Raw genomic sequence first — 72,089 nt, forward strand, 5'->3', positions numbered from 1 at the left:
GGTACTCAGGAGGAGACTCTTAGGCACCATTATAGTCAGGTTTAGCCTCTCCTTTGCAGCAATGAACTTTATAAGGGCAAGCCCCAAGATAGAGGGCTTGGCACAACAAACCACCAGTCAATGTTTGGGAGAACATCCACAAAAATCCAGGTCAAAAGTCCAACACCTCAACATTTTCCTCAGGGGGGCACTGCATGTATATTTTTATTCTCTGCCCAAGTTACTTTGGGATGTATCATCTCTCACACTAACCTGTACAAACCTACCAGATGTCACTTCCTAGATAAAAGTCCATGTAATTATGGTATTTGAACAAACTGTGTGTGTTAAATTCTTTAGGAAATATAGATCCTGCACCAAATAAATATCTCTTCCCTTAGTCTCTAGGGAGGTTGAACTTTTAAAACACAGTCTGTATCATCCTTTACCTTTTGGCCTGATTTTCCCTAGTCCTAACTAGATCTGCTTCATTCATATCTCTAACTGAAGTCTGAATTCCTTTTCAGCTTCTTTAACAGTTGCTGTATGCACTAACACTAGCATTCACATCTGCTGAGCTCTAGCTCTGAGTTTCAGATGTCACATAGACACCCAAAGTTCCAGGGATCAATCAGGTTATACACAAAGGGATCAGTATCTCTGAATCTGGAGATAGCCCTTACAGTTCTGGAATAGATGTGACAACTGTAAGAGCTTACAATCTAGGGACAATTACAACAAGAGTTCTCCTAATAAGCTGTGCTCTAAGATTCAATTATGAGTTTACACACTGTAGTTAGTCCATATTGGTGAGGAATTATAGTGCTTGACTTTGTTTCTGGTGTAGTTCACTCAAAATGCTGTCTACAGGATCCATTCACCTCATTGCGTTGTGTGTCTCACAGCTTCATTCCTTCTCACATTTGCTCAATATTCCATTCTATACACACATCACAGTTCACCATTCTGTTCCTCAGTTGATGTACCCTTAGGCCACCCCACCCATTGCAAATCATGTATACTGCCTCCATAAACACCAGTGTGCAAATACAAGGACTCAATTTTGCCAAATTCTCTGTTACTTTAAACAAAGATTGTCTTTCTTCCAGTTTGCAACAACACATTCATCATTTCTGTTTAAGGACTCATCAGAAGTATCTTTAGAGTCCATGTTTCTATCAACAGTCTCTTCAAAGCCATCTAGAGCTTTCCTTTCAAGCCCCTCACAATTCTTCCAGAATCTTCCCCTTTTCCACTTAAAACACAATTGCAACATATTTGGTATTTGCAAACTCAGCAGCACCCTGCTTCTGGTACCAACATCTGTTCCATGTTGCTAATGTTGCCATTATGCAAAAATACCAGAAATGGATTAGCTTTTATAAAGGGAATTTATTAGGTTACAAAGTCACAGTTCTAAGGTCACAGAACATTCCAGACTAAGGCACCAACCATATGATACTTTCACTGAAGAATATGCAAAGGCATAGACAACACTGCTGTCAGTTGGGAAGGCACATGGCTGGTTTCTTCTCTTCCTTTGCTCCTGGGTTGCATTTAAAAATGACATTCTTGAAAATATCTCTGGGCTTGTCTCTCTTAACTTCTCTGGAGCAAACTTTGGATCAGCATCTCCAAATATCTCCAAGTGTTTTAGTTAAGGTTCTATAGGGAAAGAGAACCAACAAGAGATAATTGTAAATATAAGATTTTATAAAAGTGTCTCACACAACTGTGAGGATACATGAGTACCAATTCCATAGGGCAGGATGAGGAGTCCAAATTCCATAGGGTAGGCAGTGAACTGGCAACTCTGAAAAAGGTGTTTGATGAACTCAGGGTATGCTTTGCTGGCTACCTGAAGAAGTGCAGTTCATCTCTCTTCTTTAAAAGTATTCAACGGATTGGATTATATCCAGCGGATTGAATTCTCTCATTGTGGAAAACATGACTTTCATTACACAGTTACAGTCTTAAGGCCATAAAGTGTCCAAGGTACAGCATCAACAATTGGGTACCTTCACTGGAGGATGGCCAGTGGCGTCCAGAAAACCTCTGTTAGCTGGGAAGGCACATGGCTGGCACCTGCTCTGGAGTTCTGCTTTCAAAATAGCTTTCTCCCAGGGCGTTCGCCTCTAGGCTTCAGTTCCTCAAAAATGTCACTCTTAGTTGCCCTTGGGGTGTTTATCCCCTCTTAGTTTCTCCGGAGCAAAAGTCTGCTTTCAAAGGGCATCTCCAAAATGTCTCTGTAAGCTGAAGCTCCTGTCTCAGTTCCTGTGCATTCTTCAAAGTGTCCCTCTTGGCTGTTGCTCCTCTTCAAAATGTCACTCTCAGATGCACTGAGTTCCTTCTGTTTGTCAGCCCATTTCTATGGTTCCAGTGATTTAATTTAGACCCACCCTGAATGGGTGGGGTAACACCTCCATGGAAATTATCCAATCAGAATCATCACCCACAATTGGGTGCGGTGCATCTCCATGGAAACACTCAAAGAATTTCAATCTAATCTATCCTGATATGTCTGCCCACACAGGATTACATCAAAGATAATGGTGTTTGGGGGGACATAATACATTCAAACTGGCACAGTGCCATATCAAGGAATGAATGTGGGTCTCTTATCTGCCAGATAGGGCTCTCAGCAGTGGCTGCGGCAAGGTTGGCATTGGTGAGTGGAAGTCCATGTTGCTGAGCCCATGTGTAACCTCCATCGTTATCAACATGACCACTTTCTTCATGGGCCCCTTGGGTAATGGCAGGAGTGGCTGGGGAAAGAGGCAGACTGCTATCCACTAAATGGGTCATACCATCCACTTGATTATTAAAATCTTCCTATGCTGAGTCGTCTTCTGGTGAGCTTTCATATGGGACACAAATATCTTCATGTTTTTTGCCTACTCAGAAAGGTCTATCCACATACCTCTTCCACAGATTTATTAGTCTCCAAATTACCAATCATGTTCCTTCCAAGTCCCTGATCATCCAGCTAAACCATCAATAACAGCCCATGTATCAGTAAACAGATGCACATCTGCCTAGTTCTCCTTCCAAGAAAAGTGAACAGCCAGGTGCACTGCTTGAAGTTCTACCAACTGGGAGGATTTCCCCTCACCACTGTCCTCCAGGGACATTCCAGAAATGGCTGCAGTGATGCAGCTGCCCACCTTTGGTTGGTGACTGCATATTATGCAGAACCATCTGTAAACAAGGCCCGAGTTCTCTCTTCCTCAGTCAACTGATTGTAAGGAACTCCCCAAGAAGCCTTAGCTGTGGGCTGGGAAAGAGAAATTAAGGTGGAAGGAGTGGGGACCATGGGCATTTTGGGCACTTCCTCATGTAACTTACTTGTACCTTCAAGACACACTACAGTTCTATCTCATATACACCAAATCCATTTTATGATGGAGTGCTGCTGTGCACACTCAACTTTATGCCTTGGTGGGTTGGACAACACCCAGCTCATGATAGGTAACACAGTTCTCATGGTAACCTGGTCACCCATGTTTAAATGTTCTGTCTTTTCTAAGGTCCAATAGCAGGCCAAAAGCTGTTTCTCAAAAGGAGAGTAGTTATCTTAAGAAGATGGTAAGGCTTTACTCAAAAATCCAAAGGGGTTGCATTTTGATTCTCCTGTAGGAGACTGCCAAAGACTCAGAATAACATCTTTATTTGCCACTGACACTTCCATCACAGTTCTGTCAACTGGATCATATGGTCTAAGTGGAAGAACAGCTTGCACAGCAGCCTGGACCTGTCACAGAGCCTCATCTTGTTCCAGTCTCCACTCAAAACTAGAAGCTTTTCTGGTCACTCAGTAACTGGACAGATGTAGCAAACCCAAATGAGGAATATGTTGTCTACAAAATCCAAAGAAGCCATCTAGGCATTGTGCTTCTTTTAGGTCATAGGAGGGGCCAGATGCAAGAGCTCATCCTTCACCTTAGAAGAGGTATCTCAACATGTGCCACACCACTGGACACATAGGAATTTTACTGAGGTTCAAGTGCCTTGTATTTTTGTTGTATTTATCTCCCATCCTCTGACATGCAAATACCTTAACAACAAATTCAGAATAGTTGCTATTTCTGCTCACTAGGTCCAATCAATATGATATCATCCATGTAATGGACCAGTGTGGTGTCTTGTGGGAGGGAGAAACGATCAAGATCCCTGTGGACAATATTATGACATAGGGCTGGAAAGCTGATATACCCCTGAGAGAGCAGAGTGAAGGTATACTGATGGCCTTGCCAGCTGAATGCAAACTGTTTCTGGTGATGCCTACTAACAGCTATTGAGAAAAAAGCATTTGCTAGATCCATAGCTGCATACAGTCACCAGTGGATGTGTTGATTTGCTCAAGCAATGACACCACACCAGGAAAAGCAGCTGCAGTTGGAGTCACCACATGGTTAAGCTTACAATAATCTACTGTCTTCCTCTAAGACTCATCTGTTTTCCACCCAGGACAAATAGGAGAGTTGAATGGGGATGTTTTAGGAACCAGCACCCCTGCATCCTTCAAGTCCTTAAGAGTGGCATTAATTTCTGCAGTCCCTTCGGGAATCTGGTATTATTTCTGGTTTTGTATTTTTCTAGGCAGGAGCAGTTCTAGTGGTTTCCACTTGGCCTTTCCTTCCATAATAGTCCTCAATCCATGATTCAGGGAACCAATGTGAGGATTCTGCCAGTTGCTGATTATGTCTATTCCAATTATGCATTCCAGAACTGAGGAAATAACCACATAATGGGTCCAGGGACCCATTGGACCCAGTGTGAGGCGGACCTGAGATAAAACTCCATCAATCACCTGACTTCCATAATTCTCAACTCTGACTGGTGGACCATAGTGACATTTTGGGTCTCCTGGAATTTGTATGTCTATTAATCCCTGAAATATCTGATCCCTTCCTTTTCTCCAATGCACAGTTACCCTCCTAAAAGGCTGTAGCTCCCTTTGGGGAAGGTTGGGAGGAAGATTAGCAATATAAATTTTGGACAGTGTGACAGGATCCTTCCCCATGGGTACCCAGCCTTCCCCTCACTCAAGGGACTCTGGGTCTATAAACTGTCTCAAGTCTGGGAATTGATTAAGGGGCCATGACTCTGTTTTTGTAATTCAAGGCAAAATTTTGTTCACTTGACCTAGAATTCTTCTGCTAATGCAGAACAAGCAAGAATTTAGTAGACCGCCCATCTATTTTACTTCTAGGTACTCCATGATCTACTAGCCAGTGCCATAAATCTGCAAGTCAGATTATTGTGATTGCTGCATTGAGCCTGTTTTCCATTATGGTAGCCATGCCCACCTTGTCTTTGGCATTAACTGCTGCCATGTGGCTTCTGCTAACTCAGAATCTGATTTTCCCCATTGCCATTAAGGATTCCATCTCAGTGACAACAGTTCCCACAGTAATATCTGACCTACAGAGAAGGGCAACTACAAAGCTCTTCAGGGATGACAGAGCTAGTCTCAAAAATTCATTCCTCACAGTCCTGGTAAAAAAAAATACATCCTCTGGACATTCCAGGGATGTGTGAGCAGGTCTTCCATGATAAACCCAATCTAACATTCCAGTTTCTCTAAGCCTTTGAATCCCCTCCTCTACATTATAGTAGGGCAGTTCTGGCATTTTGACCTCAGATTATGTCAGCCACCTTTTGATCCATGTTTCAGCCAACTGCACAACCTATTATTGCCCCTTCTAACCCCTTGAGCTACAACATTGAATGCAGAATCTCTGCTTAGTGGGCCCATATCAATAAATTCAGCCTGATCCAACTTTATATTCCTTCCACCATTATCCCACACCCTTAATAACGTTCCCACACATATTCCCCTGATTTCTCTCTATCTAAATTGGAAAACTCATGCAGTTCTTTGGAGTACAGCATACTTCCTTATGGGTCACACTTTGTACCTCACCATTTTGGGCCTGTTGGGACTTTAGTCTGTTTATAGGTCCTAAAGCAAAGACTGGTGGTGGGGTGGGTCATGAAAAGAATTACAATTATCCCTCAAGGCTTTTTACCTTAGGACATTCCATTGCAGTTTCCTCTTGTGGAACAGGATTAACCTCTACAGACAGAGAAGTGAGGGCTGCTTTCTCAGGGGATGTGATTATAGGTTTAACAGGCACTGAGGGTTAGTCTCTTTAGGTGGAGGTTGGGTGGCCAGCTCCTCAGGGCAGACTGCAGAGGAAGGGTCTCTTTCCTCAGGGCAGACCATTACAGAAATATTAAGCAAAGACTCAGCAGAATCCAGGATTCCAATGTCCTCACTGCCACTTTTATCAATCCATATGTCCCCATCCCAAGTTTCAGGATCCTATTCTTTTCCAATCAATGCCTTCGCTTTAACAGCAGACACCCTGAGAAGTTGAGATTTGAGCTTACTTTGTAAATCTGCTATTCACACAATGAGACTCTCAGTCTGATTTTTAGAAATCTCAAGTCTGTGGCCACAGAAAACGAGATTTTCTTTCAGGGCACACACAGAAACCCTTACATCTATCATATGGTGCTTAAGTTTCAAACCTGAAGCCTTTAGTTCATCCCTCTCTCTTTTGTATTTATCCAGCATGTCTAACAGCAGCCAGCCAAAATCATTATACCTCTTAACTCCACAAAACTCTGTTTAGGTATCAAAAACACTGTCACCCAGAGTCTTGCTTTGTACAAGAGCATGATCAGGAGAATCAAATGGTGAGGTTTTTTTTTTTGTTTGTTTGTTTGTTTTTTGTTTTTTGTTTTTTTTTTTGCATATCTTCATTGCCAATTCATGCCATGAACTGTCAGTGCCATCTTGATTATTGGAAATGGAGTCATTAGTGAATTTGAATCTAATGAATTAAAAACCAATTGTAGAAGCCTGTTTTAAGATTATGTTTCTAAAGAACCACTCCTCTGCTGGTACCAAGCTTTTTTTGTTAGGGTTCTCAAGGGAAACAGAGCCACCAAAAGATACCTGTAAATATGATTTTATGAAGCTGTCTCACCCAACTCAAGGATGCATGAGTCCATGTTCCATAGGGCAGGATGCATGAGTCCAAATTCCATAGGGCAGGCAGCAAACTGGCAACCCTGATGAAGTGTTCAATGAACTCAGGAAATGCTTTGCTGGTAGCTGAAGAAGAAGTGAAGGTCCTCTCTCTTTGTCCATTAAGTCTTAAACTGATTGGATTATATCCAGCTGATTGAATTCTCTCATTGCAGAAGACAGTGATCATGTCTTCATTGATCATTGATGTAATCAGCCACAGATGCAATCAATTGACTGGTGCTTTAATAACCCAGACTTCTGGTTTATTAACCTGCCACAAATGTACTTGCAGCAACAGTTAGGCCAGTGTTTGTTTGACCAGACACCTGGACACCATCACCTGGCCAAGTTGACACATGAACCTAACTTTTACAACAAACTTCTGCTATCAATGGCCATCTCCAAAATGTCTCTCTCAGCTGCTCTTGGGTCATTTTGTCCTCTCTTAGTTCTTGTGCATCTTTAGCATCTCCAAATGTCCTTCCATCTGCAACTCCAAGCATTTCTAAGCATCTCTAAGCATCAACGCATCACTTGGGTCACTTTTTTCTCCCTTAGTTTCTCCAGATCAAACTCTTTGGCAACATCTCAAAGTGTCACTAAGCAACTCTGTTGGCTTCCAAGAGTCTAATGTCTGTGTGTCCTGACTTAGCATATCCTGGGGCATTTTCCTCTCTCTGAACTCTGTGAGTGCTCCCTTTAAAGGACTCCTGTAAACTAATCAAGACCTACTGTGAATGGGCAGGGTCAAATCTCCATGGAAATATTCCATCAAGAGGTCACACCCTACTCAAAAAGATTAATCAATCTTCCCCCACAAGATTCCATTAAAGGACATGGCTTTTTCTTGGGGACATAATATATACAAACTGGCTCACCCCTCTGTTGTTTACTCCCTGTAAAAGTGTTGTACATTTGTTCTAGTTCATGATAAAACTTTTAAATATTTGTACTGTTGATCACAGTCATCATCCACCACAAGATTCACTGTGTTATATGGTCCCAGTTTTAACCTCTAGCTTCCTGTCTGGCGACATACATGACTCTAAACTTCCCTGCACCAGTTTGTATATGTTATGTCCCCCAGAAAAAGCCATCTTCTCTGATGTATTTTCAACCATATTCACACATAATTTCGCACTGTCAGTATACTCACAATGACATGCTACCATCACCGCCATCCATTTCCAAATATGTAAACCCAACCTCCCTAAAAATTCTGCACGTATTAAGCAATGACTAGCCTCATTCTATCTTCTGGTAACCTAGTTTCTAGATTTTATGTCTATGAGTTTATATATTATAATTAGTTCATATTAGTGAGAGCATACTATGTTTGTCCTTTGTGTCTGACATTTCACTCAACATAATGTCCTCAAGGTTCATCTATGTTGTCATGTGCTTCAGGACTTCATATATTTTTTTAAACATGTTCAAAAATCTCCAAATTTTTAAAAAGTTTAACTTTCCAAACCATCCAAATATGTTACCTTGAAAAGTTTTCTTCCAAGTTAGTATCATATTTTTAAAACACTAATAGACATGCAAGGGTTTATCTCCTGCTGCAATTTTTTTTCCATATAGGCAGTATTTAGTGCATCTGTTATTTTTGGAAGATGTATCTCATGATCCTTTTCCACCTTTTTCATCTCTTCCTCCAAGTGTTGTTTCACCTGATCATATTGTGCCAATGTTTTATTTGGGTTAATTAGAATTAATCCTTTCTTAGCATTATTATATACCTCATTGTTCCCCCTCGGAATTACTTTATCTTTTATGGGTATAACGAATTTTCCATCAATTGTAAATGATTGCAATTTGTTGATTTTCCCACAGCAATGGAGTAGAAATTCCACATTCTTTCTCTTATCCCAATAAGTTACATTTCTTTCACTTTCAGAACATGTTATCACAGTCCAATTACCTAGATTTTATAATAGTGGATTCTCTGACATTTCAACTAAATTCATAAGTATATTTATTTCTTAAATAATATATATCTCTTTGTAGCTAGGTATTAAGTAACTACTTAATGCACATTCTTCTGTACTGTGTTGATATTTGCATCCCTTCAATATATGTGGTGTTTGATCTCCTCTAAGCATCTACATTCTTCTTCAAAATTAGGATATTGACAAAGTGTGATATCCTGATTTCTGTATTCTTTTTAAGGCTAATATTCACATTTCACATGCTCCTAAGTAATCACACGCATTATCATAAGTCACATCCAATTTGTATTTGTTTGGATTATTGGCAATACTTGGTGGCCAATGTGCATCTGTTATGTGTGTTAGTCTTAAAATATGCAACATATCTTTTGGCTTCTGTAGAAGTGTGTTACATTGGTTTTCTATGTGTATTTTTTATAGTTTTCCTAATCTTTTGAGTGTTAAAATCCATCTGATCTGTTTTTAAGTGTCCAAAGATTCCTCTACCTTTTGTCTGTGTTCCTGAATGTGACCACAATTTCATGTATATTTTAAATTTGAAGACCTAAGTGTGAGAGAGCTGCCATGGCATGGGCATTGAAATTTTGCTATGTTCTTCTAAAAGCTTCCAATTTTACATCCATTTCCTCTTTCTGGTACTGTGACATCAAGGTTCCTATCAAGCCTCCTACTAATCCCCATAGGAATTGCAAAGTTTTCCTGCTTCTATGGATCTGCTTAAGTGGTAAATCCATAAATTGTAAGCCATATGGTTCTAGAAAGTATTTACTGCGCATTGGTCCTCTCGCATTAGCTATAAATTCTTTTTTATTAAATTGTAAGGTATCTGATACTATTGTAAGGTCAACTATGACAGATATCTTTTGTAAATAGTTAGGTTCCCAAATTCTAGGGGTTGAGATAATTGTTGTCATCTAATAACCTGAAGTATACCACCAGCAGTAATATTTTTTAAAATAATCCTTATTCTGTATTGCTCCTCTATATAATTTACATGGTTAAACTCTCATGACAAAGTTAAGACATAAAGTCCATGAGTAGTTCTGCAGAATTTTTACAGGACTATAAGGGTTACAATACAACATTGTATCATGCTTCCAATTGTCTAATGTTGTTCTATGTATCTTCATTGTGAACTGTACCCATGTATGTGTATCTTCAGGGTTAAAGTGTAAGGTTATCAAGTCAAATGAGTTTATGAAATTTAAAGCTATAGCATTTTTCAGAATCTTGTCCTTAACAGTCCAGTTTGTGAACACATCCCTAAAAGACACATGATTTTGGTGGCTGTCACCAATGCTGACATTACTGTTTTAGCTATATTAGACATTTGTTTTGGTTTCAAAAGTTCTAAATTATCACTGAGGTGCACAATAACATAAAGTAAAACTTCCTCGATTGTCTTTCTCTGCTAAATTAGTTTGATTATACCACTTACTGCATGGTATGTTAGCAATACCACCATACCATCTGTGCCAGTTTGAATGTATTATATCCCCCCAAATGAAATTATCTTTGATGCAATCTTGTGTGGGCTGACCTATCAGTGTTGATTAGATTGTAATTCTTTGAGTGTTTCCATGGAGATGTGCCCCACCCAACTGTGGGTGATGACTCTGGATAATTTCCATGGAGGTGTTGGCCCGCCCATTGGGTGGGTCTGAATTAAATTACTGGAGCACTGTATAAGATCAGACAGAAGGAGTGAGCTTGCTACAGCCAAGAGGGACACATTGAAGAAAGCACAGGAGCTGCAGGTGAGAGACAGTTTGAAGATGGCCATTGAAAGCAGACTCTTGCTCTGGAGAAGCTGAGAGAGGACAAATACCCCAAGTGCAACTGAGAGTGACATTTTTGAGGAACTTCAGCCTAGAGAGGAACATCCTGGGAGAAAGCCATTTTGAAACCAGAACTTGGAGCAGATGCCAGCCATGTGCCTTCCCAGCTACTAGAGGTTATCCGGATGCCATTGGCCATCCTCCAGTGAAGGTACCCGATTGTTGATGCATTACCTTGGACACTTCATGGCCTTAAGACTGTAACTGTGTAAGCAAATAAACCCCCTTTTATAAAAACCAATCGATCTCTGGTGTTTTGTATTCTGGCAGCATTAGCAAACTAGAACACCATCCATTATTGGTTACAATGTGTGCCAGTTTAAATGTATTGTGCCCCCCGAACGCCATTATCTTTGATGTAGTCTTGTGGGGCAGACGTTTTGGTGTTGATTAGATTTGATTGGAATGTGTCTCACCCAGCTGTAGGTGGTGACTCTGATGAGATACTCCCATGGAGGCATGGCCCCACCATTCAGGGTGGACCTTGATCAGTGGAGCCATATAAATGAGCTGACTCTAAGAGAAGGAACTCAGTGCAGCTGTGAGTGACATTTTGAAGAGGATCAAGCTTGCTAGAGAGGAACGTCCTGGGAGAAAACCATTTTGAAACCAGAACTTTGGAGCAGACCCCCGCCATGTGCCTTCCCAGCTAACAGAAGCTTTCCGGATGTCATTGGCCATCTTCCAGTAAAGGTACCCGATTACTGATGTGTTACCTTGGACACTTTATGGCCTTAAGACTGTAACTGTGTAGCCAAATAAACCCCCTTTTTATAAAAGACAATCCATCTCTGGTGTTTTGCATTCTGCAGTATTAACAAACTAGAACATCATTTTTTGAATTTTGCCCTAATTAATTCCATTGTATTAATTTTGCAAAGTTTATATTTAACTCCTACAGTTATATGGGTCAATGGTCTATGGGTGTAATTAAGAAGAGTGTATCCTGTTATTGGGATTTTAACCCTATGAAGGTCTTTTTTTATTATTATTATTCATTTTATTGTGATATATTCACATACCATGCAGTCATACAAAACAAATTGTACATTTGATTGTTCACAGTACCATTACGTAGTTGTACAATCATTACCAAAATCAATCCCCGACACCCTCATTACCACACACACACAAATAACCAGAATAATAATTAAAGTGAAAAGGAGCAACAAAAGTAAAAAAGAACACTGGGTGCCATTGTCTGTTTGTTAGTCTGTTTTCTTTCCCCACCTTTCCACTCATCCATCCACAAACTAGACAAATGGGAGTGTGATCCCTATGACTCCCCCAATCCCACTGTCCCCCCACATAAGCCACATTTTTATACAATTGTCTTCAAGATTCATGGGTTCTCGGTTGTAGTTTGATAGTTTCAGGTATCCACCACCAGCTACTCCAATTCATTAGAACCTAAAAACGGTTGTCTATATTGTGCGTAAGAGTGCCCACCAGAGTGACCTCTCGGCTCCTTTTGGATTCTCTCTGCCACTGAAGCTTATTTCATTTCCTTTCACATCCCCCTTTTGGTCAAGAAGATGTTCTCCATCCCACGATGCCGGGTCTACATTCCTCCCCGGGAGTCATATTCCACGTTGCCAGGGAGATTCACTCCCCTGGGTGTCTGATCCCACGTAGGGGGGAGGGCCGTGATTTCACCTTTCAAGTTGGCTTAGCTAGAGAGAGAGGGCCACATCTGAGCAACAAAGAGGCACTCAGGAGGAGGCTCTTAGGCACAATTATAGGGAGGCCTAGCCTCTCCTTTGCAGCAACCGTCTTCCCAAGGGCAAATTCCGTGGTAGAGGAATCAATCCATCAAATCACCAATCCCCTATGTCTGTGGGCCTGTTAGCAACCATCGAGGTAGGGCAGGCCAATACCCCTGCATTCTCCACCAGCTCCTCAAGGGGGCTCTGCATATTTTTTCCTTTTTTTTTTTTTAACTTTTTTTTCCAAGTCAACTGTATGAAAAATTAAAAAATAAAAAATATAAAAAAACATACAATAAAAGAACATTTCAAACAGACCATAGCAAGGGAGTAAGAAAAAGACAACTAAACTAAGGTTAACTACTTTACTTCCAATCTTTTCTTACTCTACCGCAAGAAAGTAACCTAATATAGCAACATTTCTGTGAACTTGGTCCTACTATACCCATCAGAAATTAACAGACCATAGTCATTCCTGGGCATTCCCAGAAAGTTAAATTTACCCATGATAGCTTATCTGTTCTTCTTGGATTATTGTTCCCTCTTCCTTAATTGCTCTGTATTGCTAGTTCCCCTACATTCTACATTATAAACCACTTGTTTTACATTTTTCAAAGTTCACATTAGTGGTAGCATATAATATTTCTCTTTCTGTGCCTGGCTTATTTCACTCAGCATTATGTCTTCAAGGTTCATCCATGTTGTCATATGTTTCACTAGATCGTTCCTTCTTACTGCCGTGTAGTATTCCATCGTGTGTATATACCACATTTTATTTATCCACTCATCTGTTGAAGGACATTTGGGTTGTTTCCATCTCTTGGCAATTGTGAATAATGCTGCTATGAACATTGGCATGCAGATAACTGTTTGTGTCACTGCTCTCCGATCTTCCGGGTATATACCGAGAAGGGCAACCGCTGGATCCAAGGGTATCTTTGTATCTAGTTTTCTCTGGAACTGCCAGACTGACTTCCAGAGTAGCTGAACCATTATACAGTCCCACCAACAATGAATAAGAGTTCCAATTTCTCCACATCCCCTCCAGTATTTGTAGTTTCCTGTTTGATTAATGGCAGCCATTCTAATTGGTGTGAGATGGTATCTCATTGTGGTCTTAATTTGCATCTCTCTAATAGCTAGTGAAGCTGAACATTTTTTCATGTGTTTCTTGGCCTTTTGTATTTCCTCTTCAGAGAAGTGTCTTTTCATGTCTTTTGCCCATTTTATAATTGGGCTGTCTGTACTATTGTCATTGAGTTGTAGGATTTCTTTAGATATGCAAGATATCAGTCTTTTGTCAGATACATGGTTTCCAAAACTTTTTTCCCATTGAGTTGGCTGCCTCTTTACCTTTTTGAGAAATTCCTTTGAGGTACAGAAACTTCTAAGCTTGAGGAGTTCCCATTTATCTATTTTTTCTTTTGTTGCTTGTGCTTTGGGTGTAAAGTCTAGGAAGTGGCCACCTAATGCAAGGTCTTGAAGGTGTTTTCCTACATTATCTTCTAGGAGTTTTATGGTGCTTTCTTTTATATTGAGATCTTTGGTCCATTTTGAGTTAATTTTTCTGTAGGGTGTGAGGTAGGGGTCCTCTTTCATTCTTTTGATATGGCTATCCAACTCTCCCAGCCCCATTTGTTGAAAAGACCTTTATGACCCAGTTCAGTGACTTTGGGGGCCTTATCGACGATCAGTCGGCCATAGATCTGGGGGTTTATTTCCAAATTCTCAATTCTATTCCATTGATCTATACATCTATCTTTGTGCCAGTACCATGCTGTTTTGACAACTGTGGCTTTATAATAAGCTTCAAAGTCAGGGAGTGTAAGTCCTCCCGCTTGGTTTTTCTTTTTTAGAGTGTCTTCAGCAATTTGAGGCATCTTCCCTTTCCAAATAAATTTGATAACTAGCTTTTCCAAGTCTGCAAAGTAGGTTGTTGGAATTTTGACTGGGATTGCATTGAATCTGTAGATGAGTTTGGGTAGAATTGACATCTTAATGACATTTAGCCTTCCTATCCGTGAACATGAAATATTTTTCTATCTTTTAAGGTCCCCTTCTATTTCTTTTAGTAGAATTATGTAGTTTTCTTTGTACAGGTCTTTTACATCTTTGGTTAAGTTTATTCCTAGGTACTTGATTTTTTTAGTTGCTATTGAAAATGGTATCTTTTTCTTGAGTGTCTCTTCAGTTTGTTTACTTCTAGCATATAGAAACATTACTGACTTGTGAGCATTAATCTTCTATCCTGCTACTTTGCTAAATTTGCTTATTAGCTCTAGTAGGTGTATCATCAATTTCTCGGGGTTTTCTGGATGTAAGATCATATCGTCTGCAAACAATGACAGTTTTACTTCTTCCTTTGCAATTTGGATGCCTTTTATTTCTTCGTCTTGCCGGATTGCCCTGGCTACCACTTCTAGCACCATGTTGAATAACAGTGGTGATAGCGGGCATCCTTGTCTTGTTCCTGATCTTAGGGGCATGGGTTTCAGTCTCTCACCATTGAGTACTATGCTGGCTGTGGGTTTTTCATATATGCTCTTTATCATATTGAAGAAGTTTCCTTCAATTCCTACCTTTGGAAGTGTTTTCATCAAAAAGGGGTATCGGATTTTCTCGAATGCTTTTTCAGCATTTATTGAGATGATCATTTGATTTTTTCCCTTTTGATTTGTTAATGTGTTGTAATACATTGATTGATTTTCTTATGTTGAACCATCTTTGCATGCCTGGAATGAACCCCACTTGGTCATGGTGTATGATATTTTTAATGTGTCTTTGGATTCCATTTGCAAGTATTTTGTTGAGGATTTTTGCATCTATATTCATTAGGGAGATTGGCCAGTAGTTTTCCTTTTTGGTAGCATCTTTGCCTGGTTTTGGTATTAGATTGATGTTAGCTTCATAAAATGAGTTAGGTAGTGTTCCATTTTCTTCAATGTTTTGAAAGAGTTTAAATACTATTCGTGTCAGTTCTTTCTGGACAGTTTGTTAGAATTCTCCTGTGAAGCCATCTGGCTCTGATCATTTATTTGTGGGAAGCTTTTTGATGACTGATTGGATCTCTTTGATTGTGATTGGTTGTTTGAGGTCTTCTGTTTCCTCTCTGGTCAGTCCAGGTTGTTCATATGTTTCCAGGAAATTGTCCATTTCCTCTACATTATCCAGTTTGTTGCCATACAGTTGTTCATAGTACACTCATAATTTTTTTAATTTCCTTGGGATCTGCAGTAATGTCATCTTTCTCATTCATTATTTTGTTTATATGGGTCTTCTCTCTGTTTGATTTTGTCAGTCTAGCTAGGAGTTTGTCAATCTTGTTGATCTCAAAGTACCAACTTTTGGTGTTATTTATCCTCTCTATTTTTTTTTTTTTGTTGTTCTCTATGTCATTTATTTCTGCTTTAATCCTTGTTATTTCTTTTCTTCCACTTGGTTTAGGATTGGTTTGCTGTCCATTTTCTAGCTTCCTCAGTTCATCCATTAGTTCTTTGATTTTGGCTCTTTCTTCCTTTTTAATATATGCATTTAGTGCTGTAAATTTCCCCCTCAGTACTGCCTTTGCTGCATCCCATAGGTTTTGGTATGTTGTGTTCTCATTTTCATTCATCTCTATATATTTAGCAATTTCTCTTGCTATTTCTTCTTTAACCCACTGATTGTTTAGGAGTGTGTTGTTTAACCTCCAGGTGTTTGTGAATTTTCTAAGTCTCTGATGGTTATTGACTTCTAATTGTATTCCATTGTGGTCAGAGAATGTGCTTTGAATAATTTCAATCTTTTTAAATTTATTGAGGCTTGTTTTATGTCCCAGCATATGATCTATTCTGGAGAAAGTTCCATGAGCACTAGAAAAGTATGTGTATCCTGGTGATTTGGGATGTAATGTCCTGTATATGTCTGTCAAATCTAATTCATTTATCAGATTGTTTAGGTTTTCAATTTCCTTATTGGTCTTCTGTCTGGTTGATCTATCTATAGGAGAGAGTGATGTGTTGAAGTCTCCCACAATTATTGTGGAAGCATCAATTGCTTCCTTTAGTTTTGCCAGTGTTTCTCTCATGTATTTTGTGGCACCTTGATTGGGTGCATAGACATTTACAATTGTTATTTCTTCTTGCTGAATTGCCCCTTTTATTAGTATGTAGTGGCCTTCTTTGTCTCTCAAAACATCCCTGCATTTAAAGTCTATTTTATCTGAGATTAATATTGCTACACCTGCTTTCTTTTGGCTGTAGCTGGCATGAAATATTTTTTTCCATCATTTCACTTCCAATTTCTTTGTGTCCCTGTGTCTAAGACGAGTCTCTTGTATGCAGCATATTGATGGTTCATTTTTTTTGATCCATTCTGCAAATCTATACCTTTTAATTGGTGACTTTAATCCATTTACTGTCAATGTTGTAACCGTGAAGGCATTTCTTGAATCAGCCATCTTATCCTTTGTTTTATGTTTGTCGTACATATTTTTCCCTCTCTCTATTAATATCCTTTAATGTACCCATATTGAATCTCTATAGTACTGAACCTTTCTCCATGTCTCTCTCTCTTTTCTTTGTTTCTCTCTCTGTAGGGCTCCCTTTAGTATCTCCAGTAGAGCAGGTCTGTTGTTAGCAAACTCTCTCAGCATTTGTTTGTCTGTGAAAAGTTTAAGCTCTCGCTCAAATTTGAAGGAGAACTTTTTTGGATAAAGCATTCTTGGTTGGAAATTTTTCTCACTCAGAATTTTAAATATGTCGTGCCACTGCCTTCTCGCCTCCATGGTGGCTGCTGAGTTGTCACTACTTAGTCTTACACTGTTTCCTTTGTATTGGTGAATTGCTTTTCTCTTGCTGCTTTCAGAACTTGCTCCTTCTCTTCAGTATTTGACAGTGTGATCAGAATATGTCTCGGAGTGGTTTTATTTGGATTTATTCTATTTGGAGCTCTCTGGGCATTTATGATTTGTGTGTTTATGTTGTTTAGAAGATTTGGGACGTTTTCCCCAACAATTTCTTTGAATACTCTTCCTAGACGTTTACTCTTTTCTTCTCATTCTGGAACACCAATGAGTCTTATATTTGGACGTTTTATATTATCTATCAAATCCCTGAGGTCCATTTCAATTTTTTCAATTTTTTCCCCATTCTTTCTTTTGTGCTTTCATTTTCCGTTCTGTCATTTTCCAGGTGACTGACTTGTTGTTCAACTTCCTCTAGTCTTGTACTATGAGTACCCAGAATCTTTTTAATTTGGTCAGCAGTTTCTTTCATTTCCATAAGATCATCTATTTTTTTTTATTTAGTCTTGCAATGTTTTCTTTATGCTTTTCTAGGGTCTTCTTCATGTCCATTATATCCTGTGCCATGCTCTTCTTGATGTCCTTTATATCCCATGCTGTGGTCTCATCGTTCATCTTTAGTTCTTTAATTAGTTGCTCTAATTACTCTATTTCTTCTGATGTTTTGATTTGGGTGCTTGGGCTTGGGTTATACATATCATCTGGTTTTTTCATGTGCTTTAAAATTTTCTGTTGTTTTTGGCCTCTTGGCATTTCCTTAACTTGGTAGGGTTCTTTTAGGATTTGTAGACCAATTGAAATCCTTATCTCTAATTTGTCAGGTCTACAGCTTCATGGAGTACACTTTCTGTGACTAACCAGCAGGTGGCATCCGTGAGCCACATGTTCCCCTCAAGGCAGTTCTCCCCTGCTTTGCCTCTGTGGTGAGTGGGGAAGTGAGTCTTGTGGGGTCCAGTTGGTGTACCAAGCTTGCGTGTGTAGTTGGTGTTGCCCACCCTGTACAAGGGGCATATGTCTGGGCAGTCAGGGAGGGGGGCAGCTCTAACAACCAAATCTCCCTGGTGTTCCTGGAGTTTTAAAGCTGCTGCAATAGTCTAATCCTTCAGTTCAGTCCTGCCATGGTTTGTCTCTGCCACTGACCCACAAGTCCTTGGTATTGGTGTGTGGCCCCTGAGACTTGTGAATGGGTCCCTCTTCCAGGCTGTGCACCCCGGGTCCTCTGTTGAGGGATGACTGTGCTATGTCACAGGTGAGTGCCATCCTGCCAGGGTGGTTCTGGGCTGCCGGTCTGTGTAAGGAGGCTCCCAGCCTGGTGAAATGTTGCCTGAATGGGGCTTGTTAATTCACACTGCTCTACGTTCCCAACTCTGGGATAACCAGCTGAGGGTACAGGGAAGGCTAATGTCCATGCCCTATCTTGTGGTTTATGCGTGTTATTTGAAGCACTTCCGTCGCACTGGGTTGTCTGGGGTAGCTCTGGGCTATGGGGCTGGTGATGGGCAGGAGTGTTTCCTGCTCATCAGGATGATGGCTATGAGAGGGTGCCCCCCTTTTCTTGGGAAGTTGTGGTATTTAGTGAATTTTCTCAGCCACTGTATTATTGACTTTTGTCTCAGAGCTCTCAGTTCTGCTCTTGTCTTGACCTCCCCAAATTGCAAGTCTTTGAGGCTTTCTGTATTGGGCTTCTTAGAGTAATTGTTTTAGAAAATGATAAAAAGATAAAAAAAAAAAAAAAAAGAAGAAGAAGAAGAAAGAAAAGGGCCCTCTGGCAGATCTAATGCATTATTGAAATGCTAAGAGACAAATCAATTAGGGCTATTAAGGAAAGATCCAGGGGGCAGAGAGATCAGTTTTTCTTTGGGTTTTGCAAATGAGCCTGCGGGCCCTGAGCTTGGCCCTTCCCCTTTCTATGTTCATCCAAACTCCAAAAAGCATCCGTTTTTATTTTTGAGTTTGTTTTGCTGTTTTTTTGCTATGCCTGTCTCCTCTCTGCTGGGCTGGCTGCTCTCAGATTCTCTGGTGTCTGGTCTCAGTCTATCTGCGGTTGGAGTTTGGATCAGGAGAATGAGTTTCCAATAAGAGCTGCCACTGAAGTTCTTCCTTCTCCTTCCCGGCACTGACAGCCCCTCCTCCCATGAGACTGAGCCCGGCAGGGAGGGGCATGTGTCCCCTGGCCGCAAAAACTTACAGATTTCACTGATCTCAGCAGTTCCATGATTACATGAATGTTGTATGAACTATGCCCAAAGTCAGATTGCTCTGCGGTGTCCAGTCCATGCAATTCCTGACTTTCTATCTACTTCCCTGGAGGAGTAACTAAAACATACACCTCACCAATCCACCTGCAGGTCTTTTTGGCCTTTTTATTGCAAATTTGTTCATAAGTTCTTTGATTCACTGTAATTATGGAATTATATTAGTCTTATCATATGGCTTACCTATATATTATGATCATTCAAAAATGTTATGAAGAGTCCTATTGAGTCTGGTCCAGCAGAGCTATTAATTGTTGCTCTTACCCAGTGTGAAGTTTCATACACAATCATTATTTCATATCCTAATGTCCCATTTTTTTTACCTGTGTAGATGATACAATAATACGTGTTATATACAATGTCTTCCTCCTTGCTTAGTTTACAATTTCTTAATGTATAGGTGTCTGTAATGTATTTATCTGTATTAATGTCAAAGGATTTTTAAATATCATCAGTGAGGGTCTGGTGGGTATGATCAATTTGTAATTTCTGTTCTCGATTTAGAGAATTTTTATAATCCACAAAATTGACTGTGGTTAACACCAAGGGCAGTATCTTACATAGGAAATCTAATTGTTCACAAGCAAACTGATTATTAAACTGCTTCCAGAATACTTCTGGCTTAAACAATTGAGCTTTTGATGTAGCTAATTTGATTTCATGTATAGGCATCTTTCCATAATGGAAAATATTTGGCAATTATGTAACCTTAAGGGTTATATCAGTTTCATTTGTGATATCATAGTTCCATGGTACCCTTATTCTCACTATCACTTTGTACAACAATGGAGGTAATCCCACAATAACATTAGGCCGTTCTTTTGTAAACTTTAACAATGGTAGATATATGAGAATTATAGGTATGGTGTGTGATTCTGGTGTAGTACTTGGTGAAGTGCTGTTTCCCTCATCTTCCACTACTTCCCTCTTCCTTCCCTTCTGTCTCTTTCTTTTACTTTCTCCATATCAACTTGGCTAAGTTATGATGTCCAGTAGTTTGGTTAAGCTTGATACTATGAGGGTATTTCATGGATCTAAATTGTTAGTCTGTTGATTGCGGCTATGGCTGATTACACCTACAATCAACAAAGGAGATTGCCTTCAGCAATGAGAGAAGTCTCATCTAATCAGTTGAAGATTTTAAAGAGGGAACGGAGGATTTCAGCAGTCAGAGAGAGTAATTTTATCTCCACTTCTGGAGAGTTCAATATCACCTTCATTGAATTCCCAAATTATGGCCTGCTCTATGGATTTTGGACTTGCTAATCCCCACAATTACATGAGTCAATTCCTATAATCAATCTCATAATGTTTACACACACACACACACACACACACACACACATACACACAAACACACAAACACACAGACACAAATATATCTCTAGTCAATTGTGTTTCTGGAGAAAACTGACTAATAATTTTTTTTGTTCTGAGAATGGTTCTTGAGAAACAGAACATTAAGAATGAGATTTCAGAGTTGCTCTGGGGTTTTTTGAAATGATTCTCTAACCTGATTAAATTAAAAGCCACTAATGACTCTATTTCCAGTGATCAAGTGGCCACTGATAGCCATGGTCTGAATTGACAATAGAGATACACAAAATATCAGCACTGAATTCTGCTACTCAAGTGCTTATAAGAGGCAAAGCTCTGGGTGACAATGTATTTGATATCTTAAGGGGGATTTGTGGAATTAAAAATTATAATTATGTTGTCTGGTTGTTTCTAAATATGCTGGATATACTTTTCAGACAAAGTCTTTTGATGTACAAAAGTGTTTAATTTTCAGGAGACCCCATTTGTCTATTTGTTCTTTGGTTGCTCATAACTTGGGTGTGAGGTCTAGGAAATCACCTCCTATCACAAGATCTTTAAGATATTGCCCTACATTTTCTGCTAAGAGTCCTATGGTCTTAGCACTAACATTTAGGTCTTTGACACATTTCAAGCTAGTTTTTGTATAAGGTGTGAGATAGGAGTCCTCTTTCATTGTTTTCAAAATGGATATCCAGTTCTCCAAGCACCATTTATTGAAGAGGCTGCTTTGTCCCAGATGATTTGGCCTGACTGCCTTATCAAAGATCAATTGTCTGAAGATGTGAAGGTCTATTTCTGAATACTCAATTCAATTCCATTGGTCAGTATAGCTGTCCTTATGCCAGTAACATGCTGTTTTGACCACCATAGCTTTGTAATAAGTTTCAAAGTCAGGTAGTGTGAGATCTCCCACTTTGTTTCCCTTTCTCAAGATATTTTTGGCTTTTCAGGGCAGCTTGCCCTTCCAAATAAACTTGGTTATTGGTCTTTCTATTTATGCAAAGTAAGTTGTTGGGATTTTAATTGATACTGCATTGAATCTATAAATCAGTTTAGGTAAAATTGCCATCTTAGCTATATTTAGTCTTCCAATCTCTGAACATGGTATGTTCTTCCATTTTTTAATGTCCTCTTTGATTTCTTTTAGCAGTTTCTTGTAGTTTTCTGTGTAATGGTCTTTTGTGGCTGTGGTTAAGTTTATTGCTAAATACTTGATTCTTTTGGTTGCTATTTTAAATGGATTTTTTTTTCTTGATTTCCACCTCTTGTACATTACTTGTGAATAGGAACACTACAGATTTTTGCAAGTTCATCTTGTAGCCTGCCACTTCACCGTACACATTGACTAGTTCTAGTAGCTTTGCTGTAGATTTTTCTGGATTTTCTACATATAGAATCATGTCATCTGCAAACAGTGAAAGTTTTACTTCTTCCTCTCCAATTTGGATGACCTTTATTTCTTTTCTAGCTAGCACTTCCAGAACAATGTTGAATAACAATGGTGAGAGTGGGCATTCCTGTCTTTTTCATGATCTTAGAGGGAAAGCTTTCAGGCTTTCCCCATTGAGTAGGGTGTTAGCTATGGGTTTCTCATATATTGTGTTTATCATATTGAGGAATTTCCCTTCTATTCCTATCCTTTGAAGCATTTTCATCAAGAAAAGATGTTGAATTTTGTCAAATGCCTTTTCTGCATTGATTGAGATGATCATGTGGTTCTTCTGCTTTGATTTATTAATGTGGTGTATTACATTGATTGGTTTTCTTATGTTGAACCATACTTGCATACCTGGAATAAATCCCACCTGGTCATGGTGTATAATTCTTTTAATGTACTGCTGGATTCGATTTGCAAGTATTTTGTTGAGGATTTTTGCGTCTATATTCACTAAAGAGATTTGTCTTTAATTTCCTCTTTTTTTCAGTATCTTTGATTTTGGTATTAGGGTGAAATTGGCTTCATTGAATTAGTTAGGCAGCTTTCATTCTTCTTCAATTTTTCTGAAGAGTTTGAGCAGGATTGGTAGTAATCCTTTCTTGAATGCTTGGTAGAATTCACAATGTGACGCCCTCTGGTTCTGGGCTTTTCTTTTTGGGGAGTTTTTTGATGACTGACTCAATCTCTTTACTTGTGATTAGTTTGTTGAGGTCATCTATTTCTTCTTGAGTCAATGTTGGTTGTTTATGTGTTTCTAGGAAGTTGTCCACTTCGTCTAGTCTAGTTTACTAGCATATGGTTGCTCAGATTATCTTCTCATTATCTCCTTTCTTTCTGCGGGGTCAGTAGTTATGTCTCCTCTCCCATTTCTGATTGTATTTATTTGCATCTTCTCTCTCTCTCTTTTTGATAGCCTATCTAGTGGTCCATCAATTTGATTGATTTTCTCAAAGAACCAACTTCTGGTTTTGTTGATTCTTTCTATTGTTTTCCTGTTCTCAATTTCATTTATTTCTGCTCTAGTCTTTGTTATTTCTTCCTTTCTGTTTGCTTTGGGGTTAGTTTGCTTTTCTTTCTCTATTTCCTCCAGGTGAGCAGTTAATTCCTCAATTTCTGCTCTCTCCTCTCTTTTTTTAAAGATGAAATAAACAATAATGCTATTACCTTTAGTTGATGTGAGGCATGAAAAGTTAAACACACCTCCATTTAAATTAAGAAGGAAAGGATCACAATACATATGCAGTGCCTGTAATATACTCTGGTCATCAAGCAGGCCATGGGTCCTCCTTGTTGGATGCTTTGTTGTCTGCTACATGGATAAGCCTGCCAAGCAGATGGCACAGATACAAGACAGAGCAATCTCCCCCAGGTGCAGAAAAGAAACACAGCTATGTTCTTACAGCCATCTACCCATTTTCCATGACCACAATTAAGCTTATTACATGTTACTTTATCATCTCTTTCAATATACTTCTATCACAGTTCCATTACAAGTTTATAGTCAAGCTTACACCGAATGCATTTCAGGGGAGCTGCTCCCTAATGGCACTGGGTAGGCAGAATAAACACATGGATAAGTTGCATCCAAATCCAACTTCTAGGAAGGCTGCCTGTAGACTGAAATGCTATTGATGGAATTTAGACACTTAATTCCAAAGGGTCTGGGTATCCCTGACTTTATCTTCTTGAATTTTTTCTTCTATTATCACATCTGTATCCATCTTTTGGGGTAATCTACAGCATTGCCCCCTAAACACAGAAACTAGACATGAACATTTTTTAGTTCCAAATATATGCCTAGCATAGGGGTGCTTAAATATTTGCTGAAAGGAAGTGAATTTTAAAATACATGTGCTTCATCAATAAAGTTATTTTTAAAAGAAACAAAAGAAAATGAAAATGCTAAAGGAATTATATATAAACAAATTATGGGAGTAGGCTTTATACTATTGGTCGGTTTGAGGGGCTCACAAGGGCCTCAGGTTATGACATAATGGGTGAGTCCCTGTCCTCGGATCTCTGATAGCCTCTGGCAGTGTTGTAAAATATTCAGCATCACATGAAACCTCTTGTCAACTTTCAAAGCTGTGAACTTCTTTATGTCATCTTCCACTATAAAATAATGACCTTTGGTATCCTTTGTTTCTTCATCAATAAATCTGTGATAGAGATTTCTGGCCACAGAACTCATAGACTTTTTTGATTGATGTAGGATATTATATTTACTAATTACTGCCTTTTTGATCTCTTTAGTAACATTGTTAATTTGACAGTAGGTTAAGTGAGCTTTCATGTATGCAGGCACACCTTTAAACTCATCAGAAGTTAAAATTGGAAATTCTTTAATATTTCTTTTTTCTTTTGGGGGCTTCTTTGTGGGCACAGTCTCCTCCACTTTGGTTCTTCAGGGTTCAGATCTGATTCTTTAGCATTGCTCTGCATGATTGTTACATGAGCCAAATGGGGAGGAATGTTTTCTTTGAGAAGTTGCACATCTTTATAATCTTCTTCAAGAGATTCACAGAGTTCCTTGAGTGAATTGTTGGCTTGTTCCTGATACTGAATTTCCAATTCCAGTTTATTTAGAAGTTCATTGATTATGATGATTTCATCTCCTATTTTATTTAATGTAATCTTCAAGGTAGGTTCTTGACCACAGTTTCTTAAGGACACAGTATTTTTAATATTACCAATCTTTTCATTAATATGACAGCATAATTGTTCCAGATCTGAAGAGGTCAGCCTTTAAGCTGCTTGCACTGTCTGGGAGGAAAGGGCTCACTTGATGCTGGGTCATGAGCCACAGGGACCCACAGCTGGGCCTCAAGTCCAGGATCATGAAATTCAAACTCTTTCTCTTTCCTTTTAATATAGGTGCTTAGGACAATAAATTTCCCTCTCAGCACCACTTTTGCTGCATCCCGTAAGTTTCAATATGTTGTGTTTTCATTGTCATTTCCCTCAAGGTATTTACAAATTTTTCTTGCAATTTCTTCCATTACTCACTGGTTTTCTAAGAGGGTGTTGTTTAGCCTCCATGTATTTGTGAATTTTATGACCTTCTGCCTGTTATTTATTTCCAACTGCATTCCATTATAGTCCAAGGAAGTGTTTTGTATAATATCAACATTTTTAAATTTGTTGAGACTTGCTCTGTGACTTAACATGTGGTCTACCCTAGAGAATGTTCCTTGAGCACCTGAGAAAAAAGTGTATCCTGCTGTTGTTGGATGTACTATTCTACAAATGTCTGTTAAGCCTAGTTCATTTATTGTACAATTCATCATCTCAGTTTCTTTATTGATCCTCTGTCTAGATGTTCTGTCTGTTGATGATAATGGTGGACGGAAGTCTCCAACTATTATTGGAGAGGTATCCATTTCTCTTTTCAGTGTTATCAGTATTTGCCTTGTGAATTTTGGGGCACTCTGGCTTGGTGCATAATACTTTCGATTGTTATGTTTTCTTGATGAATTGACCCTTTTATTACTATATAGTGTCCTACTTTGTCTCTTTTAATTGTTTTACTTTTGAAAGTGAATTTGCTGATACTAATATAGCTACCCCTACTATTTTCTGTTTGCTGTTTGTGTGAAATATCTTTTTCCAACCTTTCACTTTCAGCCTATTTTTGTCCTTGTGTCTAAGGTGAGTTTCTTGTAGACAGCATATAGGTGGGTCCTGTTTTTTAATCCATTCTGCCAGTCTGTGTATTTTTATTGGGAGTTTAATCCATTAATAGTTAGTGTTATTACTGTAATGGCAGTACTTTCTTCTACTATTTTGTCTTTTGGATTTTATATGTCATATCTAATTCTTTCCTTCTCTCTTCTTTTACCTTTCTTGATAACCTTCATTTCTGCACTCTTCTCCAACTCTCTCTCTCCTGTCTTTTCCTACCAGTCTGAAGCATTCTTTTTAGTATTTCTTGTGGCACTGTTCTGTTATTCACAAACCTTCTCAGTGTCTTTCTGTCTAAAAATATTTTAATCTCTCCCTCATTTTTGAAGGACTGTTTTGCCAGATATAGAATTCTTGGTTGGCAGTTTTTCTCTCTCAGAATCTTAAATATATCATGCCACTGTCTACTCACCTCCATGGTTTCTGAAGAGAAATCTGTAGATAGTCTTATGGAGCTTCCCTTGTATGTGATGGATTGCTTTTCTCTTGCTGCTTTTAGAATTCTCTTTTTGTCTTTGACATTTGACAATCTGATCAGTAAGTGTCTTGGAGTATGTCTATTGGGATTTATTCTGTTTGGGGTACACTGTACTTCTTCAATCTGTAATTTTCTGTATTTCATGAGAGTTGGGAAATTTGGGGGGAATATTTCTTCTATTATTCCCTCTGACCCTTTTCCCCTCTCTTCTTCTGGGATACCCATAAAATGTATATTCGTGTGCCTCATGTTGTCCCTCAACTCCCTAAGTCCCTGCTCATATTTTTCCATTTTTTCACCATCTGTTCTTTTGTGTTTATGAATTCAAATGTCTTGTCTTCCAGTTCACTGATCCTTTCTTCTTCCTCTTCAAATCTACTGTTGTGTCCCTCCATTGTGTTTTTCATCTCCTCCATTTTTTTCTCTTCATTCCCATAAATTTTGCTATTTGTTTTTTCAAGTGTCTGAGTTCTTCCTTATGGTCATCCAGTGTATTCTTTATATTCTTCATCTCTTTTGCCATATCTTCCCTCAGTTCACTGAATTTATTTAACATTAGTTGCCTCAAGTCCTGTATCTCAGTTGAACTATTAATTTGTTCCTTTGGCTCATCCATATTTTCATGTTTCCTAGTATGGCTCATTATCTCAAGTTGTCTAGGCATCTGATTTTCTTGATTAGTTTATTCTGGAGCTCATTTTCACTCTTTTGCCTAGGGCTTTCTTGTTGGTTGGCTTTCTTCTCTAACCTTTGTTGTCCAGTTCAACTTATTCTAGATGTCTACCTTAGGTTCTGTTTAGCTGATCAGAATTTTTCACCTCTTGTTTTTCTGTTTCTTGCCCTGCCTCTATGTAGCATTTTTATGAGAGTGTCTCCTCAGATATGGTCGTCCCAAGACAGGTATTCACAGTCTAGAGAGGTCCCGGTATCATGAGGAGGATATGGAGTTTCTCTGAGAGTGAGACCCTCCTGTGAGGCCTCTAGACTTGGTGCTTTTTCTATCCTGTTCAACAGGTGGCACTTGCCAGCCTGCAGTTTCCCCACCAGTGTAAGTAGGTGTAGTGCCTTTAATTCTCTGCAGACTCTGAGCCTGTTTGGGGCATGGCTGACTGAAACTGGAATCTGAATTCCAGCCTCTGGGGTCTGAGTTCCCAGGAGGGCTGCCAGTTGAGCTGGACCTCCCTCCACTCTCCCAGTCATAAGAACTCCATCTCCCAGGGACACTATTCCCTTCTCCCCTCTCCTCTTTGGGGCAACTCCAGCTCAATTCTTTCGTCAGCCTGAGTTGCCAATTAAAAATTGGTGTGGAGACCTTCTTCAGAAGTGAATCTGAAATTCAAAGAAGTTCTGGGTATTCTGTCTCCCCCCAAGACCAGCCAAGATCTTCAACCTGGGTTGTCTGATAGAAAATAACTGTGTACATTACCTTTAAATTTTTTTAAAAAAAAAGGAAAAAGGAAAAAAAAAAGAATTCCCTTTTAAAAGTCTTTCCCTTGCCTGGAAGTTTTGTCAGTGTCAGAATAGCACATTTAAAGATGCACTTTGGGTTACTGTCTGATAACTAGTCTCCAACAGCTTCAATTCTGCCCCTGCTGGGGGCTATTGAACTGCAAAAAGATAAGGAGTCAGTGAGAAATGAGAAGGGAAAAAATGTAGGGAAAGAAAGCTTTATTGGAGCCAGAGAATGGGTGCCTGATTTTATGTGCCCCCCCTTCTCAGAGCCCAGCCCTTCTTTATCATCACCAGCTCCAAAAATTAGTTAATTAATTTGTTAATTAATTCTGCAGTTGAGGCTGCATTGGGTCCCCGTTCTTGCCCTCAGTAGACTGTTGTTTTTGTTTCCTTTCAGGGAGCCAGCTGCAAGACACTCCATCGGGTCTGTTTGGGGAGGGGTGCCAGACCCCTGCTTGGGGGAACTTACAAAGTTTGCTGTGATCTCAGCTTTTTGTCCAGTTCCAAACTTGTGTGTACAATGTGTGACTGGTCATTGAAGACACCAAAAACACTCTTTCATACAGTTCCTGGGCAATTACTAGCTGCCCTATAGGAGAGATTAAATTCCACATCCCACCACTCCACCATCTTTCCCCACCCATCCCTCCTGGATATAGTAGGTAAACATAGGGATGACCTAAAGTCTTCAAATTCCCAGCTCAAGTGCCACATGATGGACATGACAGTTTCTATCTGTGCCCTGAAAAATACTTTTTTTTTTTTTTTTGCAGCTGCAAACTTGAGATTTCTGAAAAACAATTCCAGAGTCTTATTGTGTGAGTGGTCAAATTCAATGTAAATTGAATTTCCAACTCTTCAGGGTGTCTGTGGTTAAACTGAGGGCATTGACTGGGAAGGCATGGGATTCAAAAATTAATATGGGGGCATGCAAGCTGATAATGATGATGGTGGGTGCAATGAAATCCTAGATTCTTCTGAGTCTTCTTTGCAGATAAATTTGTAATGGTCTGCCCCGAGGAATATGCCATCCAACCTCCAGTCTTCCCTGAAGAATCAGCCACCTGACATCCACTCTGCCCAAGAAATCAGCTCCCTGGCCTTTCAGTCTTCCCTCAGGTATTGGTCACCTGACTTCCAATCTGCCTTGAGGAATCAGCCATTCTGTCTCCACCTAAAGCATTTAACCTTGCCTTGCCCAATAAATCTGAAACTGGCAACCATGAGGAAATTGCCCTTACACCTCCATCTGAAGAGATTAACACACTTTGACCTGAAGAAACAGTAATGGAATGCCTTGAGGCTTGAATGACACTGATAATTTCTCTCATGACCCAACCCCATCACTCCTCTTTTCTTCCAAACTTATATCTAGACTGTAGTCTCAAAAGACCCTAAAAGGTAAGGAATAAAGTATGACCAATGAGATGTGCCTACACTCCCAAAAATTGCACGACATTTCAAATTTATATAGACAGAAATCAGGGAAATATATGTGGGAATGGGTTTAAGTGTGTGGGATAATAGTGGAAGGAAAATAAAGCTGGACCAGGCTGAATTTATTGATATGGGCCCATGCACAAGTTTGGATATGTTATGTCCCCCCAAAAGCCATATTCTTTAATGCAATCTTGTGTGGGCAGATTTATTAGTCTTTTGTTTAGGGTGGAAGTCTTTGATTTTTTCCATGGAGATGTGACTCACCCAATTGTAGGTGATCATTTTGATTAGATTAGATTATTTTCATGGAAGTGTGGCCCTGCCAATCCAGGGTGGGTCTTAATTAGTTCACTGTAGTATTTAAAAGAGCAGCTAAGAGCCAAAATAGACCCAGATGTTTGCTGATGTTTGGAGACACTTGGAGACACAGACAGAAGGAAATTTGGAGATTCTAAGCTAAGAGATGAAACCCAGAGTTTGCCTGAGAGAAGCTAAGAGAGGATTGCCAGATGCTTAGAGAGAAATGCCCTGGGAGAAAGAAGAAAGGACAAACAGAAAGTGAGAGAGAGGAGATAAGAGAAAAGCCCAGTGACATTTTGGAGAAAACTGTTTTGAAACACAACCAGGAGCAAAGGACAAGCAGATGCCAGCCATGTGCCTTCCCAACTGACAGAGGTGTTCCAGACACCATTGACCATTCTTCAGTGAAGGTATCCTCTTGTTGATACTTTATTTTGGGCACTGTTATGGCCTTAGAACTGTAAATTTGCAATCTAATAAATCCCCTTTGTAAAAGCCTAATGGCAGCATTAGCAAACCAGAACAGATTTTGGTACCAGAGAAATGGGGTGCTGCTGAATTTGTAAATACCAAACATGTTAAAATGGCTTTTTAAATGGATAAGGGGAAGATTCCGGAAGAAATGTAAGAAACTTGATAGAAAATTACTTTGAAGAGACTCTTGGTAGAAATATGGACTCTAAATATACTTCCAGTGAGACCTTAAAAGGAAATGATGATGTCTCCTTGCCAAGTGGAAGAAAGGTGAGCCTTGCTTTAAATTGGTAGAGAACTTGGCAAGATTGGAATCTGGTATCAGAAAGAAAACAGTATTTGAAAACAATAAGCTGGGATATTTATATGAAGAGATCTTCAAATTAAATGTGGAAAATGCAGCCTGGCTTCTCCTTGCAGCTTATAATAAAATGTGAGAGGAAAGAAATAAGCTGAGAAGTGAAATCTTGGTTATGAAGAAACCAGAAATTGATGGTCTGGAAATTTCTGGGCTTCCAGAAGATGAACTCCCAGAGACTACAGCCCCAGGTGAATATTTAGCAAAACCTGGAACCAACCAGTCATTTCAGTATAAGCCAGTATGGGAGACGGAGTTATCCAGTAAGGATTTGTGGAAAGTCCTATTGTCTAATGGTTTGACCCCTGTGTGCTGCATGCCAAACCAACAAATTTTTGCAAGATCTGCATAAACAGAACCACTGCCAGTCTGGACTAAAAGGGGCAGAAAAGGGACAGATTGAAGGAAAAATTTCTTCAGAGAAGGCAGAACCATGGAAGCCAATGCCTGAAACCAAGAAATCTTGGGCAAGGAGAACACAGCAACCCATGCATGTGGAATGGGTAAGTTTGCCCCAGAGTCAGGGGCAGGCCTTCTGCCTCGATGTTCAGAAAGAGTGCTGCCACCCCGGGCCTCAGAGAGGGTGAAGCACATTCCCCAAGTTTGGGAACAGCCTGGCCACCAACCCACTGTTTCTGTATTTCACACTCTTCCTTTTCTTTATTAATTATTGCCCATGTCCTTTTTCTGTCTGAGGTAAACTGGACACTGCATTATTGTGTTTTGTTGTCTTATACTTGTCTTTTTGATGTGCCGATGCCTGTATGACCATGATAACTATTTTTGAGGTAGCTATTTTATCCCATGTATCTTTGCCCCAACTGTTATGGTTATTAATTTGCCAATTATTCAGTTTCCATGACCCAGACCATATTGCTAATCCACTAGCTACTGCCCAAGATTCTATATATATGTATATTCTTTCATTATTCTCTGTTAGTGTTTGTTCAATTGCCAGCCAGATTGCTACTAATTCTTCATATTGGACTAAAAAGCCTGTCCCCTCACTAGTTAGGGCTCCTAAATCCAGTGTACTACAGAGGAGGTTATGATGTCTCCACCATCAGTAAACCATGTATTTTCTAGTACCTTGGACTAAGGTGGTCCCATTGCCTGTGTGCTTACATCTACTCACCCATTGGAAATTCCAGCAAACCTGCAATTAGCAATGTTGAAATTTCCCTAGTTAATGCAGAGGGTAGAACATCCATCTGAACATCCAAATTGGAAATATGCCATTTTCAATTGAGAACCCATTGTCCAGCACAATTCTTTGGTTCTTAATTGGTGTTTGCTTAGCCCAGGCCATTATGCATTATGGGATTGTGAGAAACATGCTTTGTTTTACCTTGAATGTCTGTGTGTGTTGTAGAGCTTCACACAGTGCCCAGGCATTTTTTTTTTCTTCTTCGTTAGAGAAGTTTTGGGTTTACAGAACAATCATGCGCAAAATACAGGATCCCCATGTATCACCCTGTTATTAAAATAGCTTGCATAGGTGTGGAGCAATTGAGACAATTGATGTAGCACGTTTTAATTTTTGTAATTTTTATAAATATACTATGAACTGTAGTCCATGGTTTAACTCAGGGATCACTGTGTAGTGTACTTTCATGGACTTTTTTTTTACATTTTTTATTGTGAAATACAATGCATACAGAAAAGTGATAACTTTCAAAGTATGATTTAACAAATAGCAAATTTCAAAGAATGTTATCCATAGAGTTTTTAAAAATTTTTATTATGGCACTATGCATACAATCTAACATTTCCCCCTTTTATACACCTTCATATACATATTTCAGTGCTGTTAATTACATTCACAATGTTGGGTTACCACAACCACCAACTTCTACCAGAACATTTCTTTTATTCCAAATAAGAACCCTGTATATTTTAATCCTTAACATCCCATTCCCTATCCCCACCCTATTCCCTGGCAAACTCTATTCTAGATTCTGGCTCCATGACTTTGCTTGTTCTAATCATTTCAAATCAGTGAGATAATGCAATATTTGCCCTCTGTGTATGGCTTAATTCACTCAACATGATGACTTCAAGGTTCATCCATGTTGTCACATGTGTCAAGGCTTCATTCACTTTTATGGCTGAATAATAGTCCATTGTATGTATATACATTTTGTTTGTACATTCATTGGTTGATGGACACTTGGGTTGCTTCCATCTTTTGGAAAATACGAATAATGCTGCTATGAACATTGATGTGAAAATATCTGCTCAAGTCCCTGCTTTCAGTTCTTTGGGGTATACATGTAGTAGTGGGATTGCCAGGTCATTAGGTAGTTCTGTACTTAGTTTTCTGAGAAACCACCAAACTGTCTTCCACAGAAGATGCACCATTTTACATTGCCACCAAGAATGAAAAAGTTTTCCTACTGTCTGCATTCTCTCCAACACTTGTTATTTTCCATGTTTTAATAGCAGCCATGTGTAAAACTGTATCTCATTGTGGTTTGGTTTGCAATTCCCTGATAGGTAAGGGTTGAGATTCTTTTCATGTGCTTTCTGACCATTGGTATTTCATCTTAGGAGAGTTATCTATTGAAATTTTGCCCATTTTTAAATTAGGTTGTCTTTTAGTCATTAAGTTGAAGGATTTCTTTATATATTCTGGATATTAATCCCTTATCAGATATGTGGTTTCCAAATATTTTCATCCATTGTGTACATTGTCATTTTAATTTTGTGATAAAGTCTTCTGAGGAATAAAAGTTTTTAATTTTGATGAGGTCCCATTTATCCATTTTTCATTGTTGCTTGTGCTTTGGGTGTAAAATTTAAGAAACCATTGCCTAACACAAGGTTATGAAGTTGATTCACTATGTTTATTTCTAGGAGTTTGATAGCTTTGGCTCTTATATTTAGGTCTTTGATCCATTTTCAGTCCATTTTTTGTATAAAGGTGTAAGGTAAGGGTCCTCTGTTTTTTTGTTTGTTTGTTTGTTTTGTTTTTGTTTTGTGTTTTTTTTTTTGCAAATGGAGATTCAGTTTTCCCAGGATCATTTGTTGAAGAATCTATTCTTTCCCAAACAAGTGGCCTTTGCACCCTTGTCAAAAATCAGTTGGCCATTAATAAGAGGGCTGATTGCTTTCTTTTTTTTTAAATAAGTTTTATTCACACACCATAGAATCCACCCAACAATGACAATCAATGGCTCTAATGACTCTCAATGTAACCACAGACTGTGCTTTAATCACCACAATCAAAGTTAGAACATTTTCATTGTGCCAAAAAGAAAGACTCTTTACCTCTTACCCCGAATTACTGACACTTAGCATTTGGTCTGGCAAATTTGTTACAATTGATAGATTATTATAATGTTACTCTTAACTGTGGTCCATAGTTTTGGTTACGTGTATTGTTTCCCACATATCACCTGTGATGGTTAGATTCATCTGTCAACTTGACCAGGTGATGGTGCCCAGTTGTCTGACCAAGCAAGCACTGCCTATTTATTTCTGTGAAGACATTTCATGAACTTTAATCATCAGTACATTGGTCACAGACTACACCTGCATTTGGCTAAGGAGAGTGTCTTCCACAATGAGAGATGTTTAATCTAATCAGTTTGTCTTTTAAGGGGAAAGTGATGACTTCAGCAGTCAGAAGAGAATTTTCATCTCTGCTTCAGCCAGCCAGCCTCTCCTGGAGAATTAATCAAAGATTTTCATCAGACTGCCAGCTTGCAACTTGCCATATGGAATTTGGACTCAAGTATTCCCACAGGTGCATGAGACACTATTCTAAAATCTCATACTATTTACAGATATCTCCTGTTGGTTCTGTTTCCCTAGAGAACCTTGACTAATACAGCTTTTGTACAGGGGGTTGTTCTTGAGAAACAGAATCTTAAAAATGGGATTTTGCATTTGGTTTTCTTATCTGATTAGATACAAAGGCAATAATAACTCTATTTCCAATAATCAAGAGGGCACTGACAGTCAATGGTGTGAGTTTGCAATAAAGATGTGCAACATATCATCATTTTTGTGGTGATGAATGCACAACCATATGATGATATGTGAGCCATTGATTGTGTACTTTGGATGGATTATATGGGGTGTGAATACATCTCAATAAAATTGCATTTATAAAAAATCACCATTTCATTCTGTTAATCATATGCTTACATGAGGCAAGCATGTACAGGCTTACATGTACGTGTGACATTACGTGTGACAGGCTTTTTGACACCATAACAGAGTTTTCTGGAGTTTAAAGATACAATGACATTTGCTGGTTGTTCTTAGATATGCTGGATGTAGTTAGGAAAGAAATGGATGATCTAGAGGCTTCAAATTTTCAACTTAAGCACTGTATGAAAGATGTAAAAGTTTCTATGTATGCTCTGAAGAAAATCTCATTTCCTGTGGCCACAGGCATGAGATCTCTGAGATCTCTGAAAACCAGACCCAGAGTCTCATACTGTGAGTTGCAGATTTACAATGTAAACTAAATTCTCAACTTTGCAGGGTGTCTGCTGTTAAAGTGAAGGCACTGGAAATAATGGGGTTCTGAAAATTGTGACGGGGACATATGCGTTGATAATGATGGCAGTGGAGATACTGAAACCCTAGATTCTGCTGGGTCTTTGCTGGATAAACCTGTAATGGTCTGCCCTGAGGAAACAGCTGTCCCAACTCCAGACTGCACTGAGGAGACAGCTATCTGATCTCCAGCATGCCTTGGGGAAACAGCTTCCCAACCTCCAGTTGGCCCTGAGGAGTCTGCCATCCAACCTCCACCTGAAGAGATTAACCCCTCAGTGCCTACTAAGCCTGCAACCACCTCCCCTGGGGAAACAACCCTTACTCCTCTGTCTGGAGAGATTCAACATGTTTCACCAGGTGAAACTGCAAGGCAATGCTCTGAGGTAATTCTTCTAATTCTTTTCAGGACCCATCCCCATTACCCCTCTTTACTTCCAGGCCTACAACTAGACTAAAGTCCCAATAGGCCTGCAAAAGGTGAGGTACAAGGTGTGACCCATGAGGAAGTATGCTATACTCCAAAACAACTGCATGTGTTCTCCAATTTATATAAAAAGAATTCAGAGGAATATGTGAGAGAATTGATGTAAAGGGTGTGAGATAATGGTGGAAGGAATATAAAGTTGGATCAGGCTGAATTTATTGAAATGGGCCCACTGAGCAGAGATGCTGCATTCAGTGTTGTAGCTCGAGGGGTTAGAAAGGGCTGAAACATGGATCAAAAAGTGGCTGACATTACCAGAAAATCCCAGAACTTCCCTGGTATAATGTAAATGAGAGGATCCAAATGCTTATAGAGATTGGAATTTAGAGTGGATTTATCATGGAACACCTGCCTACACACCCCAGGAATGTCAAGAGGACACAACTTTTACCAGACTGTGAAGAATAAATTTGTGAAACTAGCTCCACATCATTAATGTGGGAAATGCTGTCACTGAACTGGAATCCTTAAACACAATTGGGACGTTTGGATCCCAAGGTGGCGGCACTTAATCTCCAAAGACAAGATGGGTGTGGCTACCATAATGGACAGTAGACCCAAAGCAGCAGTCAAAATAATCAGAACCACAGAGACCTATTGTGCTGGTTTGTATATAGTAAGTCCCCCAGGAAAAGCCATATTCTTTAATGCAATCTTGTGGGGGCAGACGTATTAGTGTGGATTATGTTGGAAACTATTGGTTTGGTAATTTCATGGAGGTATGGCCATGCCCATTCAATGTGGGCCTTAATTAGTTCACTGGAGCTCTATAAAAACTCAGACATAAGGAGCTCACAACTAGTGGTAGCTGAGACAGACATTTTGAAGATGGTTGTTAGAAGCTAATGCAGACATTTTGGAGAATGCCATTTTGAAATGCAGCCTGGGAGCAAGCAGACGCCAGCCACATGCCTTCCCAGCTAACAGAGGTTTTCCGATGCCATTGGCCATCCTCCAGTGAAAGTACCTGATTGTTGATGCATTACCTTGGACACTTTATAGCCTTAAGACTGTAACTGTGTAACAAAATAAACCCCCTTTTATTAAAGCCAATCCATTTCTTGTGTTTTGCATTCTGACAGCTTCAGCAAACTTTAACACCTATGGTGTTGACTAGTAGATCATGGAGTACCTAGAAGTAAAATAGATAGGAAGTTTCCTAAATTCTTGTTTGATCTATAAAAGCAGAGGAGTTCTAGGTCAAGTGAACAAAAGTCTAACTTGAATTACAAAAGCAGACTCACAGCCCCTTCATCAATTCCCATACTTGAGACAGTTTACAGACTCAGAGCCCCATGAATGAGGGGAAAGCCAGGTCCCCTTTGGGAAGGACCCTGTTACACTGCCCAAAATTTATACTGTTAATCTTCCTCCTAGCCTTCCCCAAGGAGACCCATGGCATTTTACGATGGTAACTGGGTGCTGGAGAAAAGGAAATGAACAGACAATTCAGGGATTATTGGACACTGGTTCAGAAGTGATATTAATTTCCAGGAGAGCCAAAATATCACTCTGTTCCACCGGTCAGAGTAGGGACTTATGGAGGTCTGGTGATCAATGGATTTTTAGCTTAGGGACATCTACAGTGGGTCCAGTGGGTCCCCAGTCCTGTTCTGTGGTTATTTCCACAATTCTGGAACACATAATTGGAATAGACTTAACTCAGCAACTGGCAGAATCTCCACATTGGCATCATGACTTGTGAAGTGAGGGCTATTATGGTAGGAAAGCCCAAGTGGAAGCCACTAGAACTGTTCCTACCTAGCAAAATAGTAAATCAGAAGCAATACTGGATTCCTGGAGGGATTGCAGAGATTATTTCCACTCTTAAGGACTTGAAGGATGCAGGGGTGGTGATTCCCACCACATTCCCATTCAACTCTCCTTTTTGGTCTGCACAGAAAACAGACGGGTCTTGGAGAATGACAGTTGTTCCAGTTTGCTGAAGTGGCCATTATGCAAAACACCAGAATTGGATTGGTTTTTATAAAGGAGATTTATTAGGTTATACCTTTACAGTTCTAAGACCACAAAAGCCTCCAAACAAGGCATCGACAAATGCCTTTTTTTCACTGAGGAAAAGTTGATGGCATCCAGATCACCTTGGTCAGCTGGGAAGGCATGTGTCTGCTGGTGTCCTTTGCTCCTGGGATCTGGTTTCAAAATGTCTTTCTCCAAAATGTCTCTGGGATTCTGTCTTTCTTAGCTTCTCACTCCCAGCTCCTCTGCGTCCATGCTTGTTCTGCCAGAGTGTCTCTAAGCATCTGGGGGTCCTCTCTTAGCTTCTCTAGGGCAAACTCTGGGTTTCATCTCTTGGCTTAGCATCTCCATATGTCCTTCAGTCTGTGCTTCCAAGCATCTCTGTATTAGTTAGGTTTCTCTAGGGAAACAGAACCAAAAAGAGATATCTGTAAATATAAGATTTTATGTAAGAAATATATTAAATATAAATATATTTAATAATAAATATATTTAATATATTAAATATATTTAATAAAATATATTAAATATAAGATTTTATATCTGTAAATATAAGATTTTATAAAAGTGTCTCACACAACCATGGAGATGCATTAGTTCCAAATTCTGTAGGGCAGGATGCACAAACCAAATTCTGTCAGGAAACTACAAACCCTACAAACTGGTAACTCTGATAAAGTTGTTTGATGAACTCCTCAGGAAATGCTTTGCTGGCTAGCAAAAGAAGAAGTGAAGACCCTCTCTCTTTCTCCCTTAAAAGTCTTCAAATTATTGGATTCTCTTATTGTGGAAGACAAGACCTTTGTTGAACGTAATCAGTCAGAAGGGCCGTCAATTTGCTGGTGATGTAATAAACCAAACTTCAGGTTGATTAACCAGCTATAAATGTCCTTGCAGTAATGGTTAGGCCAATGCTTGCTTGACCAGACCCTTGGAAGCCATTACCTGGCCAAGCTGACACATGAACCTGATTATCACAGTCCACCCCTTGTTTACTTGGCAGTTATACATATCACTTCAAACCATTCTTAATTTCCAAACACAGCACAATTACAAACACATATTTCACCTAATAATACTCAACTGTCCTATGTACAACCAGAAATGCACTAAATCTCTCCAGAATAGTGTGCAAGTCCTTGGGTAATATTCACCCTTAAACATGATTTCCTATAACTTACATACTGTGAAATGAAAATACAAATTATGTCATATGATAGGGGATAAGATAGAGAAGGGAACAAAACAAAACAAGGAGGAAATATTCATACAATCATAGTCTTCATTTCTGTAACTGGTCATGTGGTTGTAGTTCCTATTTATCACTACCTTCTCTCACTACCCATTCCATGTTCCCTTTAACCTCAGCAAGCCCTTCAGCTCACCATGGTTCTTTGCCTGGTTGAGTGACCAAATTTCCATTTCTGAAGTTTCTTGGCCATTGGTGGTCCTGCCTGGATTGGGTTGTTGCAGTTTTCCACTGACTTTAATCACAGGCATGTTAGTACCAAAGAGACACCCTAGGGGATCCAGAAAAGCTATTCTTTACCTCCATTGTGTAGTTGCAGTGTTATTTCCCTTTGATAGTCAGGATCAATAACCCTAGCAACACAGTAATCCTCTTCCTTGCCTGTTGATTCAGAAACACGAGAAGCCCAAAGTGGCCAGGTGGCAGTTTTAACTTCAGTTCAGTGGAATTATTGTTGTGTCCCCTGGTGGAAGCACTTCTTCTTCTGGGACTAAGACTTGTAGACCAGCAGAGCTTAAGACTGCAGGCACAGGAAGCAAAATTTTCCTAGTGGATCACTAGGAGTGATAGTAAGTTCTGCCACTCCTGCTTCCATCCCTTGATTCCTGGACCCATGAATCCTGGTGTGCTAGTTTGAATATATTATGTCCCACCAAAAGCCATATTCTTTAATGCCATCTTGTGAGGGCAGATGTATTAGTGTTGATTAGGTCAGAATCCTTTGGAGATGTGACTCATTCAACTGTGGGTGAAAGGTTTGATTAAATTTTTTCCATGGAGACACGGACCTTGCCCATTCAGGGTGTGTCTTGATTTAATCACTGGAGTCCTATAAAAGAGCTCATAAACAGAAGAACCTCAAAGCTGACATTTTGGAGATCAGCTGAGAGAGACATTATGGAGATGGCTGTTGAAAGCTTATGTTTGCTGACACTTTGGTGATGCTAGCCCAATGTTTGCTCCAGAGAAGCTAAGAGAGGACAAAACACCCCAACAGCAACATGTTGAAGAATGCACAACAGTTGAAAGAGGAGCTCGAACACAAAGCGGCATCAGCAGATGCCAGCCATGTGCCTTCCCAGCTACCAGAGGTTTTGCAGATGCCACCGGCCTTCCTTCAGTGAAAGTATACTCATGTCGATGCCTTAATTTGGACATTTTCATGGCCTTCACACTGTAAATTTGTAACCAAATAAACACGCTTTATAAAAGCCAATCTATTTCTGGTACTTTGAATAATAGCAGCATTAAAAATCAGAACACCTGGCTATGGGAGAAACAGTCCCATAGAGTGGACACTGATTCAGAGCATACACTGCCTCCTGGAGAAAATTGCCCCAGCCCTGCAAAGTATTACCACCTACTTTGCACTGCAATTGAGTTTTCAAAAGGCCATTCCACCATTCTATCCACACAGCTGCCTCTGGATAATGGAGAACATGGTAAGACCAGAGAGTACCATGAGCATGTGCCCATTCCCTATCTTCAATTGCTGTGCAGACAGTTCCTTAGTCAGAAGCAATGCTGTGGGGAATACCATGATGGTGGGTAAGGCATTCCATAAGTCCGTGGAAGGTAGTTTTGGCAGAAGCATTGTGTGCAGGGAAGGCAAACCCATATCTGGGGTATGTGTCTATTCCAGGGAGAACAAATCACTTCTCCTTCCATGATGGAAGTGGTCCAATGTAATCAGGTGGCAGGATGATCACCTTGGAGAATGGTGCCGTACCTGGGACTGAGTGTGGATCTCTGCAGCTGGCAGATTGGACACTCTGCAGTGGCTGTCGCTAGGTCAGCCTAAGTGAGTGGAAGCCATATTGCTGAGCCCATGCATAACCTTCATCCCTACCACCATGACCACTTTGTCCATAAGCCATTGGATAATGGCAGGAGTGGCTGGGGAAAGAGGCTGACTAGTAGCCACCAAACTGGGTCACTTGATTATTATAATATATATATTATATGGGTCACTTGATTATTAAAATCTTCCTTTGCTGAAATCTCCCACTGGTGAGCATTCACATGGGACACAAATGTCTTCATGTTTCTTGCCCACTCAGAAAGGTCTACCCACACAGCTCTTTCCCAGACCTCATTGTCACCAACTTTCCAATCATGTCTCTTCCAAGTCCCTGATCATCCAGCCAAACCATTAGCAACAGCCCATGAATCAGTATAGAAATGCAACTCTAGCCAGTTCTCCTTCCAAGCAAAATGAACAACCATGTACACTACTTGAAGTTCTGCCCACTGGGAGGAGTTCCCCTCAACACTGTCCATCACAGACATTGCAGAAAGGGGCTGCAGTGCTGCAGCTGTCCACTTTCTGGTGGCATCTGCATATCATGCAAAACCATCTGTAAACCAGGCCCGTTTTCTTTTGCTCAGTCAACTGATTGCAAGGAACTCCCCAAGAGGCCATAGATCTGTGTTGGGAAGTAGAAGGTAAGGTGGAAGGAGTGGGGGCCATGGGCATTTGGGCCACTTCCTGATGAAAATTACTTGTACCTTCAGGACCCACTTGGGCCCTATCATATATACCATTTCCATTTTATGATGGAGTGTTGTCATGCATGCCCAACTTTTATGGCTTGGCTGGTTTGACAACACCCAGCCTATGATAGGTAACACAAGTCTCATGGCAACTTGGTGGCCTGTGGTTAAGTATTCTGTCTCTACTAAGGCCCAACAATAGTTCAAATGCTGTTTCTCAAAAGATTAGTTATCTGCAGAGGATGGTAAGGTTTTGCTCCAAAATCTTAAGGTCCTGTGTGGTGATTCTCCTGTGTGGTGAGCCTGCCAAAGTCTCCAAATAGCATCTCTATTTGCCACTGACACTTCCAGCACCATTACAACAGCTGGATCATATGGTCTACTGGCAGAGCAGCTTGCACAGAAGCCTGGACTTGTCACAGAGACTCCTCCTGTTCCAGTCCCCATTCAAAACTAGAATATTTTCTGTTCACACAGTAAATGGGCTGGAGCAGCACACCCAAATGAGAAATATGTTGTCTCCAAAGTCCAAAGAGGCCAACTAGGCATAGTTCATCTTTTCTGGTCATAAGAGGGGCAGATGCAACACCTTATCCTTCACCTTAGAAGGGATATCTCGACATGCCCCACACCACTGGATACATAGAAATTTTACTGAAGAACAAGGCTCCTATATTTTTCTTGGACTTATCTCCCATCCTCTGACATGCAAATGTCTTACCAACAAATCCAGAGTGGTTGCTACTTCTTGCTCACGAGGTCCAATCAACATGATATCATCAATATAATGGACCAGTGTGATGTCTTCTGGGAAGGAGAAATGATCAAGGTCCCTGTGGACAGTATTATGACATAGGGATGGTGACTTTATATACCCCTGAGGTAGGACAGTGAAAGTACATTTCTGGCCTTGCCAGCTGAATGCAAAATGTTTCTGCTGGTCCTTAGTAACAGCTATTGAGAAAAAAAGCTTTTGCCATATCAATAATTGCATACTAGGTACCAGGGGATGGGTTGATTTGCTCAAGAAATGACACCACATCTGGAACAGCATCTGCAATTGGAGTCACCACTTGGTTAAGCTTATGATAATCCATTGCCGACCTCCAAGATCCGTCTGTTTTCTGCACATGCCTAATAGAATTGAATGGGGATGTGGGGGGAATAACCACTACTGCATTCTTCAAGTTCTTAAGAGTGACATTAATCTCTGCAATTCCTCCTGGAATCCTTTATTGATATGGTTTACTATTTTTCCAGACAGGGGCAGTTCTAGTCGCATCCACTTGGTATTTCCTACCATAATCGTCCTGATTCCACCAATCAGGGAACCAATGTGATGATTCTGCCAGTTGTTGAGTGTGTCTATTCCAATTATGCATTCTGGAACTGGGAAAATAACCAGAGTGGGTTGGTGAAACAACTGGTCCCACTGTGAGATGAACCTGTGCTAAAAATCCATTGACCACTTGACCTCCATAAGCCCCTACACTGACTGGGAGACCAGAGTGATGTTTTGGGTCTCCTGGGATTAGTGTCACTTCTGAACCGGTGTCTAGTGATCCCCAAAATATCTGATCATTTCCTTTTCCCCAATGCACAGTTACTCTGGTAAAGGCTGTAGGTTCCCTTGGGGAAGGCTGGAGGGATACTAACAGTACAAATGTTGGGTAGTATAACAGGGTCCTTCCCCAAGTGTACCCAGCCTTCCTCTCATTCAAGGGGCTCTGGGTCTGTAAACTGTCTCAAGTCTGGGAATTGATTAAGGGACTGTGATACTCTGTTTTTTTTAATTCAAGTTAGACTTTTGTTTTCTTGACCTAGAATTATTCTGCTTATACAGATCAAACAAGAATTTAGCAGACTACCCATCTATTTTACTTCTAGGTAGCCCATGATCTACTAGCCAATGCCATACGTAAGTCTCTGTGACTCAGATTATTTTGACTGCTGCTTTGAGTCTGTTTTCCATTATGGTAGCCATGCCCACCTTGTCTTTGGTGATTAACTGCTGCCACATGGCTTCTGCTGATTCAGGATCTGATTATCCCCATTGCGTTTAAGGTCTCCAGATCAGTGACAGCATTTCTCACAGTAATACTTGACCTACAGAGAATGGCAACTTCAGAGCTCTTCAGGGATGACAGAGCTAGTCTCACAAATTTATTCCTCACAGTCCTGGTAAAAGGTGTGTCCTCTGGACATTTCAGGGGTGTGTGGGCAGGTCTTTCCTGATAAGTCCACTGTAACATTCCAATCTCTCTAAGCCTTTAAATCACTTCCTCTACATTATACCAAGGCAACTCTGGCATTTTGACCTCGGGTAATGTCAACCAGCTGTTGATCCACAATTCAGCCAACCACATGAGCAAACCGTTAATGCCCTTTCCAACCCTCAAGATACAACATTGAATGTGGAATCTCTGCTTAGTGGGCTCATGTAAATATATTCAGCCTGATCCAACCTGATATTCCTTCCACCATTATACCGCATCCTTCATATCTGTTCTGGTTTGCTAATGCTGCCAGAATTCAAAACACCCAAAATGGATCAGCTTTTATAAGGGGGGAATATTTGGTTAAAAGTTACAGTCTTACAGCCATAATAAATTGTCCAAGGTAAGTCATCAACAATCAGGTACCTTCACTGGAGGATGTCCAGTGGTGACCAGAAAACCTCTGTCAGCTGGCAAGGCACATGGCTGATGTCTGCTCCAAAGTTCTGGTTTCAGAACGGCTTTCTCCTAGGACATTCCTCTCTAGGCTGCAGTTCCTCAAAAATGTCACTCTTAGTTGCTCTTGGGGTGTTTGTCCTCTCTTAGCTTCTCCAGAGCAAGAGGCTGCTTTCAATGACCATACTCAAACTGTCTCTCATCTGCAGCTACTGTCTCAGCTTCTGTGCATTCTTCAAAGTGTCCCTCTTGGCTATAGAAGCTTGCTCCTTCTGTCTGAGCTTATATAGTGCTCTAGTAAACTAATCAAGGCCCACGCTGAATGGGTGGGGCCACACCTCCATGGAAATTATCCAGAGTCATCACCTACAGTTGGGTGTGTCGCATCTCCATGGAAGCACTCAATCAAAGAATTACAATCTAATCAACACTAATACATCTGCTCACACAAGATTACATCAAAGATAATTGTGTTTTGGGGGACATAATACATTCAAACTGGCATATTCCACTCCCTGGACCCCAAAATGATATGATCTTTCCATATACAAAGTACATTCATCCCATTACAATATCAAAAAACTTAAATCATTTCAGTAACATTAAGATCCCATCAAAATCAGTTACAGGCATGGTCTGTCCTGATACAAAAAAAAAAAAAAATTCTCCTCTAGCCATGGACCTTTGAAACTTAAAGTTATGTACTTCCAATATACAAAGGAGGGATAGTAATAGGGTAAACATTCCCATTGCCATAAGGAGAGACTGAAAGGAAAACAGGGTTAACAGGACCAAAACAGTTCCTAAAACCTGCTGGGCAAACTCCCTTAGATTTCAAAGTCTGAAGTCATTTACAGAATGATGTTGCATACTTGGGGCTTGAGAGAGTGGGAGTCTAACCATTCCTAAGGGCCTTTTTGGCAGCCCTTTCCTCTCCAAATGCTGGGGTGAGTGCTCTAACATATCCACAAATTGGGGAGACCACCTTCTCAGCCCCACCTTCCTCAAACATTGGGGCAGCACCCTGATTCTCTTCCATCTCTAGGGCACATACTGAACCTCTTCAGAACAGTGGGGTGGCAGCCAGACTCTCCCCAGTCCCCTGGGAAGGTGCTCCACTCTCTTTGAGGCCTGAGGTGGCCACACCTTTCCTGAACATCAAGGTGGAAAACCCACCCTCAACCTCTGGGGCAAACTCACCATTTCCATGCATGTGGGCCAATCTGCTCTCCCAGCCCGAGACCCCTTGGCTACAGACCTCAACCTCCATGCCTCTGTCTTTGAAGAAATCTTTTCTTCAATTTGTTCCTTCTCTGTCTCCTCCAGTCCAGACTGGCAGCAGCTCTGTCTATAAAGATCTCACAAAAATTCTGTTGGCTTTGCATGAAGCACACAGGGGTCAAAGCCATCAGACAATAGGACTTTCCACAAATTCTTTCTGGATAATTCCATCTCCAATCCTGGCTTGTACTGAAATGGTGGCTTGGTTCCATGTTTGGTTAAATCCTCATGTTGTGCTGTAGCTTCTGGGGTCTCACTTTATGGAAGCCCAGAATTCCCCAAATTATCAGTTTCTGGTTTCTTTATACCCAAGAGTTCATTTCTAACTTCCTCTCTGTCCTGCCATATTTTACTACAAGCTGCATGTAGAAGCCAGGCTTCTTCTACTGTATTTTGCTTGGAGAGCTCATCAGCTAAATATTCCACGTTGTTGCTTTCAAATTCTTCCTTCTATCCAACACCAGGACTCAATTTTGCCAAATTCTCTGCCACTCTAAAGCAAGGATCACCTTCCTTCCAGTTTGCAACAACTCATTCATCATCTCTGCTCAAGGCCTCATCAAAGTATCTTTAGAGTTCATATTTCCACAAACAGGTTGTTCAAAGCACTTTAGGCCATTTCTATCAACCTTCTCACAATTCTTCCAGAATCTTCCCCGTATCCATTTAAGAAGCCATTACAACAGCTGTTCCAGCATCACCAGCACCAGCGTCCCACTTCCGGTACCAAAATCTGTTCTGGTTTGCTAATGCTGCCAGAATGCGAAACATCAGAAATGGATTGGCTTTTATAAAGGGGGTTTATTTGGTTAGAAGTTACAGTCTTAGGGCCATAAACTGTCCAAGGTAAGTGATCAACAATTTGGTGCCTTCACTGGAGGATGTACAATGGTGTCCAGAAAATCTCTGTTAGCTGGGAAGGCATGTGGCTGGAGTCTGCTCCAAAGTTCTGGTTTCAAAATGGCTTTCTCCTAGGACATTCCTCTCTAGGCTGCAGTTCCTCAAAAATGTCACTCTCAGTTGCTCTTGAGGCATTTGTCCTCTCTTAGCTTCTCTGGAGTAAGAGTCTGATTTCAAACTGTCTCTCATCTGCAGCTACTCTCTCTGCCTCTGTGCATTCTTCAAAATGTCCCTCTTGGCTGTAGCAAGCTTGCTCCTTCTGTCTGAGCTTATATAATGCTCTAGTAAACTAATCAAGGCCCACACTGAATGGGTGGGGCCACACCTCCATGGAAATTATGCAGAGTTATCACCTACAGTTGGGTGGGTCACATCTCCATGGAAGCACTCAAAGAATTACAATCTAGTCTACACTAGTATGTCTGCCTACATAAGATTACATCAAAGTAATGGCATTTTGGGGGACATAATACATTCAAACTGGCACAATCTCCATTCCCACACATATTCCCCTGATTTCTGTCTATGTAAGTTGGGAAACCCATGCAGTTATTTTGGAGTATAGCTTACTTCCTCATGAGTCACGCTTTGTACCTCACCCTTCATGGCCTGTTGGGACTTTAGTCTAGTTATCAGAGTTGAAGAAAAGAGTGGGGGTGGGGGTGGGTCATGGAAAGAATTAGAAGTATCCCTCAAGCCAGTTACCTCAGGATATTACATTGCAATTTCATCTGGTGAAACAGGATTAATCTCTCCAGACAGGGCTCCTTTTTCAGTGGAGATGAATACAGATTTAGTGGGCATGGGAGGCTTAGTATCTTTAGGTGGAGGTTGATGGCAGGCCCCTCAGTGCAGACTGGAGGTCAGGAAGCTGTTCTCTCAAAGCTGCCTGGGGGTTGGGTAGCTGTCTCCTCAGGGCTTACTGTAGGTGGGAGGGGTTGTTTCCTCAGGGAAGACCCTTACAGGTATATCTTGTAAAGAGTCAACAGAATTCAGAGTTCCAATGTCCTCACTGCCATTATTATCAATCCATATGTCCCCAACTCAAGTTTCAGGATCCCATTCTTTTCCAATTGATGCCTTTACTTTAACAGCAGACACTCTGTGAAGATGAGATTTTAGTTTATGTTGTAAATCTGCTGCTCGCTCAATGAGACTCTGGGTCTGCCTTCCAGAAATCTCAAGTCTATGGCCACAGGAAAAATGTTTTCCTTCAGGGCACACATAGAAATCTTTGCATCTGTCATACAGCATTTAAGTTTCAAATTTGAAGCCTTTAGCTCATACCTTTCTCTTACAACTTTATTCAGCATATCTAAGAACAGCCAACACCATTATAATTCTTAACTCCACAAAACTCTGTTAATGTATCAAAAACACTGTCATCCAGAGCCTTGCTTCATACATGAGTGTGATTAGGAGAATCAAGTGGTGATATTTTGCATATTTCTATTGCCAAATCATGCCATGGACTGTCAGTGCCATCTTGATTATTGGAAGTGGAGTTATTAGTGCCTTTGAATCTAATCAAAGTAGAAAACCAATTGTAAAAGCCCATTTTAAGATTCTGTTACTCAAGAACCACTCCCAGTACCAAGCTGTGTTAGCTAGGGTTCTTTAGAGAAACAGAATGAACAAGAGATAGCTGTAAATATAAGATTTTATAAAAGTGTCTCATGGAACTGTGTGGATGCATGATTCCAAATTTCATAGGGCAGGATGCATGAGTCCAAATTCCATAGGGGAGACAGCAAACTGGCAACTCTGATGAAGGTGTCTGATGAACTCCTCAGGAAACACTTCACTGGCTAGCCAAAAAAGAAGTGAATGTTCTCTCTCTTTATCCCTTAAAAGTCTTCAACTGATTGGATTAAATCCAGCTGATTGAATTCTCTTATTGAAGAAGACACACCTTCACTACAGGTGTAGCCAACTGACAGATGATTTAATAAATCAGTCTTCTGGTTTATTTACCAGCCACAAATGTCTTTGCAGTAATGGCTAGGTTAGTTCTTGCTTGACCAGACAACTGGACACCATCACCTGGCTAAGTTACACATGAACCTAACTACCACAGTCTCCAAGCATCTTTCTGTCTTCATCTCCAAGCATCTGCAAGCATCTGGGTCTGTGAGGGTTCTCATTCTCTTAAGGGCTCCAGTGATCTAATTAAGACCCATACTGAATAGGTGGGATCACAACTCCATGGAAATAATCTAATAAAAATATCCCACCCATAATAAGTTTTCTCCCATAAGATTGCATTAAAGAACATAGTCTTTCTTGGGGTACATAACAGTTTGAAGCCAGCACAATAGTGAATTTTCTTAAACTTAACCAGGTAGTGACTCCAATTGCAGCTGCTGTTCCAGATGTGGTATCATTGCTTGAGCATATCAACACATACCCTGGTACCTGGTATGCAGCTGTTGATATGTCAAATGAATTTTTCTCAATAGCTGTTAGTAAGGACCACCAGAAACAGTTTTCTTTTGGCTGTCAAGGCCAACAGTATACATTCCCTGTCCTCCATCAGGGATATATCAACTTTCCAACCCTATATCAAAATCTTGTCTGCAGGGAACTTTATCATTTCTCCCTCTCACAAGGCATCACACTGGTCCATTATATTGATGATATCATGTTGATTGGACCAAGTGAGCAAGAAATAGCAACTACTCTAGACTTCTTAGTAAAGCATTTGCTTGTCAGAGGATGGGAGATAAATCCAGCAAAAATACAGGGGACTTTCACCTCAATGAAATTTCTAGGTGTCCAGTGGTGTGAGGTATGTCAAGATATCCCTTCTAAGATGAAGGATAAGCTGTTGCATCTGGACTCTTATATGACCAAAAAAGAGGCCCAATGCCTTCTTGGCCACTTTGGGTTTTAGAGACAACATAGTCCTCATTTGGGTGTGCTACTCCAGCCCATTTACTGAGTTACCAGAAATTCTTGAGTTTTGAATGGAAACTGTCACCTGGCCACTTTGGGCTTCTTATGCCTCTAAATAAACAGGCAAGGAAGGGGATTTCTGTACTGGCTGTAGTGATTGATCCTATCAAGGGGAAATAGAACTGCAACTACACAATGGAGGTAAGGAAGAGTTTTCCTGGAATACAGGAGATCCCCTAGGGTATCTCTTAGTCCTATCATGCCGTGTGATTAAAGTCAGTGGAAAGCTGCAACAACCCAATCGAGGCAGGACCATCAATGGCCAAGAAACTTCAGGAATAAGGGTTTGGTTCCCCACCAGGCAAAGAAACATGGCCAGCTGAAGTGCTTGCTGAGGGTAAAGGGAACATGGAATGGATAGTGGAAGAAGGTAGTAATAAATATGAATGACAACCATGTGACCGGTTACAGAAATGAGGATACAATGGTATGAATATATTTTCCTTGATTTGTTGAGTATGTTCATATGTGCACATAAAACAAATATCATTGTTTTCTTCTCTGTCTTATCCTATAATCATACAGCATAAGTTGCATTGTTCATGATACAGTATTTAAGTTATAGGATATCAAGTTTTAGACTGAATATTACCCAAGTACCTGCACCCTGTTCTGGAGATATATAGTGTGTTTCCAGATGTACACAGGACAGTTGAGTATTGTAAGGTGAAAAATGTCCATTTTTTTATTTAAGGTTTAAGCATGGTTTAAGGTGATGTGTATAGCTGCCAAGTTGACAAGGGGTGGACCGTGATGGCTAGGTTCATGTGTCAACTTGGCCAGGTGATGGTACCCAGTTGTCTGGTCAAGGAAGCACTAGCCTATCTGTTGCTGTCAGGACAGTTCATAGACTTAAACCATCAGTCTGTTGATTGTGTGTATGGCTGATTACATCTGCATTTAGCTAAGGGTGTGTCTTCTGCAATGAGAGATGTTTCATCTAATCAGTTGAAGGCAATTAAGTGGGAGTAGATGACTTCAGCAGTCAGAAGAGGGAACTTTCATCTCTACTTCAGCTAGCCAGCCTTTCCTTGGGAATTCATCAAAGACCTTCATCAGAGTGCCAGCTTGCAGCTTTCCCTATGGAATTTGGACTCATTCATCCCCACAGTTTTGGAGACACTTTCCTAAAATGACATACTATTTGCAGGTACCTCTTGGTTCTGTTTCCCTAGTTGATGCTGACTAATACACCACCCTATTATTAACACCTTGTTACTGTGACATACATTTGTCCTAATTCATGGAAGAACATTCTTATACCTATTAACCATTTTCACTGTCCACGAAGGGGTCACTATGTTATACAGTCCCATGTTTCATCCTCTGGCTTTCTTTCTAGTGATATACATGACCCTAAACTTTCCTGTTCAACCACAATTGCACCCACATATCATAACTATTATTTACACTCACTATAATATACTCCCATCACCTCTATCCATTTCCAAATATTTGCAATAAACTTTATTACATATTCTGTATAAATTAGGCATCAACTCCCCATTCTTTACCATCATTCTATCTTCTGTTAACCTGTATTCTAAATATTAAATTCATAAGTTTGCTGATTACATTTTGTTTATATTACTGAGATAATATAATATTTGTCTTTTGTATCTGGCTTATTTCATTCAACATCATGTCCTCAAGGTTCATCCATATTTTCTCATGTATAAGGGCTTATTTCTTCTTACAGCTGTATAATATTCCAGTGAATGCATATACCACAATTTGCTTATCCATTCATCAGTTGATGGACATTTGGATTATTCCCATCTTTTGGAAATTGTGAATAATGCTACTGTGAACATTGGTGTGCAAATATCTGCTTGCTTCCCTGTTTTCAGTTCTTCTGAGTATATTCCTACTAGCAGGATTGCTGGATCATATGGCAGTTCTATACTTAACTTCCCAAGGAATCACTAAACTGTTTTCCACAGCAACTGTACCATTTTACATTCCCACCAGCAATGAATAAGTGCTCCCATTTTTCACATCCTCTGCAACACTTGTAGTTTTCTGTTTGTTTATTAGCAGCCAGTCTAGTAGGTGTGAAATGACATTGTGTTTTTTCTTCTATTTTGACATTTCATTTTGAAATAATTTCAAACTTACAGGAAAGTTGGAAAAATAATAAAAACCTCATACAGATAATTCCAACATATCCCCACTGCCAGATACCCAGATCTGTCAATTTTAACATTTTGCCACCATTGCTGTATGATTCTCTCTCTCTATCTATATCTAGCTATCCACCTATCATCTATTTTCTGAACATTTCAGAGCAAGTTACACACATCATCCTCCTTGAACACATAATATTTACATTTACATTTCCTAACAAACAGGGTATTAAATTTTATAGTCATCTTAAGTGCAGTTATCAAGTTCAATAAATTTAATATTGATACAAAGCTTACATTCCATATTCCATTTTTTTCTTGTGTCCCAATGTCCTTTTTCAATGTAGTTTTATTGAGATATATTCACAAACCATACAATCCATCCAAGGTATACAATCAGTGCCTCATAGTACCATCACATAGTTGTGCATTCATCACCACAAGCAATTTTAGAATATTTTCATTTATCAAAAAAATAAGACTCAAAATATCCCATATTCCTTATCCTCCCATTGTGATCTCTAGCATTGGTGTGATACATTTTGTATTGTTGATGAAAGAATATTACCATATTATTGTTCAATATAGTCCACAGTTTGCATTAGGTGCGTCTTCCTCATATATCACTCTATTAACTCCCTGTAATAGTGAAGCATATTTTTTCTTGCTCATTAAAAAGCATTTTTACATTTGTACTATTAATCACTGTCATCATCCACCACAGGGTTCAATATGTTATGCAGGACAATGTTTTAACCTCCAGCTTTCCAACTAATGACATACATGACTCTAAACTTCCCCTTGGAACCACAATCACACACATAATTCAGTGCTGTTAATGGCACTCAGCATGATGTGCTACAATAACCTCTATCCATTTGCAAACATTTAAATTCAACCCCGTTTAAAAACGTTCACACATTAAACATCTGCTCCCCATTCTCTAGCCTCATTCTATCTCCTGGTAACCTACATCCCAGATTCGATGTTGTTCTGGTTTGCTAATGCTGCCATCATGCAAAATACCAGAAATGGATTGACTTTAATAAAGGGGGCTTATTTGGTTACAAATTTACAGTCTGATGGCCATGAAAATATCCAAATTAAGGCTTCAACATGAGTATAACTTCAACGAAGGAAGGCCAGTGGCATCTGGAAAACCTCTGTTAGCTGGGAAGGGAAGGCACCTGCCTGACATCTGCTGATGCCAGGTTGTGTTCCAGCTCCTCTCTCAGCTCCTTTCTTTCTCCAAAATGCTGCTATCAGGGTGTTTTGTCCTCTCTTAGCTTCTCTGGAGCAAACACTGGGCTAGCATCCCCAAAGTGTCAGCAAAAGTCTGCTTTCAGCTGTCATCTCAAAAGTGTCTCTCTGAGCTGCTCTGAGATCCTTGTGAGCTTGTGAGCTCTTTTATAGGACCCAAGTGATTAAATCAAGACCCACCCTGAATGGGCAGTGTCTATGTCTCTTTGGAAATAATCCAATCAATTGTTTCACTCACAGTTGATTGAGTCACATGTCCATGGAAACACTCTATCAAAGGATTCCAACCTAATCAACACTAATCCATCTGCCCTCATGATATTGCTTTAAATAATATGGCTTTTGGTGCAATGTAATGTATCCAAACTAGCACAGATGTCTTTGTGTTTGCATATTATAATTAGTTTATATTAGTGAGATTATACAATATTTGTCCTTTTTTGGCTGATTTATTTCACTTAATACAATGTTCTCAATGTTCATCCATGTTGCCACATGCATCAGGACTTCATTCCTTCCTACTCCTTGTGCCAGTTTGGATGCATTATGTTCCTCAAAAATGCCATGTTCTTTGATGCAAACTTGTGGGGTCTGAGTACTAGTGTTGATTAGGTTGGAATCCTTTGACTGCGGGTTTCCATGGAGGTGAGACCCAATCAAATAGGTGAGACCTTTGACTGGATAATTGACATGGAGGTGTTGCCCCACACATTCAGAGTGGGTCTTTATTCAATCACTGGAGTCCTATAAAAAGAGTTCACAGAAAGAAGGAGCCCAGAGCAACTGAGAGTGACATTTTGGAGAGAAGCTGCAGCTGAGACAGACACTTTGAAGATGACCATGGAAAGCTGACATTTTGGAGAATGCCATTTGGAAACAACCTGGGAGCAAGCAGATGCCAGCCACGTGACTTCTCAGCTAACGGAGGTTTTCTGGAGGCCCATGGCCTTTCTCCAGTAAAGGTACCCTACTGTTGATGCCTTACCTTGGACAATTTATGGCCTTAAGATGGTGTACAAATTTGTATATATTACATCCCCCAGAAAAAGCCATATTCTTTGATGCAGTCTTGTGGGAGCAGACATATTAATGGGGATTAAGTTGGAACATTTGGATTAGGTTGTTTCCATGGAAATGCACCCCACCAAACTGTGAGTGATAACTCTGGTTGGATAATGTCCATGGAGCTGTGGTCCTGCTCATTCAGCATGGGCATTAATTAGTTTACTGGGGCACTATATAAGCTTGGACAGGAGTGGGCTTGCTACAGCCAAAAGGGACACTTTGAAGAATGCCCAGTAGCTGAGAGAGGAGCTGCAGATGAGAGACGGTGTGAAGATGGCCATTGAAAGCAGACTCTTGCTCCAGAGAAGCTAAGAGAGGGCAAACACCACAAGAGCAACTGAGAGTGACAGTCTGAAGAGGAGCTGTGGCCTAGAGAGGAACGTCCTGTGAGAAAACAGTTTTGAAACCAGAACTTGGAGCGGACACGAGCCACATGCCTTCCCAGCTAACAGAGGTTTCCTGGATGCCATTGGTCATCCTCCAGTTAAGGTACCCATTTGTTGATGCATTACCTTGGACACTTTATGGCCGTAAGACTGTAACTGTGTAACTAAATAAACTCCCTTGATAAAAGCCAATCCATTTCTGGTGTTTTGCATCCCAGCAGCTTTAAGAAACTGGAACAGATGGTAACTTTGTAACCAAATAAACCCTCTTTATAGAAGCCAATCCATTTCTGGTGTTTTGCAAAATGGCAGCATTAACAAACAGGAACAGATTTTGATACCAGAGAAGTGGGGTGCTGCTGAGCTTGCAAATACCAAACATGCTGGAATAATGTTTTAAATGGATAGAGAGCAAACTCTGGAAGAATTGTGAGGAGGTTGATGGAAAAGGCCCAGACTGCTTTGAAGGGTCTAAAGATAATTCTGATGAGGACTTAAACTGAAATGTTGAATTTGTCAATGAAAACAGGAAGAAAGGCAATCTCTGTGTTAAAGGGGCAGAGAATTTGGCAAAATTGTGTCCTGGTGTTGGATGCAAGGCAGAATTTGAAAGTGATGATCTGGAATACTTAGCCGAAGAGATTCTGACACTAAATGTCAAAAGCATGGCCCGGTTTCTCCTTGAAGCTTATAGTAAAGTGTAAGAAGACAGAGATAAGCTGAGAAATGAACTCTTGGATACAGAGAAACCAGAAACTGATATTTTGGAAAATTCTGGGTTTCCAGAAAGTGAGACCCCAGAAGCTACAGCTCCAAGTGAGGATTTAACCACACATGGAACCTGACCACCATTTCTGTACATGCCAGGATTTTAGATGGAGTTATCCTGACAGGATTTGTGGAAACTCCTGTTGTTGGATGGTTTTGATCCCTGTGTGCTTCATGCCAAACCAATGAGATTTTTTGCAAAATCTGCATAAGTGGAATCACTGCTGGTCTGGACTGGAAGGGATGTAGAAGGGACAAATTGAAGGCAAAGCTCTTTCAAAGGTAGAGCCATGGAGGAAGAGGTGTGGAGTCAAGAAGTCTAGGGCAGGGAGAATGGAGCAGCCTATGCACGTGGAAAAGGTGAGTTTGCCCCAGAGGGCTCGGGAAGAGTGTTGCCACCCCAGGCACAAGAGAGGGTGGATCACATTCCTCAGGGATCGGGGAGAGCCTGGCTGCCACCACACTGTTCAGAGAGTGGAGAGCCTTTTCTCTGGAGAGGCAGTTTGGGTGCTACCCCAATGATTGAGGAGTGTGGGGCCAAGAAGAAGGTGGTCTTCCCAGTGTATGGATAAGTTTGAACACTCACCACAGCATTTGGGGAGAAAAGGGCTGCTGCATAGGCCCTTGGGAGGGGTTGGACTCCTGGTCTCCCAAGCCTCAAGGATACAACATCATTCTGTGAATCACTTTTAGACTTTAAAATCTAATGGAGTTTGTCCTGTGGGTTTTAGTAATTGTTTTGGTCCCTTAAACCCTGTTTTCCTTACTGTTTCTCCTTATGGCAATGGGAATGCTTATCCTACGATTGTCCCTCCTTTTTGTACTGGCAGCAGATAACTTGTTCTGAGTGTCACAGGTCCACAGCTAGAGGGGAACTTTGGCTTTGGATAGACCATGCCTGTAACTAATTTTGATGGGATCTTGTACTTACCTATTGTTACTGAAATGATTTAAGCATTTTTGATATTGTGTATGGATGAATGTATTTGTATATGGGAAGATCATGTCATTTTGGGGTTCAGGGAGTGGAATGTACCTGTTTGGATATATTAAGCCTCCAAAAATGACATGCTCTTTTATACAATCTTTGATTAGGTTGAAATCCTTTGATTGAGGGTTTCCATGGAAATGTGACTCAACTGGGCAAGACCTTTTATTGGATAATTTCCATGGAGGTGTTGCCCCACACATTCAGGGTGGATCTTTATTAAATCACTGGAGTCCTATAAAAAGAGTTCACAGAAAGAAGGAGCTCAGAGCAACTGAGAGTGACATTTTGGAGAGAAGCTGCAGCTGAAAGAGACACTTTGAAGATGGCCGTTGAAAGTTGACATTTTGGAGAATGCCATTTGGAAACACAACCTGAGAGCAAGCAGATTCCAGCCACATGCCTTCTCAGCTAACAGAGGTTTTCTGGATGCCAATGCCCTTTCTCCAGTGAAGGTACCCTACTGTTGATGCTTTACTTTGGACAATTCATGACCTTAGGACTGTAGCTTTGTAACTAAATAAACCCCCTTTGTTAAAGCCAATCCATTTCTGGTGTTTTGCAAAATGACAGTATTAGCAAACAGGAACACTGTTGAATAAAATTCCATTATATGCATATACCACATTTGGCATATATTCATCAGTTGATGGACATGGGTTGTTTCCATCTTTTGGCAATTGTGAATAATGCTGCTATGAACATTGGTGTGCAAACATCTGTTTGCATCCCTGCTTAAAGTTGTGCTTGGTATATAGCTAGTAGAGGGTTTGCTGGATCATATGACACCTCTATATTCAGCTTCCTGAGGAACTGCCAAGCCATCTTCCAGAGTGGCTGTAGCATTTTACATTCCCACTTGCAGTGAATATGTATTCCTATTTCTCCACATGCTCTTGAACACTTATTGTCTCCTGTTTGTTTAATAGTGGCCATTCTAGTAGGTGTGAAATGATATCTCGCTGTGGCTTTGATTCACATTTCCCTAATACCTAGTGATGTTGAGCATATTTTTATATACTTCCTAGTCATTTATATTTCCTCTTTGGGAAAATGTCTATTCATATCTTTTGCCCATTTTTAAATTGGGTTGTTTGTCTTTTGTTATTGAGTTGTAGGATTTCTTTATACATTCTGGATATCAAACATTTATCTTATATGTGGTTTCCAAATATTTTAACCATTGTGTCAGCAGCCTTTTCACCATTCTGGCAAAGTTCTTTGAAGTACAAAAGTATTCGCTGTTAAGGTGGTCCCGTTTATCTATTTTTTCTATCATTGCTTGTGCATTGCATGTAAAGTCCAATGAAACACTGCCTATCAATAGATATTGAAGATGCTTCCATACATTTTCTTCTAGGAGTTCTATGGTACTCTCTCTTTTACTTAGGTCTTTGATCAATTCTGAGTTAATTTTTTTTTATAGGGTGTGAGATAGGTGTCCTTTTTCATTCTTTTGGATATCAATATCCAGTTCTACCAATTTCCCTTATTAAAGAGACTATTCTTTCCCAGTTGAGTGTCAAAAATCAGTTGAGAAGATGGCAGAATAGAATAGACAGAACTCACACCTCCACCATAAAACAACTAGAGAAAAGGCAGAAAATGACCAAAGCAGCAGTTTCCAGCTTTAGGTGACCAGAGAAAGACAAATGCATTATATAATGAAGACCCAGATGAAAAACTGGAGAAATTATGACTGAGGAAGTGGGGTGTTTTGGTTTGCTAGTGCTGCTGTTAAGCAAAATACCAGAAATGAATTGGCTTTTGCAAAGGGGGGTTATTTGATTACAAATTTACAGTCTGAAGGACGTGAAAGTGTCCAAGTTAAGGCACCAACAAAACTATACCTTCACCAAAAGAAGGCCAATGACATCTGGAAAACCTCTGATAGCTGGGAAGTCTCATGGCTGGTGTCTGCTGACCCTGGGTTGTGTTCCAGCTCCTCCCTCAGCTCCTGTGCATTCTTGACAATGTTGCTCTTGGAGTGTTTTATCCTCTTAGTTTCTCTGAAGCAAAGTGTGAGCAAAAGTGCTTTCAGTGGCCATCTCCAAAACATCTCTCTTGGCTGCAGCAGTGAGCTCTTTCTGTCTGAGTTCTTATAGGCTTCCAGTGATTTAATTAAGACCCATGCTGAATGAGTAGGGCTGCATCTCCATGGAAATAATCTAATCAAAGTTACAACCCACACTTATGTGGGTCACATCCCCATGGAGACAGCCTAAACCAAATATTCCTACCTAACCAACACTAATACATCTGCCCCCACAAGATTGCATTGAAGAACATGGTATTTGGGGGAGATAATACATCTAAACCACCACATGACCAACCCAATTGGTTGGTCCATACTGGTTGGACCCAGCAGCTGAGAAGTGGCACATGCATACTTTGGCTGTGATAGTTAACCCCCTTAGTCCCACAGTGCTTACAGTTCCCACAGGGAAGCCCAGAATCCGGCAGACTCATTTTACCTACAAATGGAGAACATGATGTGGTGCCCAGTGCCAACCCCCTCCATGAGAGAGGCTGCTATGGGTGCCTGGAACTGGGAAAGACTGGAAAGCCCTCCCATTGGCAGGAGAGGGGGGACACAAAGCAGTGCTCATCTGGCAAGTGGCTGGAAAGAAACACTCTGTATCCTGCTTCCTTGATCCTTGTTCTACAGGAGCCCAGGGCAATGACTGTGTTCATGAGTGGAGAGGCAGGGGTGAGAGACCTGCATTGCAATGCCAGGTGCTCTTTCCCCACCCCTGAGACCAGGTGGTGTACTACTGGCTGGGTTGTGTGGGCTGGCAAAAAGTAGCACACATCTGGCCTAGTGGCTTCCTGAGAAGTTGACCCTCTCAGTCCTGCAGCCAAGAGTATTTTTCACAGACGAGTCTGGGAATCATGGACCCATTTTACCACAAGTCAACCCTCCAATGAGGTGCACATTGCTCAATCCCCACCCCCCAGAGCTTGGGGCTTCCAGCACTCACAAGGGCCTGTGGCCTTGACTGTATTAGTATATGGGATTAAGTCCCTGCCCAGTGGGCCACCACAGTTGGGGAGAGACAGGCTTGTTGGGAAGAAGTGCCCTAAGAGCATCGTCTACTGGGAAGACTGGGAAAGTGCAGTCTTGCAAGCTTCTTTCCTGCCAAGACTCTGACAGCCTTTGGAGAAGGGCTGCCTCACCTGCATGAGACACCAGCCTTGGTTTGGCTGGGAATTACTGACAAACCAAGCACCAAGGGAGACCTTCAAGGCAAACACAAGCAACAAAAAAGTCTTAAATAAGTGAGGGAAACCTATTTTCAAAATAATCTTATCATGATAATCAAATGCAAGCAATTGGAATAAATAGAAAAAGTTTACAGAAAGGAAAGACACCATAGATCAAATTAGAATATACTAGAGACACACAAGAACAGATCGGAATAGGCAGAAGAAAGAATAAGTTAACTAGAGGATAGACAACTGAATTCAAATGCACAAAAAACAAATGGTGAAAAGGATGGAAAAATTTGAATTGGATCTCAGGGAAATGATGGGCAACCTTAAGTGCACAAATATAAGAATTATTGGTTTCCAAGAAGGAGAAGAGAAGAGTAAAGGGCTAAGAAGATTATTTGGTAATAGGGGGAAAGCTTTTCCACCCTTATAAAAGACATAGATATGCAAATTGAAGCTCCACTAACATCAAATAGAATAAATCCAAATAGACACATTCTAAGACACATACTGATCAGACTGTCAAATGCTGAAGAGGAGAGTCCTAAAAGCAGCAAGAGGAAAGTGATGTATCACATATAAGGAAAGCCACAAAACAGAAGCACTGACTACACATCAGGCACCAGGGAGGTGAGAAGACAGTGGTATGATACATTTAAGTTGCTGAAAGAGAAAAACTGCCAGCTAAGAATTTTTTATCCAGCAAAGCTGTCCTTCAAAAGTGAGGGAGAGTTTAAAATCATCACAGATAGACAAATACTTAGAGAATTTTTTAACAAGGGACCTGCCCTGTAAGAAATACAAAAGGGAGTTCTGTCACCTGAAAAATATGACAGGAGACAGAGACTTGGAGGAGAGTATAGAAATGATGACTCCCGGTAAGGGTAACTAAAAGTTAAAAGAAAAAATACTACTAGATCTGGCTAACAAAAGCCAAGGAATAAAATGTTTGAAGCAAAACAGCTTTCACAGCAATAACATTGAATGCTATTGGATTCATCCCCCAATAAAAATATGCAGATTGGCAGAATGGATTAAAAAATGATCCATCTATATTCTGTTTACAAGAGACTAATTTTAGACCCAAATATACAAATAGGTTGAAAGTGGATGTATGGTAAAAGATATTCCATGCAAGTTATAACAAAAAAAGCTGGTGTATCTATACTAAAATCAAAGAAAATATACTTTAAATGCAAAGATGTTATAAGACAAATGGAAGGACACTATATACTAATAAAAGGGATAATTCATCAAGAAGAAATAACAATCATAAATGTTTATGCACTGAATCAAGGTGCTCCGAAGTACATGAGGTAAACCCTGGAAGAAATGAAGGGAGCAATACATGTTTCTACAATAATAGTGGGAGACTTCGGCACACCACTCTCTTCAACAGATAGAAAATCCAGAGGATCAATAAGGAAATAGAGAAACTAAATAATATGATTAATAAGTTAGACATAATATATATATATACCTAACATATATAGATCACTGTACCCTAAAAGAGTTGGTTATACATTCTTCCCAAGTGCCCATGGAACATTCTCCAGGATAGATCATATGTTGGGGCATAAAACAGTTCTTATTAATTTTATAAAGATTGAAATTATTCAAAGCATTTTTCTGATAATAAATGAATGAAGTTCAAAATCAATAACCACCAAAGAACAGGAAGTTTCACAAATACATGGAGGTTAAATAACATACTCTTAAACAATCAATGGCTGAAGGAAGATATTGCAAGAAAAATTGTTAAACATCTGGAGACAAATGAAGATGAGAAACAGCATATAAAAATGCATGAGTAAGGGGGTGGGGCAAGATGGCAGAGTGATGAGGTGTGGAATTCAGTCACTCCTCTAGCACAGCAGGTAATTAGACAGGAACTGTATGAAACAGCATTCTGAGGGTCTCCAGTTACCAGGCATGCATCGTACACTAGTCTGGAATGTGTGGAACAGTGGAGATTACAGCAAAACCTCTCTTTACATAAAGCTTCAGATATTTGCAACTGGCCTCTGGACCCAGGCAATGGGAGCTGAGATAGGTCTGACAGACAAAGCAATGAAGCTAGTGGGGGAGACAATTCCCTAAAGGGCATAAATTCCCCCCAAAAAGTGGGGCATGGTCCAGCTCAATTGGCAGCCTTCCTTCAAAGAACTCAGACCCCATGGGCTGGAAAACAGAAACAAGCTTCAGTCAGCCACAACCCTGACAGGGGCAGAGACAGTGGGACAACTAAAGGCAGCACACTCTTTACACTGGTGGGGGAGCTGTGGGATGCCAAGCACTACCTACTGAACAGGGTAGGAAAAGCACAGTCTAAAGGCCTCACAGGAGGGACTCATTCTCAGGGAAACTCCATATCCTCCTCCTAAGACCTAGGCTTCTCTGGACTGGGAAAGGGGCAGAAAGAACAACAGAAGAAATATTCATGGAAAATTTCCCGACTCTTACGGAAGACAGCAAGTTACAGATTGAAGTACAGCATACCCCAAACAGAATAGATACCAATAGAGATACTCAAAGACAAGAACTGATCAGATTGTACAATGTCAAAGACACAGAGAATTCTGAAAGCAGCAAGAGAAAAGCAATCTATCACACACAATGGAAGCTCAATAAGACTATGCACAAATTTCTCTGCAGAAACCATGGAGGCAAGAAGACAATGTTATGATATATTTGAGATACTGAAGGAGAACTACCAAGCAAGAATTCTATATCTGGCAAAACTGTCCTTCAAAAATGAGAGAGAGTTTAAAATATTTCCGGACAAACAGACACTAAGAGAGTTTGTAAATAAGAGACTGGTGCTACAAGAAATACTAAAGGCAGTGCCACAGGCTAACAGGAAAAGACAGGAGAGAGAGGTGTGGAGAAGAGTGTAGAAATGGAGATTATCAGGAAGGTTAAAAGAAGGGAGAGAAAAAAATAAGATATGACATATAAAATCAAAGGACAAATTGTGGAAGAAAGTACTTCCCTTACAGTAATAACACTAAACGTTAATGGACTAAACTCCCCAATAAAAGACACAGGCTGGCAGAATGGATTAAAAAACAGGACCCAACTATATGTTGTCTACAAGAAACTCACTTTAGACACAAGGACAAAAATAGGCTGAAAGTGAAAGGTTGGAAGAAGATATTTCACACAAACAACAACCAGAAAATCTCAGGAGTAGGTTTATTAATAACAGACAAATTAGACTTCAAAAGTAAAACAATTTAAAGAGACAAAGAAGGACACTATATATTAATAAAAGTGTCAATTCTTCAAGAAAATATAACAGTCATAAATATTTATGCACCAAGCCAGAGTACCCCAAAATACATGAGGAAAACACTGAGAACACTGAAAGGAGAAATATATACCTCAACAATAATAGGTGGAGACTTCAACACACTGCTCCCATCAATGGATAGAACATCTAGACAGTGGATCAATAAGGAAACAAAGATGTTGAATTGTACAATAAATGAACTGGACTTGACAGATATTTGGAGAACACAACACCCACAACAGCAGAATACAGATTTTTCTCAAGTGCTCATGGAACATTCTCCAGGATAGACCACATGTCGGGTCACAAAGCAAGTCTCAACAAATTTAAAAATATTGATATTATACAAAACACTTTCTCAGATCATAATAGGGTGAAGTTGGAAATAAATAACCGGCAGAAGATCATAAAATTCACAAATATATGGAAACTAAACAACACATGCTTTCAAAATCAGTGGATAAAAGAAGAAATTACAAGAGAAATCAGTAAATACCTCAAGGAAAATGACAATAAAAACACAACATATCAAAATTTATAGGATGCAGCAAAGGCAGTGCTGAGAGTGAAACTTATTGTGCTAAATGCCTATATTAAAAGAGAAGAAAGAGCAAAAATTGAGGAATTAAGTGTTCATCTTGAGGAAACAAAGGAAAACAAACCAACCCCAAAGAAAACAGAAGGAAAGAAATAACAAAGATTAGAGCAGATATAAGTGAAGTTGAGAACAGGAAAATGATAGAGAAGAAAAAAAAAAAAAAAACACCCAGAAGTTGCTTCTTTGAGAAAATCAACAAAATTGATGGACCCCTTGCTAGGCTAACAAGAAACAAAAGAGAGCAGATGAAAATCAATACAATCAGAAATGGGAAAGGAGACATAACTACTGTCCTTGCAGAAATAAAGGAGATAATGAGAGGATACTATGAGCAACTTTATGCTAATAAACTAGACAACTTACACGAAATTGACAACTTCCTAGAAACGGAAGAAGAAACAACATTGACTTGAGAAGAAATAGACAACCCAATCACAAGTAAAGAGATTGAGTCAGTCACCAGAAAACCTCCCAATAAGAAAAGCCAAGGACCAGATGGATTCACATGTAAATTCTACCAAGCATTCAAAAAAAGAATTAGTACCAATCCTGATCAAATCCCTCAAAATTTGAAGAGGTTGGAAAACTATGTAACTTATTCTATGAAGGCAACATCACCCTAATATCAAAGTCACACAAAGTACTACAAAAAAGAGAAACTTATACACCACTCTCTATTTTTTATTAAGATTTAGTCACACATCATACAGAATCATCCAAAATATGCAATCAACTGATCATGTTACCATCATATAGTTGTTCATTGATTACCCAGATCGATTTTTTTTAATATTTTCCTTGTACCAGAAAAAGTGATAATAAGAATAAAAAAATAATAATGACAAAAGAACACCCAAATCCTCCCCCTGCCCTATTTTTCCTTTAGTATTTGCCCCCATTTTTCTACTCATCCATCCATACCTTGGATAAAAGGAGTGTGATCCATAGGGTTTCCAAAATCACTGTGTCACCCCTTGTAAGCTACACTGTCAAACAATCCTCTTCAAGAATCAAGGCCACTGGGTTAGGGTTTGGTAGTTTCAGGCATTTACTTCTAGCTATTCCAATACATTAAAACCTAAAATGTGTTATCCTTATAGTGCATAAGAATGTCCACCAGAGTGACCTCTCAACTTAATTTTAATTCTCTGAGCCACTGAAGCTTTATTTAATTTTGTTTTGCTTCCCCCTTTTGGTGAAGAAGATGTTCTCAATCTCATGATGCTGGTTTTAGATTCATCCCCAGGAATCATATCCCACATTGCTAGGGAGATTTACACCCCTGGGAATTAGGTCCCATGTAGGGGGGAGGGCAGTGAGATCACCTCCTGGGATGACTTAGAAATAGAGGGCCACATCTGAGCAACAAAGAGGCACACATGAGGAGACACTTAGACAAAATTATACGCATGCCTAGGTTCTCCTTTGCAGTAACAGGTTTCTTAAAGGCAAGCCCCATGATAGAGTGTTTGGCACATCAACCCGCCAGTCCTCAGTGTTTGTGAGAACATCAGCAACCATCCAGGTGAGGAAGACCAACACCTCTGCATTTTCCCCCAGCTCCTCAGGGGGTTCTGCATATTTTTTTTTTCATTTTTTTCTTTTTTAAAATTAAATTTCTCAAAAAATTAAAAAGAACAAACAATAAAAAACCATTTCAAATGAAACCAAAAGACAGGAATAAGAAAAAACAAATATCCTAGAATAACAAATATCTTAGAATTACTTCCAACATGTTCATATTCTGCCCCAAGAAAATATACAGACTATAACACAGGAAAGGAATAAGAAAAACACATAACATGACTACATTTCTGGGAACTTGTTCCTGCCATAGGCACCAGAAATTAACACACCATAGTCATTCTTTAGCATTCCCAGAATGTTAAATTTACCCCAAATAACTTCTCTATTATTAGATTATCATTCTCCCATCACTAATTGCTATCTATTGCTAGGTCCCCATATGCTACATTATAAACCATTTATTTTACATTTTTCAGTGTTCACATTAAAGGTAACAATATATCACTGTTGGTGTCGGGCTTATTTCACTCAGCATTGTCTTCAGTGTTCATCCATGTTGTCGTATGTCTCATGACATTTTTCCTTCTTACAGTCGTGTAGTATTTCATTGTGTGAATATAAATTTTATTTATCCACTCATCTTTTAAGAACATTTGGGATGTTTCCATCTCTTGGCACTTGTGAATATTGCTGCTATGAACATTGGCATGCAGATATCTGTTCGTGTCAGTGCTTTCAGATCTTTGAGGTATAATATACCGAGAGGTGTGATTGTTGGACCAAAGAGTAACTCTATATCTAGCTTTCTAAGGAACCAGCAGACTGTCTTCCAGAGTGGCTGTACCATTATACAGTCCCACCAGCAATGAGTAAGAGTTCCAATTTCTCCACATCCTCTCCAGCATTTTTAATTCCCTGCTTGTTTAATGGCAGCCAATCTAATTGATGTGAGATGGTATCTCATCGTGGTCCTAATTTGCATCTCTCTAATAGCTAGTGAAGCTGAACAGTTTTTCATGTGTTTTTGGCCATTTATATTTCCTCTTCAGGGAACTTTCTTTTCAGATATTTTGCCCACTTTATAATTGGGCTATCTGTCTTCTTGTCATTGAGTTGTAGGATTTCTTTATATATGTAAGATATCAGTCTTTTGTCAAATACAGAGTTTACAAATATTTTTTTCCCATTGAGTTAGCTGCCTCTTCACCTTTTTGACAAATCTCTTTGAGGTACAGAAGCTTTTAAGTTTGAGGAGCTCCTATTTGTGTATTTTCTCTTTTGTTGCTTGTGCTTTGGGGGTAAGATCTAGGAAATGACCTTTTAATACAAGGTCCTGAAAACGTTTCCCTACATTGTCTTCTAGGAGTTTTATGGTGCTGTCTCTTATGCTGAGGTCTTTAATCCATTTTGAGTTAATCTTTGTGTAGGGTGTGAGGTAGGGATCCTCTTTCATTCTTTTGGATATGGATATCCAGCTCTCCAAGCACCATTTATTGAAAAGACTGTTATGTCCCAGCTCAGTGGTTTTGGGGGCCTTATCAAAGATCAGTCAACTGTAGATCTGGGTGTTTATCTGCATTCTCAATTCAATTCCATTAATCAATATGTCTATCTTTGACTACTGTGGCTTTATAATAAGCTTCAAAGTCAGGGAGTATAAGTCCTCCAATTTCATTTTTCTTTTTTAGAATAGTTTTAGCAATTCGAGGCATCTTCCCCCTCCAGATAAATTTGATAACTAGCTTTTCCACGTCTGCAAAGTAGATTGTTGGAATTTTGATAGCGATTACATTGAATCTGTAGATGAGTTTGTGTATAATTGACATCTTAATGATATTTAGCCTTCCTATCCATGAACATGGAATATTCTCCATCTGTTTAGGTCCTTTTCTATTTCTTTTACTAGAGTTATGTGGTTTTCTTTGTATGGGTCTTTTACATCTTTGGTTAAATTTATTCCTAGGTACTTTTTTTAGGTGCTATTGAAAATGATATCTTTTTCTGGAGTGTCTCTTCAGTTTGGTCATTTGCAGTGTATAGGAACATTACTGACTTATGTGCATTAATCTTGTATCCCTCTACTTTGCTAAATTTGTTTATCAGCCCTAGTAGCTGTGTCACCAATTTCTCAGGGTTTCCCAGATATAAGATCATATCATCTGCAAATAATGATAGTTTTACTTCTTCTTTTCCAATTGGATGCTTTTATTTCTTTGTTTTGCTGGATTTCCCTGGCTAGAAAACTTCTAACACCATGTTGAGTAACAGTGGTGACAACGGGCATCCTTGTTTCATTCCTGATCTTAGAGGGAAGGCTTTCAGTCTCTCACCACTGATTACTATGCTGGCTGTGGGTTTTTCACATATGCTCTTTATCATACTGAGGAAGTTTCCTTCAATTCCTACCTTCTGAAGTGTTTTTATCAAGAAGGGATGTTGCATTTTGTCAAATGATATTTCAGCATCTATTGAGATGATCAATTGATTTTTCCCTTTTGACTTATTAATGTGTTATAATACATTGATTGATTTTCTTATGTTGAACCATCCTTGTATGCCTGGAATAAACCCCACTTGGTCATGGTGTATGATTTTTTTAATGTGTCTTTGGATTCGATTTGCAAGTATTTTGTTGAGGATTTTTGCATCTATATTCATCAGGGAGATTGGCCTATAGTTTTCCTTTCTTGTTGCACATTTACCTGGTTTTGTTATGAGAGTTATATTAGCTTCATAAAATGTGTTATGTAGTGTTCCATTTTCCTCAATGATTTGAAAGAGTTTAAATAAGATTGGTGTCAGTTCTTTCTGAAAGTTTTCTAGAATTCCCCTGTGAAGCCATCTGACCCTGGGCATTTATTTGTGGGAAGCTTTTGGATGACTGATTGGATCTCTTTGCTTGTGATTGGTTGGTTGAGGTCTTCTATTCCTTCTCTGGTCAGTCTGAGTTGTTCATGTGTTTCCAGGAAATTGTCCCTTTCCTGTATATTATCCAGTTTGTTGGCATACAAATTGTTCATAGTATTCTCTTATAATTTTTTAAATTTCTTCAGGATCCATAGTAACATTGCCTTCTCATTCATTACTTTGCTTATTTGGGTCTTCCCCCCTTTTTATTTTGTCAGTCTGGCTAGGGTCTTTTCATTCTTGTTGATCTTGAAAAACCAACTTTTGGTGCTATTTATTATCTCTTGTTTTTTTTCTCTTCTCTATGTCATTTATTTCTGCTTTAATCTTTGTTATTTCTTTTCTTCTACTTGGTTTAGGATTAGCTTTGGTTCATTTTCTAGCTTCTTTCGTTGCTCCATTAGTTCTTCAATTTTAGCTCGCTCTTCCTTTCTAATGTATGCATTTAGAGGTATAAATTTTCCCTCACTACCACTTTTGCTGCATCCCATAGGTTTTGATATGTTGTGTTCTCATTTTCATTCACCTCTATATATTTAGCAATTTCTCTTGCTATTTCTTCTTTAACCCACTGATTGTTTAGTAGTGTGTTGTTTAACCTCCAATTATTTTTGAATTTTCTTAGTCTCTGATGGTTATTGACTTCTAATTGTATTCCATTGTGATCAGAGAATATGCTTTGAATAATTTCAATATTTTTAAATTTGACAAGGCTTGTTTTATCTCCCAGCATATGATCTATTCTGGAGAAAGTTCCATGAGCACTAGAGAAGAATGTGTATCCTGGTGATTTGGGATATAATGTTCTATATATGTCTGTTAAATTCATTTATCAGATTGTTTAAGTTTTCATTTTCCTTGTTGGTCTTCTATCTGGTAGATCTATCTATAGGAGAGACTGATGTATTGAAGTCTCCCACAATAATTCTGGAGACATCTGTTGCTTCCTTTAGCTTTGCTATTATTTGTCTCATGTATTTTAGGGCACCTTGATTGTGTGCATAAACATTTATGATTGTCATTTTTTCTTGTTGCATTCCCCCTTTTATTAGTATGTAGTGGCCTTCTTTGTCTTTCATAACATACTTGCATTTAAGGTCTATTTTATCTGAGATTAATATTGCTACTCCTGTTTTCTTTTGGCTGCAGCTTGCATGAAATATTTTTCCCATCCTTTCATTTTCAACTTCTTTGTGTCCCAGTGTCTAACATGAGTCTCTTTTATGCAACATATTGATGGTTCATATTTTTAAATCCATTCTGCCAATCTATATCTTTTAATTGGGGAGTTTAATCCCTTTACATTCAATGTTATTACTTTCAAGGCATTTCTTGAATCAGTCATCCTATCCATCAGTCATCCTATCCTTGGGCTTATCTTTGTCAGATATATTTTTCCTCTCTCTGTTTTAAAGGCCTTTAACATATCCATACTGAATCTTTTTGTTTCTGAACCTTTCTCCATGCCTCTCTCTCCTTTCTTTCTTTGTCTGTCAGTAAGGCTCCCTTTAGCATCTCAATTACGGCAGGTCTTTTGTTAGCAAATTCTTTCAGCATTTCTTTTTCTGTGAAAAATTTAAGCTCTCCATCAAATTTGAAGGAGAACTTTGCTGGATAAAGAATTCTTGGTTGGCAATTTTTCTCTTTCAGAATTTTAAATGTCATGCCACTGCCTTCTCACCTCTATGGGGGCCACTGAGTAGTCAATACTTAGTCTTATGCTGTTTCCCTCAAAAGTGATGGATTGCTTTTCTCTTGCTACTTTCCGAACTTGCTCCATCTCTTCAGAATTTGACAATCTGATCAAAATATATCTTGGAGTGGGTTTATTTGGTTTTAGTCTGTTTGGAGTTCATTGGACATCTATAACTTGTGTATTTATGTTGTTTAGAAGGTTTGGGAAGTTTTCCCTAACAATTTCTTTCAATACTCTTCCTAGACCTTTACCCGTCTCTTCTCCTTCTGGAACACCAATGATTCTTCTATTTGTGTGTTTTACATTTCCATCATATCCCTGAGATCCATTATGATCTTTTGAATTTTCCCCATCCTTTCTTTTGCTTTTTCACTCCCCATTCTGTCCTCTTTGAGCTCGCTGATTTGCTGTTCAGCTTCCTTCAATTTGGTACTGTAAGTATCCAGGATCTTTTTAATTTTCTTTTATTTCCATAAGATCATCTATTTTTTTATGTACTCTTTCAAATTCTTCTTTATGCTCTTCTAGGGTCTTCTTCATGTCCTTTCTATTCTGTGCCATAATGTGGTTGCTTGCCATTAGTTCTTTGATTAATTGCTCCAAGTACTGTGTCTCCTGTGATCTTTTGATTTGGGTGTTTGGGTTTGGGTTATCCATATCTTCTGATTTCCTCATATGCTTTAAAATTTTCTTTTGTTTTTGGCCTCTTCACATTTGCTTATCTTGATAGGGTTCTTTTAGTATATGTAGGCTTTTTTGAACAAATATCTCTAATCTGTCAGAGCTACAGTTTGTTGTAATACACTTTCTCTGACTAACCAGCAGGTGGCATCCACAGGACACCTATTCCCTGTAAGCCAGTTCTCTCCAATTTTGTCTTTGTGATAGGTAGAGGTCTGTATCCTGTGGGAATCCAATTGCTGCACCAAATTTCCATGTGTAATTCATGCTGCTCCCCCCGAATGTGGGGGGGGCGGGGCAGTGTTTGAGCATTTAGGAAGGGAAGTCAGCTTTAATAATCAAATTTCCCAGGTGTCCCTGGAAACTTATAGCTGTTGTGGAAGTTGAAACTTACGGCTCAGTCTCCCCACAGTCTGTCTCTGCCACAGACCCACAATTTCCTGGTATTCATGCATGGTACCTGGGACTTCCCTGTGGTCCTGTCTCCAAGGACCTTTGTGGGGGGAAGACAGCACAACTTCACAGGGGAGTGCAGTCCACAAGGGAATTGCTGGACTTCTGTGTTCCTGAAGGATATTCCCAATCCACTGAAGAAATTGGATGTACAGGGCATGGTTATTTTCCCTTTTCCCCAGACCTCTGCCTTCCTAGTGCCAGTACAATTAGCTGTGGGTGTGTAAAAGGCTATTGTCCATGCCAGTTACTGAGGTGTGTGCACATTTTGTGGGAAGGACTTTCCACCACTCTGGGTTGTGTAGCTCTCACTGCAGGCTCCATAGACTTTTTTGGGATTTTAAACTAATCCCTCTCCAAATGCCAACCCCCAGTTTCTCCAGACAATATCATGGCTGCTGGTTCCCCAGCAGGCTCACTCACTCATTTCAGAATGCAGACTCTCAGATTCACTGAGTGCATGGTCCCTGTGGATATAGCAGAATTGAACAGCCAGTGCATCACTGGAACTGGTATTCTGGAGCATTTTCTGTCTTTTATCTGATATTTCTCACAGAGATTTTTTTTTTTACCCTGTCTCTCCTAATCCACCATCTTCCTCCCAATCCATGAGACCGCTCTCTTTAGTGAATATAGATGCATAAATCCTGAACAAAATACTCACAAGCTGAATCCAGCAGCACATTAAAAGAATTATACACCATGACCAATTTGGATTTATTCCAGGTATGCAAGGCTGGTTCAACACAAGAAAATCAATTAATGTAATACACCACATCAATAAATCAAAGCAAAAGAACCACATGATCATCTTGATCAATGCAAAAAAAGGCATTTGAAAACTGCGACAACTTTTCTTGATGAAAACACTTCAAAGGATAGGTATAGAGGGGAACTTTCTCAATATGGTAAAGGCAATATATGAAAAACCCACAGCTAACATCATACTCAATTAGGAAATACTGAAAGCTTTCCATCTAAGATCAGGAACAAGACAGGGATGCCCACCGTTACCATTGTTTTTCCAAATTTTGCTGGAAGTTGTAGCTAGAGCAATTACACATCAAAAAGAAATAAAAGGCATCCAAATTGGAGTGGAATAGGTAAATGTTTCACTGTTTGCAGAAGACATGATCATATATGTAGAAAATCCATAAAAATCTACAGCAAAGTTCCTAGAGTTAATCAATGAGTACAGCAAACTGGCAGGGTACAAGATCAACACAAAACTATTAGTAGTCCTCCTATATACGAGTAATGAGGCACAGGAGGATGAAATAAAGAAAAAAATTCTATTTACAATAGCAACCAAAAGAATCAAGTCTTTAGGAATAAACTTAACCAAGGCCACAAACACCTGTACAGAGAAAACTACAAGAAACTGCTAAAGCAATCAAACAGGACCAAAAAAAAGGAATAACATACTGTGTTCATGCATTGGAAGGCTACATATAGTTAAATGTCAATTCTACCTAAACTGATTTATAGATTAAATGCAATCCCAATTAAAATCCCAACAACATACTTTGCAGAAACAGAAAAACCAATAACCAAATTTATTTGGAAAGGCAGGGTGCCCCAAATAGCCAAAAATATCTTGAGATACAGGAACATAGCGGGAGGTCTCAAAGTAACTGACTTTGAAGCATAATACAAAGCTACAGTGTCTGAAACAGCATGACACTGGTGTAGAGGCTCCCAATGGAATTGAATTGAGTTTTTCAGTAATAAACCCTCTCATAATGGATAATTGAACTTTGATAAGGCATTCAAGACAAAGCAACTGGGATAGAGCAGCCTCTTCAATAAATGGTGTTTAGAGAACTGAATGTCCATATCCAAATGAATGAAAGAGGATTCCTCTCTCACACCTTAATCAAAAATTAACTCAAAATGGCTAAGACCATAAGACTTTTAGCAGAAAATGTGGAGAAATATCTTAAATATCTTGTGATAGGAGGTGGTTTCCTAGACCTTACACCCAAAGAATGATCAATCAAAGAAGAAATAGACAAATGGGATCTCCTCAAAATTAAACACTTTTGTACACCAAAGGATTTTGTCAGAAAAGTAAAAAGGCAGCCTATGCAATGGGAGACAATATTTG

At 39.7% G+C, this 72,089-nt stretch overlaps 1 pseudogene; it reads right to left on the reverse strand.

The window, feature by feature from the left end:
* Positions 1-24,291: 24,291 nt before the first annotated feature.
* LOC119524077 lies at positions 24,292-42,517 on the reverse strand (annotated as a pseudogene).
* Between the last annotated feature and the right edge of the window lie 29,572 nt (positions 42,518-72,089).

This window comes from Choloepus didactylus, chromosome Y (genome assembly GCF_015220235.1).
Source record: "Choloepus didactylus isolate mChoDid1 chromosome Y, mChoDid1.pri, whole genome shotgun sequence".
NCBI classification, from domain to species: Eukaryota; Metazoa; Chordata; class Mammalia; order Pilosa; family Megalonychidae; genus Choloepus; species Choloepus didactylus.